General features: G+C 40.1%; 1 protein-coding gene and 1 long non-coding RNA gene across 12 annotated transcripts; both read right to left on the reverse strand.

Moving 5' to 3' along the window:
- Positions 1–10,685: 10,685 nt before the first annotated feature.
- LOC145789106 (F-box protein At5g07610-like) lies at positions 10,686–20,205 on the reverse strand. 11 transcript variants are annotated; one of them, XR_014338658.1, is made up of 4 exons: positions 20,028–20,197; positions 18,619–19,830; positions 18,095–18,320; positions 10,686–11,104 (listed from the first exon to the last, which is right to left on the reverse strand). XR_014338658.1 is itself a non-coding variant. In XM_082884060.1 (4 exons), the coding sequence occupies exons 2-4, from the start codon at positions 19,804–19,806 to the stop codon at positions 11,097–11,099; spliced, it is 1,389 nt and encodes a 462-aa protein (XP_082740186.1). In that variant the 5' UTR covers positions 19,807–19,830; positions 20,028–20,200; the 3' UTR covers positions 10,686–11,096. The 11 variants fall into 11 exon arrangements, 10 of the variants coding, with proteins under 10 accessions (XP_082740186.1, XP_082740188.1, XP_082740187.1 ...); XM_082884060.1 differs by having other exon boundaries at positions 18,095–18,287; positions 20,028–20,200; XM_082884062.1 differs by lacking the exon at positions 18,095–18,320 and having other exon boundaries at positions 18,619–19,824; positions 20,028–20,199.
- Positions 20,206–26,641: 6,436 nt separating this feature from the next.
- Positions 26,642–41,398, reverse strand: LOC145797298 (uncharacterized). Its single transcript, XR_014338659.1, has 3 exons — positions 40,988–41,398; positions 27,565–27,640; positions 26,642–27,140 (listed from the first exon to the last, which is right to left on the reverse strand). It is a non-coding gene; the product is annotated as an uncharacterized LOC145797298 (long non-coding RNA).
- Positions 41,399–72,089: the final 30,691 nt, after the last annotated feature.

Raw genomic sequence — 72,089 nt, forward strand, 5'->3', positions numbered from 1 at the left:
GTAGTGCAAATCCTCTTTACTAGCTTACATTGCATGCTATTTTGGCCTTTGATTCTAGTACTTTTTGGCCATGCCTTAAACTGATTTTGTGCATGTTTTCGACTGCCTTAGCTCTATTTTTGGGCCTCATGGTCGAATGATGTTTTCTATGCATGGTTGTAGTTCAATACCCTTGCCTAGCTTTGAGTTTTGAAGCCCATTGCATGCGTATTTTGAGGTGTTTCCATGTTTTGGCATCATTGTGAATCATATTTTAGAGCTTATATGTATGCCATATTCGCATGTTTTCCACTCTTTAAATGTGTTTGAGAGTTGTGCATGAATACCTCATTTTTGGACCATTGCATGAGCTTCATTTCTATGCTTTGCGAGCCATCATTTTAGTCCATATTTGCTACTGTCTTGGCCTGCATAGGGACTGTTTGGGGCTGGTTTAGCCATTTGAGTATTGCTTTCCATGCCTATAGTGTAATCCGTTTCACTAGTTTCGGTATTTGGGCCATCTAGCATGCATTGTGTAAGGTGTTTGCATGATTCGGGACCACCTTGCATGTCATTTCAGAGCTGGAAAATATGTGATTGTATGCCATATTTCATGCTTACCATGCTTTGGTAGAGTTGCACTTTGTGCCTTAGGTTTGGTCTCCTGCATTTGCGCATGTTTGCACGTGTGTTGTTATTTCATTTTCATCATGTATGGCCACTGATTTGAGTGTGGCTGAGGCCCATTCATGTTTGTTTAAGTCCATCTTGCATTATGTATGCCATATCCATGTTGTCGCATGCTTGATCGTTGCATTGTGTATGCCTTGTTCATGTTTTCGTGCATGTCCAGCTTCGTATGTGCATTGCGTATGCCATATAGTTCATGTGCATTGAGTATGCCCTTCTTAGTTCGTGGCATTGTGTATGCTAGTTGCATGTTTGCATATCATCCCTCGCATGCTAGCATGATTAGGTTGCATTGCGTTTAGGGTTGCATGCTAGTCGTATTATGTGTGCCATGTATATTGCATTGTGTTTGGAATAGGGTTTAGTCCAAACATGGGAAACGATGGACGTTTCATACTCCAAGTGACGAAACGTGCCTCGATTCTCAGTCACTGACACTCTTGACTAACACATGATGGAGCTTAGGCATTTATGTGTTTATATGTGCATTCATTTCACATTGAGTCGTGCAATCTAACTCCTCAGCCATCATGCGTCGAGATGTGTGATTGGTGGCCCGATGATCGAGGACTACACTCCCTGAAGCTTGTGCAATGATGGGGAGAGTGGTCACGCACACATATGTTGAAAATACTTTGACATGCCCCTTTCTCGCTCTCTGTTGCAGCAAATCGGAAACCAGCAGCAAAAACTGGTCAGCAGCTTTCTGGAGTTTTGTACAATGTTCTGGGACTAGTTGCCAACAGAGGCAAATTGGGGCATCGCGATGGATTTCCTGACAAGGCGACTTGAGCATGCATGCACCCCTATCATTCGGAACAGAGCTGAGGCAGTCCATTTTGTTTAATTTGCATGCTAGTTTCCTTGCCCACCTAGCTAGTTTGTTAATTAATTAGAGTTGTGTAATAATTAGCTGTAATTTATTATTCATTTTGGTTATGTGATAACTAGCTTAATTAGATTAGCTTAGATTAGCTAGTTGGTGTTGTATTATTTATTTGGACCCTCCGAGAGAGGGCAATGTTATAATAAGTGTGCGTGGGTGTGATGTATGTCTTCCAACCCCACGTTTTCTCCCTTTTATTTACCAGCTTATGATGGTTAGTTTAGGGCATGTTTAAATTAGCATCTTATGCTCACATGTTTGCATTCATTCATTTGTCTTGCATGCACCGGGCTCGGCTCATCATGCTAACTGCATTGTATTTCAATTCCAAGTTGAATACATGTATCGATTGTTGCATCTCATATGCCATCTTAGAATAGCCGAGCCTATCTTAGTTGCATTCTTGCATGTGTTGCATTAGGCATTTCAGCATAGTTAGGATTCATGCATGTTTTCTAATTAGCTTCTTTCTTTGGCTTGGAGTACTTGGTAAGTGTTTGTGCTTTAGCATCCTTGCATATGTGTGAGTGACTGCCATGATAGCATGCTTATCATGAGGCTATTTGCTTATGTGATATAACTGCTTGAATGCCTGTGGGTGAAGGTTGGATTATTTAAATTGGAACAATGCATCGATTGCGAGTTTTAAGCCCACTTGGGAGTGGCAAATCACCATGTTTTCTAAGCCCACTTGAGAGTGGCAAAATCTACATTTCAGCCTACTTGCGAGTAGCAAACCGCTTTAAAAAAAAATAAACATGAAATGTTTTGTTCCAATTTAGGCAATCTAGTCTATACTTGTATGTTGTGCGCATCACGTAGTAAATTCTAGGCTAATAACCGGAATAAGAGCATATAATGTTTTCAAAACTCGATATCATGGTTAGTAGATGCCGATCTTTGATCGGGCGAGCGGGGGTACTCACGAAGTGACCTTCCCCAATCGTACCCAAGTTCCCGAGCCGAGGTAACTTTGGTGATGACGGACATGTGGCCTTAGGCATGAGTCAAGGTTTCCTAAATTCCCCCAAAATAAAATATTTAGGTGGCGACTCTGTATCTGGCAAAGCAGTTCATGTTTGGCACTTCTTTCTAAAAAATCAGTTTTCCAAAACGATTTGCTAGCTTTTGACTCTTTGGTGATTTATCAGTCTTGCATTGCATTTTGCGAGATTATATTCAGAACCGTGACATTTTTTAGTCCGAGTTGTAGTAAGCCCAAGATGAAAAGAATAGGGGATTTCCCCCCGGGACATTCGGGACGTCTACAATAACTTTTTTGGCGACTTTGGGCAGTTTTCAAACGTTGTTGAATCAGTTTCACTTTCTCAATCATTTCTTGCACAAGTTTCGATCCCTACTTTGGCCCAACAAATTGTGGATCGACATTTTCTTTTGTACAAAGCTTTATAAGGAGCCATCCCGATACTCAAATGATAGCTGTTATTGTATACAAACTTGGCCAGTGGCAAGTAAGCTTCCTAATTTCCTTGGAAATCTAGTACACACATTCTCAGCATATCTTCCAAAGTCTGTATTGTTCTTTTTGATTGACCATCCGTCTGTGGGTGATAAGCACTACTTAATCTCAATTCAGTCCTCAGAGCTTGTTGCAAACTTTGCCAGAGTCTTGATGTGAATTTCGAATCTCTGTCAGACACAATAAATGCTAGCACTCCATGCAATCTCACAATCTCATTCACATATATATTAGAAAATTTTTCCGCATTATAAAAAGTTTTCACAAGCAGAAAATGAGCAGATTTAGTCAAGTGATCAACAATGACCCCAATAGAATCCATACCTTGAGAGGAACGAGGCAATCCAACAATGAAGTCCATCGTAATATGCTCTAATTTCCATTCTGATATTGGAAGCGACTGAAGCAGTCCAATGGGTCATTGATGTTCAGCTTTAACTTGTTGGCAATGTAGACATTTGGCTACAAAATCGGCAATACACTTCTTCATTCTAGGCCACCAGAAATTCTGTTTCAAATATTTATACATTTTTGTGTTCCCCAGATGCATAGCAAATTTAGAATTGTGGGCTTCGGTCATAATATGCTTCCTTAATTCTGAACAATCCGGTACACAAAGTCTTCCTTGAAATTTCAAGATATCGCCTTCCAATACAAATCCGGGCCTTGGTTTCAATTTAGTTTCATCAACAATCATTTTAAGGAATTCATCTTCTAGCTGTTTTTCTTTAAATTCCTCAATTATGGCTGGCTGGGCAAAAATAACAGCTAGAATTCCAACCTGTTCATGCAAAACAATCTCAATTTCATTTATTTTTAGCTCATACAATAATTTTTTCTGACCGGTAAGCAAACATGCCAAATTCCCAATGAATTTTCTGGTTAAAGCATCTGCAACTGTATTTGCCTTTCCTAGATGATACAGAATCTGTAAGTCATAATCTTTAATCAATTTGAGCCATCTTTTTTGTCTCATGTATCAGTTCTTTCTGAGTGAAGAAGTATTTTAGGCTTTTGTGGTCTGTGTATACCTCGCAAGTTATTCCATACAGATAATGGCGCCAGATTTTCAGAGCGAAGACCACGGCTGCAAGTTCAAGGTCATGAGTTGGATAATTCTTCTCCTGTGATCGGAGTTGTCGTGAAGCATATGCAATTACCTTACTATTTTGCATTAGTACACATCCTAAACCCTTGTACGTAGCATCACTGTAGATTTGGAACCCATTTGTACCATTAGGTAAAGTCAAAATTTGTGCAGTCACCAGTCTAGTCTTTAATTCTTGAAAAACGGATTCCCTTTTATCATTTCAATCATACGGTACATTTTTCTCTGTCAATGGCATGGCAAGTTTGGAGAAGTCTTTTACAAATTTTCTATAATAACCAGCAAGCCCCAGAAAACTTCTAACTTCTCTCATAGTGGTCGGTCTTTGCTAGCTCACAATAGCTTCAATTTTCTACGGGTCAACTGATATGTCATCCTTGTCGATCACATGCCTTAGAAATGCCACATTATCCAGCCAGAATTCACTTTTGGAGAGTTTTGTGTATAACTTCTTTTCTCTCAAAGTCTATAATGTAATTCTCAAATGATTTTCATGCTCTTCCCTACTTTTAGAGTAAATCAAAATGTCATCAATAAACACAATAACAAATTCATCAAAGAATTGTTTGAACACCCTACTCATTAGGTCCATGAATGTTGCAAGTGCATTAGTTACTCCAAAAGGCATTACCAAAAACTCATAGTGCCCCGTATCTAGTTCGAAAGACAGTTTTCTCTATGTCTACTGCTTTAACCTTCAATTGGTGATACCCAGATCTAAGGTCAATTTTTGAAAATAGTTGGGCTCCCTAAAGTTAATCAAACAAATCATCTTTTCGGGGCAATGGATATTTATTCTTGATGGTTACTTTGTTCAATTCCCAATAATCAATACATAACGTCAAAGACCCATCTTTCTTCTTAACAAATAACACTAGAGCACCCCAAGGCGAAGTGCTCAGTCGGATGAACCTTTTGTCTAACAGTTCTTGAAGTTAGACCGTCAATTCTTTCAGTTTAGAAGTTGACATTCTGTACGGGGTTTGAGAAATTGGTTGTATCCCAGGTACTACATCAATAGTAAACTCAATTTTTCTATCAATTAGATCCCCAAGCAGTTCATTTGGGAAGACATTAGGGAATTCACAAACTACAAGAATAGTTTCCACATTAGGGCTATCAAAAGTCACATTTAACACACAACACAAATAACCCCTACATCCCTTTTCTAAGCAATTTGACGGCTTTCATAGCAGAAATTAAATACAAGGAAGGAATTACACCATTCCCACCAAACACAAACTCAGGCAATCTAGGTGGCTGGAACACAACAGATTTATTCACACAATTTATAGTGGCATAATACTTGCTCAACCAATCCATTCCCAATATACAGTTACAATGATCAAAACTCAAAGACAGTATGTCGACATACAATATCACATCACTAATCACAATCTCACATGCTGGAAAAACATAAGCACATACCATAGAACCCCTAGATGGTGTAGAAACATATAATAAGCATCCAAGTCTGTAAACGAAGTTCTACAAACTGTTAAACCAAAACTAGTAGATCGAATGTAGCCATTATTCACCAATTTGTAGTCTGATGTTTCTTCAAATAAGTCATAAATACATAAGAACTTTTGATAATTAGCAATCTATTTTTACCTGCAAAAACAATAAATTCTAGGCACTTTCAAGTGTACTTCTCTCATTGCAGCATTGAAGATGCAATAGATAAATGCTAGAAGCATTTTATCATTTAAGATTATAAACTTCCATAACAATCGCCTATATGATATGCAATTTCAAGGGAATAGTTCTTGCCAAATAAGTCATGGCCTTCAGTTGCCAAGACAGGTAAACATTCAACAGTCAGATGGTCAAAAGGTTTATGAGGACTTGGACTTGGTGGAGTTCAAGTACCTCACAAGGAACTGCCCTTGTGAAAAAGAGTTGCCCTATGAAACTTAGGCACACCAAAGTCTCTGGTGCACTCAGTGTGACTCTAGGTCATGTAGCTTGGAGGCTAGAGATAGATTGGTCACCGCAAATATTAGACAATCGCACAACGTTAAGGTTTATTAACAATTGAGGAATTTGTATTGTTTTACAATATCCTGCTTGACAATTGCAAAGCACAACCACTGATATACACCGCAAGGTATTGGCTTTCTTACAAAGTTACTTTCTCACAAATGCTTTTCCTACAGTTCATAGTTTCAACGTATATCTTGGAAGTAAGGTGGTGTTTGTTTTGAGGGATTGAAGGGTGGGATTTTGGTTCAAAATTTTTGACTATTAGGCTTTGTTTGTCATAACCTAAAAAAGTCAAAAAGTCAAAAAGCCAAAAAGTCACTATCCTATTTTCACATCATCTTATTTAAGTCACATCACCTCTCTACCACATCACTTCAAACCTAACCCATACCCAACCCATATTTCATAAAAAGTCAAAAAGTAAACTTATTTAGATCATCCCAAACCACCCCTTAGTCCCTCCGGATTATTAGTCCCAAATCCATTGGACTATGTGTCTCATGGGGGGTGGGACACAAATGGAGGGATAAGGGAGATATGAGATTAGGTGGTGAAATGACCATTTTGACCCTCTACTATTTAATTTTGTATTATATTTAGTAAAAATTATGTTTAGTAAAATTCAATAAAATTTAAATGTCTCAATTTAAAAATAAAATTATTTTATTTAATTTTTATTGATGTTTTATTTATTTAATTTTTTTAAATAATTTTTTATAGATATTTTATTGATGTTTTATTTTAAAATTTTGTTTATATTATATATAATTTCATTATTTAATTATTATTATTATTTAAAATAAATTTATTTAAATTTTTAATTAAAAAAATAACATGTATTTTTATTGATATTTTATTTATTTAATTTTTAAAAAATAAATTTATCTGAGGAAAATTTGGCCATAAACCCCCCTTTACCTTCCTTTCATTGTTAAAAGGACAAATAAAAAAATTATACTTTCTAAACCCTCTCATAATTATAAAGTCTTGCATAAAGGACAAAATTTATTATTTAAATATTTTATCAGACTATTATACCCCCAACTAAATCTTCCCACCTTCTCCACCCACTTTCTCTCCACCTTCTCTATCTCTCTCTCTCTCTCTCCCCCCCCCTTCAAACACAGCTTCTCTTCATAGCCATGTCAGAGGCCACCTCAATCGTCGAAGCACCGTCCGCCGATGTATTCCGGCCACCAACCGCCATGATTCCTGGCGCCACCCCCTCCTCCGCATCCAATGTTAGTCAACCCTTCTATTTCTCTTCTGGAAACCCTAGAATTGAAGAAACCAGAGGCTTCATGCACCTCTACCGCAATGATTTTGCATCATCGTCTCCCGAACTTCCTGTAAATCTTAGTCTCTTCTTTGTTCTTCAAATTCTGAATCGTTCAAATTTCGTTCTTAATCCTCATTGAGTTGTTATGAAAAGTTTGATGTTGTATAGAAGCACTTGATTGGGGTTTTTAGTGTTAGAAATTGTTCTACTTTGGTTGAAATGCATTAATTTTGGAAAATAATTTGTTCATATTAACCATCTGTTTGGTTGCCACATAACCACCACACCAATCACCAATGGCACGGTAAACATCTTCCCCTCAAAGGTGGATGGGCACTCCCATCACCCGAATCCAAACACTCTTTGCCGTCAAGGTTGTAGCTTTCGACGTACAAAGAGCTAAAGGCGACCACCATTCCAACTAGAGATCCCTCCCATCATCAATCTACCGCCGTTGCAGCAACACCTCTGCCTCATGTCTGCTGGACAATACAAAGAGAAAGGCCTAGCTACCTAACGGACGCACCTCAACCTTTCCCGATGTCTTCCACCAACGTTATACCCAATCAGACATTGCAGCAAAGCTCATCCCCTTGCCATCCATCCCTCCCACTGTACCAACAAGCGACCTATCTAACATACGGAACCATTCCACCTCCGTTGCACTCCGTACTGACTTAACCGCGTCAGTCACTCCGTCCATGATGGATAGCGATGGACAAGGTCTGGCCCCTTTCGTACCCTGCACTGGACCACCAAAATGCAGCCCAAAACCTTCAAGAACCAAGGCCACTCCTTCCCACCCATCCCCATAATCGGACATGGGAATGAAGACTTGATCTATTTTCTTTCCTGCCGTCACCACTATTTGAAAGGACGAACCACCACTTCTTCGCTATGAACTCAAACAGCCACAGTCCTACTACCCCCAGTGTGTCGACCTAAAAATTGTAAGTTACCTGGGTCCTGCGATTCAACCCGCATTCGCGCCACCATCCAACGCACATCATGACCATACACCACCATAGCCCGACGAAGCCCCACACCCCTTTCCACAATCGACACACCGCAACATCCAGACGCTTCCACTGAAACCTCCTCAAACTCAAAAGATCGGTCACCAAGGAACAAAATCCGCCGGCATGGGCTGCACCCCTTTACTCTGTTATTATTCACTGAGCTTCCGCTCACTATTTATATTATGTATGTAGGTGAGGGCGTGTGACAAGGCCTAAGCTGCTGCCTGGGGAGTTTTGGGTCAGTCAGCCACTGTGCCTTCTGGGGAGGTTCCCGTTTAAAGAAAGTCAAGTTTTGTGAATCATGTTAAGAATGTTTATGTTTCATTTTGTTTTTGTTTTTGTTTATCCGTACACTGGACTAAGTTCCTTATGATAGTACTTGTACGGTATTGTGTAACTTATGTGGATATGACGCCATATATGTGTATATGATATATATAAAGTTCTATATTAACTGCCTCATGTATGTCTACATAGTTCAATGGACTATGTATATTCTATATTTGCTTCTGCTAGCCCCTTATATTTTGCTATTCAATTCAGAGGCTTTCGGTAATCCAAGGATTACTAGCCGGTTATGATGCTAAACCTGTAGGGGCGGGTTTGAGTCGTAACAATTTCCCACTTTTTGTCTTTTAGATTTTTAGTTTTGCTGAGGTTTTTTTTTTTTTTTTTCTTCTTCTTCGGAACTATGATGCTCTGCCATGTATCAGGTTGTTCATTAGGTTGTTTCCCAAACTTGAATTCCCATAGTTTTCCATAAAGGGAGTTTTCCAGTCATCGAGCTTTCGGCCACAGGAGGTGTGTTGGTGTTGTCTCGGAAATGAAGAGTGCAGCATTAGGTGAAGTTGTTTTGGGAGTGCAGCACTTGGGAATTTGTTTTGGTTAGTGTGGATTGTTTTGTTGGTTTTAATTATTTTATTTTTAGAGTAAAGTGCTGTAGCATTTGGTGGAAAAGAACAGTGTTTGTTCGTAGAAAAAAAAAAAAAAAAAAAAAAGTGATTTGGGTTCAATTATGTTTATGTTTTCATGAAATTATAATATTTTATATTTTCTTTTTGTTATTTAATTATATGAATCCGTTGTTCTAAACCGATTCAATCCGTGTTTAAACAGATTAGTTCAGATTGGTTCTACGATTTAAACGGATTGGACTAGTTTCAATTTTTCAAAAACTGTATATAACGGATTGGTACTGGTTTTACCTCAATCTGGACCAACCCGGACTATGCTCACCCCTATCAAAATATACAATCAAACAAACCAAAAAAATTTCAAACTCTTTCCCCAAATTTTTTTTTGAAAATTTATCTCACAAAACTAAACCAAACACACCCATTCTATTTTATTCATATTTTACTCATCTTTTTTCTTTTCTTTTTTAAATCACTACACAAATCTATAAACCAAGTATAACTTTCATTTGGGAAGCTGGTTAAAAGTTAGCTTTTGACTTTTAACCAATTTTGAGTCACATCACTCTCACATTTTTTACCCACTAAAAGACAAAAAAGTTAAAAAAAACCAACTTTTAACTAACTTTTCAAAACATATTTGTTTGAAGATCTTTCTCTAAATATATATTTATATATACTTTTTAATACATAAAAATAATTATGATTGAGATATATAAAAAAATATGTTAAGATTGTGGTGAAATTTTCTCAAACCTATTATTTGAACACATTTGCTACTCGTTGCCTTTTTAGAATTATCAACATTATCATTTTATCAATAATTTTCTTTTTTTCTTTATTCTTTTATTTATTTATTTATTGTTGTTCAAAAAACAAAAACAAACTTAACCATTTTAAAAAGTTTAAATATAATGTGCGTTTTGTTTAATTCTCCCTCGAGTTGAACATGCTCAAGTTGCAATTATATTTTTTGTGATGACAAAAACTATATTTTATGCATCTTTTTTTAATCCACATGGTAGCTTTTCTCATAATATAATTCTTCCTGTGATCAAGCCCAGCGAGAGTTGCTTCATAGATGAGAAAGTTACTTTCATAGATGAAATCATCCTTCTCAGCCTCTATTCTCCTTGCAAAAACAGCATTCAAAGCATGGCAATGAATTTTCAAAGTTAACAGATAAAGAAGAAGATTGGGAGGAGATTTCGCTGGATACAGGTTACACAGCAGTTTTCACAAAATTCATGAAAAAAAGTGTTAAACAAACTAATAAATCTTTAACCCACCACTTTAATACTATGACACGTGAAGCCAAAACAGTGGGAGAAAAAAAAAATGGTAATATGTCTTAATGTTTATAGCATTACTCTACGAAAAAAATAGAAATGAAAGTAGGAACTGAAGGAGTGAAATTCACTGGCCTAAGAGCTATCAAAGAAGAGGACTACTGAATCGCAGGGAAGGCAATTGAATGTTCTACACCTCTAATGAGAGATACGATAATATTCTCCTTAAAAGAAAAAAGCAGGAATTAAAATAAAGGTCACAATATATATTGTTAAATAACACTAAGGACAAAATCGTACATTTGAGCACGCATATAAATATTGGAGCCTGCCAGATAATTTATACAGTCATATCCAAGTAGCACCACCATTAAACTAGTTTTGGCAAATCCAGTATGAACGGGGATCTGATCTGGACCATCAGATGGTAACTCCAACCTCTAAACCCTTGTTCCTTGGCATATCATTCATCTGTAAATAAGAAGAACAATATTTATTATTAAAAAAATAAATAGATAAGAGAGAGAAGGCATTACAAAAAGCTAAACAAGTAGAGTGCAACAACCCATATTCATGTCTTGGTCATGTTCATGTGCATCTACATAACTTTGTCTTGTTAAGTTTGCATTCATGAATCTTGTCTTGTTTTGCCTAAGTGTTGCTTGCATGCTTTGTCCCTTCCCTGCTATGCCAAGCCTAGGTCATGCCAAGCCAAAGTCATGCCAAGCCTAGGTCATGTTAAGCCTAGGTCATGCCAAGCCTAGGTCATGCCAACACCTAGGACCATCTTAGAACCACTTTGGTGACCTCCACCATCACCTAGGCATATTGGCCGAGATGTCATAATCTAGGCCGAGGTGTGCATCACCTAGGCCGAGATGTGCATCATCTAGGCCGAGATGTTATCATCTAGGCGTCCTAGATCCTTGATCCTTACACCTAGTGATCTTGTTCCGGGACTGGAATGACCTAGACCGAGGTGTGGCACAGCTAGGTCAAGTGTTATCCCTCCTAGCCGAGGTCATTGGAACCTTACTTGCCGAAGCCTATGTCCTTAGCCGAGATCATTACTTGCCGGAGTGCCCTTGCCATCTAGCTTGTTGAGTACACTTTGTCATAGTCTTGTCTTTTCACTCAGCCACCTTTTTTAGAAGAACCAACCAACCGTTGCCACGTGTCCCAGCTGAGTGTTAAGTCAGCCGGCAGACCTAGAAATGTATCATTTGCTATATCCTTGTCTTAGAAGAGAGAGAAGCTCTAGGAAGAGGAAGAGGAATTCTAGAGAAAGGTAGATTTCCAAGCTTGATCCCTAGAGATCGAACCGTTAGATTCGTGTTTTAAGGTTAGATTCGTGATCTACTTTTCTTATTCTTTATGTTGATCTAATCGCATTGCATGATCTAGCATGTTTCATGAACCATGCATTGCTTTGAAGTTCGGTTTTAGAAAGAGAAAGTGATATTCATGCGTTCTTGAGGAAAAACCATGTTTTAATCCGAAAGTTTGTATCAATATGCATGTTTTCGTGTTTGTTTTCATATGATCTTCAAGTATGGGTACCAACGTCCATGTTTTCGAACTCATAGCATGAAATCCCAGATCTTGTAATAACAAGTTATGATTTTAGCATTCATGTTCTTCATGTTCTTCATGCTCATGTTCTTCATGTTCTTTAAGAAGGAAACCCAGATTTCCAGGCTTCATTTCCCTAGGTGTGATCACCGACACCACTCTTGCCTAGATCACACACCTTGGCCTACCTTGCATGATCACTTGCACGTTAGTTTATCTTGCATGCACACCTAAGCTAACCACTGCACTCCTAGGCTGACCATGGTACACCCTTGCCGGCACCTTGTAACACCTCGGCAGACAGCTGCACACCGAAGCCTAGGTAACCACACCTCGGCCAAGAGGTGTGGGACCTCGGCCAAGACCTCCTGAGTTCACCCAGCTAGGTCGTTTTAGCCTAGATCATCTCTGTGCATCCATTCCAGGACCTGGTTGGTACCCAGCATGTTTTCCCTAGATGTTTCTAGCATGTTTTCCCTAGATCATTTGCATTCATGTGAAGCTTGTTTTTAAGAGTGCATTCAATAGACTTTGCCATGTGTTTGTAGGACTTGGACCTTTGCCTTAATCCCGACGTCCCATGAACTATGTGAGTAGTATTTTTAATAAAGCTATGTTATCATGTTTTGATAAGCTTTGCTTTACTTTGTTTTGAAAAGTATTTGATCAAGCATGAATGATTATCCCTATTTTGTATATCAAGTATTACCTAGTTTTGATGACATTCTTGGAAAGTCCTCCTATGCTAGGGGACTCTAAGCCCATGTAGCATCATGTTTGAGAGATCTCTGTCATCGACGGTCTATGAACGGATGGCCCCACCGACGGTCTATGAACGGGTGGATTTGTCTAATCGATTCTGGGTCGATTATTCCCTTGTTTTGTCTTGTTTGGCCACTGACGGTCTATGAACGGGTGGGTTTGTTTTGTCAGGAATGTTATCACCCCATATATTATGTAGATGTTATTTAGCATCCCAAGCAAGATTTGAAAGACCAAGATTTGATTGATGAACTTGATTCATCCCATGTTTTGAACAAGCTATGATATATGTATTGTTTTGACAAGGACCTTGGAAATCATTCATTTAACCCCTTTATTACTTATACCATTCACTGAGTATCCAAGCTCACCCTCCCTATGTATATATGTAGGTGTTTAGCATGAAGGCGGTGATGCCGAGATGTGTGTTTTGCAAGATGTTTTGGATGCATGTTATGTCGGCAATATTTATGTCGGCAATCTTGAAGATTATGCCTCTCAACCTTGTATTTCATATATTTTGTTTATGTCGGCTTGAGCAGCCTTTCAATCAAGATGTAATATGTATTTTATTTTGCTTATATTCAAGTTATAAAACTATGTAAGGATGTATGCCATTTCATTTAAATTATGCACAGCTCATATGGACTAATTAGATTTATATATATTGCTTCCGCACATGTTAGCCCCATATGTAATACTCTGATTGTGTGTGAATTTTGAAAGTTGGCCTTTGATAATCTCGGATTACTGGCCATCACGGCACCATTCTACTAGGGGCGGAATGGAGTCGTGACAGAATGGTATCAGAGCACGCGTTCCTTATAGTACGTTATTCACACACTTTGAGTCCTAAAGAGCATAGGATGTCCCTTAGAATGATGTTAGGATTGCATCATGTTACTTGCTACTTGCCACTTGCCAAGGTGTGCATCATCTCGGAATGATCATTTATTACTTGCATGCATGTTTACTTGCTCATTTTGTTTAAGAGTCACATTTTGCATACCTCTAGCATCATGAGAAGAGGTAGACCTCCAGTCGGCCGAGATCATTCCGAGGACAGAATAGACAGATTAGAAAGATTGGTCGAAGGATTGGTTCGTGAGTTGAGACAACCTAGGCCATAAGACACTGGTACCACTTCCACTCAGGCCGAGCAGACAGATGGCCGACATGCAGTTCCACCTCCACCTCCACCTCCTCCAGTACCACAAGTGCAGCCGCAGCCAGCTTTGTATGGAGACGACACCTTGACCTTGATCAAAGAATTCAAGAAGATGAAACCGCCGAAGTTCCATGGAGGTATAGAGCCGATGAAAGCAGAAGCATGAGTTCTTGAGATGGAGAAGTTGTTTGAGGTTTTTCCCAGCACCGACACCCAGAAGGTGTCATTGGCAGCATTCACATTGGAAGACGACGCTCGTAGGTGGTGGATGATGATCCGAGAAGGTAATCCAGACTTGACTTGAGCCAAATTTTTGGAGTTGTTTTATGACAAACACTTTCCCCTCAGTGTCCGAGATCGCAAGACCACAGAATTCTAGATGTTGTCACAGGGTAGCAAAACAGTGGCTGAATATGATCATGCTTTCACCGAGTTGGCAAGGTATGCACCTCACATGGTCAACGATGAATATAGGAAGGCTAGAAAGTTTGAAAGTGGGCTTCGTGGATCAATTCAAGACCGGGTTAATTTGCTTAACATGTCGACGTATGCTGGAGTGTTAGATAAAGCCATCCTTGCAGAAGCCAACTTGAACAGAAGTCAGAGTTTGGGGGAGAATCAGAAAAAGAGGCAGACCTATGACAATCGCCAAGCCCAGCATGATGGCGAGAAGAAGACGAATGTGGACAATTCCAATAACACGAATCAGGAAGGTGGCGCCAGGCCGACATATACAAGTTGCGGGAGGCGACATTTTGGAGTTTGTCATCGGGCATCTGGAGCATGTTTTGAATACGGTGAGATGGGTCATCGTATTAAGGATTGTCCCAAGGTAAAGGCTAGAGATGATAAGAAGAGATGAGAACCCGACGCTCGGAATTGTTTTGAGGACATGGTAAGCTAAGTTTGGAGGACCAAACTTCTTTAAGGGGGGAAGGATGTAACAACCCATATTCATGTCTTGGTCATGTTCATGTGCATCTACATAACTTTGTCTTGTTAAGTTTGCATTCATGAATCTTGTCTTGTTTTGCCTAAGTGTTGCTTGCATGCTTTGTTCCTTCCCTGCTATGCCAAGCCTAGGTCATGCCAAGCCTAGGTCATGTCAAGCCTAAGTCATGCCAAGTCTAGGTCATGTTAAGCCTAGGTCATGCCAAGCCTAGGTCATGCCAACACCTAGGACCATCTTAGAACCACTTTAGTGACCTCCACCATCACCTAGGCATATTGGCCAAGATGTCATAATCTAGGCCGAGATGTGCATCATCTAGGCCGAGATGTTATCATCTAGGCGTCCTAGATCCTTGATCCTTGCACCTAGTGATCTTGTTCCGAGACTGGAATGACCTAGACCGAGGTGTGGCACATCTAGGCCGAGGTGTGGCACAGCTAGGTCAAGTGTTATCCCTCCTAGCCGAGGTCATTGGAACCTTACTTGCCGAAGCCTATGTCCTTAGCCGAGATCATTACTTGCCAGAGTGCCCTTGCCATCTAGCTGGTTGAGTACACTTTGTCATAGTCTTGTCTTTTCACTCAGCCACCTTTTTGAGAAGAACCAACCAACCGTTGCCACGTGTCCCAGCTGAGTGTTAAGTCAGCCGGCAAACCTAGAAATGTATCATTTGCTATATCCTTGTTTTAGAAGAGAGAGAAGCTCTAGGAAGAGGAAGAGGAATTCTAGAGAGAGGTAGATTTCCAAGCTTGATCCCTAGAGATCGAACCGTTAGATCCGTGTTTTAAGGTTAGATTCGTGATCTACTCTTCTTATTCTTTATGTTGATCTAATCGCATTGCATGATCTAGCATGTTTCATGAACCATGCATTGCTTTGAAGTTCGGTTTTAGAAAAAGAAAGTGATATTCATGTGTTCTTGAGGAAAAACCATGTTTTAATCCGAAAGTTTGTATCAATATGCATGTTTTCGTGTTTGTTTTCATATGATCTTCAAGTATGGGTACCAAGGTCCATGTTTTCGAACACATAGCATGAAATCCCAGATCTTGTAATAACAAGTTATGATTTTAGCATTCATGTTCTTCATGTTCTTCATGCTCATGTTCTTCAAGGAGGAAACCTAGAATTCCAGGCTTCATTTCCCTAGGTGTGATCACCGAGACCACTCTTGCCTAGATCACACACCTTGGCCTACCTTGTATGATCACTTGCACGTTAGTTTATCTTGCATGCACACCTAGGCTAACCACTGCACACCTAGGCTGACCATGGTACACCCTTGCCGGCACCTTGTAACACCTCGGCAGACAGCTGCACACCGAAGCCTAGGTAACCACACCTCAGCCAAGAGGTGTGAGACCTCGGCCAAGACCTCCTGAGTTTACCCAGCTAGGTCGTTTTAGCCTAGATCATCTCTGTGCATCCATTCCAGGACCTAGTTGATACCTAGCATGTTTTCCCTAGATGTTTCCAGCATGTTTTCCCTAGATGTTTTCCAGCATGTTTTCCCTAGATCATTTGCATTCATGTGAAGCTTGTTTTTAAGAGTGCATTCAATAGACTTTGCCATGTGTTTGTAGGACTTGGACCTTTGCCTTGATCCCGACGTCCCAAGAACTATGTGAGTGGTATTTTTAATAAAGCTATGTTATCATGTTTTGATAAGCTTTGCTTTGCTTTGTTTTGAAAAGTATTTGATCAAGCATGAATGATTATCCTTATTTTGTATATCAAGTATTACCTTGTTTTGATGACATTCTTGGAAAGTCCTCCCATGCTAGGGGACTCTAAGCCCATCTAGCATCATGTTTGAGAGATCTCTGCCATCGACGGCCTATGAACGGATGGCCCCACCGCCGGTCTATGAACGGGTGGATTTGTCTAATCGATTCTGGGTCGATTATTCCCTTGTTTTGTCTTGTTTGGCCACTGACGGTCTATGAACGGGTGGGTTTGTTTTGTCAGGAATGTCATCACCCCATGTATTATGTAGATGTTATTTAACATCCCAAGAAAGATTTGAAAGACCAAGATTTGATTGATGAACTTGATTCATCCCATGTTTTGAACAAGCTATGATATATGTATTGTTTTGACAAGGACCTTGGAAATCATTCATTTAACCCCTCTATTACTTATATCATTCACTGAGTATCCAAGCTCACCCTCCCTATGTATATATGTAAGTGTTTAGCATGAAAGCGGTGATGCCGAGATGTGTGTTTTGCAAGATGTTTTGGATGCATGTTATGTCGGCAATATTTATGTCGGCAATCTTGAAGATTATGTCTCTCGACCTTGTATTTCATGTATTTTGTTTATGTCGGCTTGAGCAGCCTTTCAATCAAGATGTAATATGTATTTTATTTTGCTTATATTCAAGTTATAAAGCTATATAAGGATGTATGCCATTTCATTTGACTTATGCACAACTCATATGGACTAATTAGATTTATATATATTGCTTCCGCACATGTTAGCCCCATATGTAATACTCTGATTGTGTGTGAATTTTGAAAGTTAGCCTTTGGTAATCTCGGATTACTGGCCATCACGGCACCATTCTACTAGGGACGGAATGGGGTCGTGACATAGAGACTTCCAGTGGTAGAAAACAAAAAGCATAATGCAAAATTCATACAAGTAGATAGCATTTGGAAAATTCAAAAATGTCTTTCCTCTCGCTCTTTGTTTTTGTTTTGTTTTTGGGATCATGAAGTAGGGCCAAATGTTAGATCTACACAATAAATAAAATCATCATCATTGAACAGAGAACAAGTAACCATTGAAATTCTATCTTTTATTTTTCAAATTTTGGGACACCATACCTGTGAGGGAAGTGACAGATAGAACTGAAATAAACATCCAAGTCTAGAAACAAAGTTCTACAAACAGTTAAATCAAACCTAGTAGATCGAAACTATTCACCAATTTGTAGTCCGATGTTTCTTCAAATAAGTCATAAATACACAATAACTTCTGATAATTAGCAATCTATTTTTACCTGCAAAAACAATAAATTCGTCTACTTCTCTCATTGCAGCATTGAAGATGCAACAGATAAATGCTAGAATCATTTTATCATTTGAGGTAGAACAGCGAAGATGAAAGAAATTGACAAGCAAAATCTTAAAGAAAGGCCCATAATGATACTGAAGTAGGTAAATAATCTCGCCCAAACCCCTTTTCTCTCCTCCCTGGCATTCAAAACCAGCTACACCACTTCAGGTCTACAAATACAAAAGAAAGAAGCATTCAAGAAAACTAACCTCCCAAATTCAAGTCATATCAGAACCTTCCAGCCTTTAAAAGTGTTATTAGAAAATACTAATATCCTAATGAATGCACGTTAAACAAAGGGGACATCAAAACAAGAAATACTAAAAAGGTCCTCACAGAGTAAGCAACTCAATGAATTATTAGCAAATATTAAAGATACGCATGGTTGAATATGTACACAAATGTATATATATATACATATATATGAAGTAAAACTGGTTACAAAATGGATAGGTCCAAAATTTTTACCTGCGTAAAATCATTCAAAACAACCAGGCAGCGTGAGTACGGAAAGAAGAAACATCCATCATCAATCAAATTCCTGTTTTCTTGCAGTATGTAAAATACATTGAACTGATTGGTTTTCAGATTATAGCTAAATATCAATCTGGGAATAGCAATGAAGATAACTTCTGTAGTTGGATGTAAAGCACAAGGCATGAGCAGCGGAGAAAGGCGATAGCGGTCTAAAATTCTGCCGTGATGAAACCGAACCAAGTCATCAATGCAGATGCTATGCTTCAAAATCCACTTATGGTCATGGTCAAGTGACCAAACAAGGACTGCATTTTCAACATGATTAGAGTAATAGAAGCAATCTTTGGACATCCCAATGAATCCAACACCAAGAGCCTTGCCCTTGTTCGGGAGCTTCACAGCTGGGGGATTCAAATTATCGGCATTGAGATCAAAACACAAGAGGTATCTACTGTAAGATAACATGTACAACACCCCATCCAAATAAACAGACTTACAAAGCCACTTGAAACCATAAAGCTCAGGTTCAGGCTGGAGTGGAACCGGATGGTTGACCCACTTGCCAGTAACGGAGGAGAAAACATCCAGCTCCGGCGGATGAGTTACAGAGGCAGTGCTGGCAGAGCTAGCTAACCGAACTATTTTATAATTATTATTATTAGTATTATTCGGTGGGGACTCAACAGGATTAAAAGCAAGTACAGCATATATGGGATCTAGATGATTAGGGTTCACGGGAATAGCCACACATTGTTTTGTGGCAGGGTTACACACATAATACTGTGAAGGAACAGAGGGAGGAACAGAGGTGCGGTGAAGAATTAAGAGCAAACCGTTGCAGCAGTCGAGAACGTCCCTGGCAGTAGGTTGAAAGGGTAATAGCTTCGAATACGACTCCACAAATCGTCCTCTGTCCAGCAGGGTTCTCGGACAATCTGATGGAACATATTCCATAAGGAAATCGGAGAATGGAAGAAGGGGAATCAACCTGAAGAGAAATCCGGAGAGAGGTGCGGATGAAGAGATTCTGGGAACGCAAACATCAGAAATCAATAAGTACCAAGCTTTCGACACGGACTTGAATTGAATAAGAGGCTTTTCTGGCAATCTACATAGTATCTCCACCGTCAACTCATCGGGTAACTTAGACGACCAATCACAGCAACAGTTGAACGCCATAGATTCAAACCCAACCACCTATTCCTTTGGGAAAGAAAATTGAAAATTGAAAATTGAAAGCCAGATCAGAGAACTAAAAACAATTCCACAAACTCTATAAACAAAGCGAAGAACAAACGTGATAAAGTTATTGTGTTGAAGAGAAACATGAAGTGAACACTGTGTTCTTCATAGATCTATAGACGGCAAGAGAGAGAGAGAGAGAGACATTGAAGACGAACCAGTGGCAGATTGCGTAACTCAGCAACAGTCTTGTTCGATTCGACTCTGTTCGCCTGAGAATCAAGGGTTGTAGAATCGATACAGATATTCAATTTTCTGGGTTTGATATTAGTCCTATATATGTATGCTCCAATAACTCGATTTACATCTCATTGATTTAATTGACCTTTGGTGGTGTTACTATATTAGCCCTAAATATCTATGCTCCAATAACTCTATTTAGATCTCATGGTTTCAGTTTTTTAAAAATTAAGTTTTTTATTTTTTATATTTTTTTATTTTTAATAAATATTTTTAAAATTTTAAGTAATTTTTTGTTTTTATTTTTTTAAATGCATCTTATTTAGATGTGTCTAAATAATAAAATCGTTGTGAAAAATATTTTAAAAAATTAATAAATATAAAAAAATATGAAAATTATATTTAATTCTCATTTTTGTATTTTTGGTATTTAATAAATTTTTTAAAGATTTCTTTCGCAAATATTATATTTTTTTAATGTATTTATGTTAGGTGTGTCTAAAAATTTTTTAAAAAATTTATAATATTAAAAAAATTATTGAAAATAAAAAAATATGAAAAATAAAAAAAAATAGAATTTTTTGAAAAGTGTTTTCTAAAAACTAAAACCAAACAAGTTGATTACAATGGGTGTGTTTGTTTCAGCTTTTCAGATCCAACTTATGGCTTTTAGTTTTGAAAAAGTTATTTTGGACTGTTTGATTAAACTTATTTCAAACAGTTTCTGATTCTAACAGTTTATTTTAACTCAAAAAAGCTGATTCTGAGAAGCTGCTCACCCCTTGTTTTTGATTATCAGCTTTTGCTGTGGACATGTTAATTTATAGTTATACTCTTAATTTTTTTTTTTTTTTTTTTTTTTTAAAGATAGAAAAAGACTCAAATGGACTATAGATTATTATTATTATTTTTTATGTGAAATGTAGACAAACAAAAAATAAAAATTAATTGAAAAAGCTATTTCACAGCTTATTTAACAAACACTACTCAGCAACTTAAATCTATAATCCAACAGCTACACCAAACAGATTAACAACTTCTAATTAAAGTCATAATCTATAATCTGTTAAGGTATAATCTATAAACTGTCTTAACAGCTACACCAAAAGGGGCCAATGAGAGTGCTTGGTGTAGATTATAGGGGGTGATATAGCTTATTTTAATTTGGGAATCTGTGGTAAACTGTTTGGTGCAGCTTCTGCTTTTAGACAGAAATAACTTAAATAAGTTGAGAAAAACTGATTATTTGAAAACTAGGAATGGGGTGCTTTTGATTTCTGCTTTTTGATTATCAGATTTTAACTTACAATAAGTTGCATTAAACAACACCAATACAACGCAGTTGTTACTGCGTACGGTGCAATGTGCTGGGCTGGGCTGGTTTGAGCATATTGTAGGGCTTGGGCCGAACGGGATAGAGTTCTATACCTAGAGGCCGTGTAAATTATAGGAATTTTTTATTTTATTTTTTTTGGAAGATTCATTCTTCTATTGCATTACATGTGGGTTTTTTTTTTTTTTTTTTTCTCTTTGGCCAAGTTTGATTCATGGAGTTAGGTAGGAATTTAGAACGAAAAAGAAAAAAAAAATGTTATATTTTATTCATATTTTACTCATCTTTTTTCTTTTCTTTTTTAAATCTCTACACAAATCTATAAATCAAGCATAACTTTTTATTTGTTTGAAGATCTTTCTCTAAGTATATATTTATAATTTTTTTTAATATATAAAAATAATTATGATTGAAATACATAGAAAAATATGTTAAGATTGTGGTGAAGTTTTCTCAAACCTATTATTTGAACACATTTGCCACTCGTTGCCTTTTTAGAATTATCAACATTATCATTTTATCAATAATTTTCTTTTTTTCTTTATTGTTTTATTTATTTATTTATTGTTGTTCAAAAAACAAAAACAAACTTAACAATTTTAAAAAGTTTGAATATACTGTGCATTTTGTTTAATTCTCTCTCGAGTTGATCATGCTCAAGTTGCATTTATATTTTTTGTGATGAAAAAAAACTATATTTTATGCATCTTTTTTTAATCCACATGGTAGTGTAGACGCGCCCGTGTGAGGGCCCTTGCTACAATTCGGACTCGATTTGTGTCACGGTTCTTAATCTGAACCAAAGAGTCTAAATCCGGAAAATCGTTTTGAGAAACAGATTTTTGAAAAGAAGTGCCAAATATGGACTGCTTTGCCAGATACAGAGTCGCCACCTAAATATTTTTTAAGGGGGAATTTAGGAAACCCTGACTCGGTGCCAAAGGCCACGCGTCCGTCATCACCAAAGTTGCCTCGGCTCGGGAGCTAGGGTACGATTGGGGAAGGTCAGCTATGAGCACCCCCTCTCGCCCGATCCGAAGATCGGCCTCTACTAACCATGATATCCGGTTTTGAAAACTTTATGTGTTCTTATTCCGGTTATTAGCCTAGAATTACTATGTTATGCGCACAGCAAACAAGTATAGACCAAATCACCTAAATTGGAACAAAACACAGCATGTTTGTTTTGAAAATGGTTCGCTACTCGCAAGTAGGCTAAAATGCAGGTTTTGCCACCCTCGAGAGGGCTTTTAGAAAAGATGGTTTTGCCACTATCTAGTGGGCTTAAAACTCACAGTTTTAATGCATTTTTCCAATTTAGGTAATTCAACCTTCATCCACAGGCATTCGAGCAGTTATATCACATAAGCAGCTAGCCTCATGGTAATCATGCTGTTATGGCAACACTCACACACATGCGGTATGCTAAAGCATAAATGCTTACCGAGTACTCCGAGCCAAAACAAAAACTAGTTAGTAATCATATGCATGATCCTAGTTCATGTTAAGATGGCTAATGCAACACATGCAAAATGCAACTAAGATAGGCTCGGCTAATCTACAATGACATGTGAAATGCTACAACTAACACGTATTCAATTTGGAATTGAAGTACAATGCAGTTAGTATGATGCGCCGAGCCCGATACATGCAAGACAAATGTATGGATGCACGCATGCATAGCATAAGGTATGCTAAATTAAATATGCCCTAATACTAACCATCGAAAGTAGGTAAGTAAAAGGGAGAAAGAAGTGGGGATTGGAAGACATGCACACACGCACCCACACTTATTACAAATTCGCCCTCGCTCGGAGGGACCAAAAGAATAATACAATTAATTAACTACGAGCTAACTAATTATTATAGTCCGTTAACTAGTTAAGCAAATTAACTAATCTAGGAAAACAGTAAACAGCCTTGGGAAGAGGGCCCTATGCAATGTATGCGCGGTTCCGCTCGGAAAGTCACTGCCATGCACAAGTTTGCCTCTGCTTTGACTGTTCTGCTTCTCTAAAAATTGCACAACTCCCAAGGTTGTTTCTCTGAGTGTTGTGGGACACCACCGGCTGAGTGAGATCATCACCGGCCATTTAGAATGGTCATCGGCTAAACATTATTCTCTCGGCCAAACCTGTTTTGCCGGTCGGCACCCAACACTACCAGCCGGCCAATTCTTCCTGCTGAAACCTGCGGCTGACAGCAGCAGAGGGCGAAACAAGGCATGGCAATGTATTTCAAGCAAGTGTGTGCACCAACACATCCTTTATCATGTTTGTGACTCAAAGGGATATGTTCCTTGATTCTCGGACCACCAATCGCGCATTTCAATGCGTGGTGGCCCAAAGAGTCAAAGTGTGCAATTTCAATATGGAATAAAATGCACAAAACAAACAATGGGCCCCAACCTCCATCATAATCAATTCAAGAGGCAAGAGATGCATGCTTAATGTTATGCAACCTAGGCATGGAGGCTAAGTATGCAACATGAACATGAGGACAAGTATGCAAGTTAGCAAACATGCAAAGTGTAATCTTAACCATGCACACATGCAAGGCATGTAACATGTTAGGAAACTTAGCAAGAAATGCATGCCAAATGCAACACCATTTAAACATGCAACAAAATGTCATGAGCCAAGTACCTAAGCATACAAACATGCATGCAAACATGGTTGAATACCTAAGCATATAGAAGCAACTTTCAAGCACACTTAAAAGGGGCAAACATTGGCACATAGCATACATGATAAGCTTTGAAAAACATGTAGAAGATGATGCCAAATCAACCTACCAATGCAAGCAAAGCATGCATCCAAGCCCAAGGACTTAAACTATGATCATATGACACATGAAGCAAATGATCAAAGTGAATCAAAGCAGTCCCAAATCATGCCAAATTAAGGTCAAAGACACACCTAGATGGCATCTAAATGGCCTATACATGGAAGCATACACAAAGGTCGAAACATGGGGCATGAAACACCAACCTTTTAAAGCATTAAAGAGGCATCAAATGCAAGCATACAAGCATAGAGAAAGGACTGAAATATCATAGTTAATGGTGCCAAACCACTAAAATGATGCAAATAGAGCATGGTAGAGGAGCCAACACTCAAAGCATACAAGCTAGATTGCATGGTAGCTATACAAAGCATGGAAAACACGAATCCAAAGACCCAAGACAGACCTTAAGCATGTTAAAACATGCCCAAAAACTTCACAAAGCTAAACCAAAATATGCAAGCATGGTGGTCCAAAGGCAAGATGCATTTCTAGGCAAAATAGAGGAATACAAAGCAAGTGTATGATGCATGCCAAGGGTCAACAAACCAACATGGGACAGGGGTAAAACATGTTAAATAAACACCAAATACCCACTGAAATAGAGCCAACACATGTTAGAATGAAGTGCTCCTTTGGAAGGCCATGCAAGGGGTTGTTATACACATGCAAGAGGGACACTCAATATGACCAAAAAAAATCTGGAAATGGCTTATGGGGGTCCTAAAACCCACTAAAAAATGCCTGAACCGAGCTCAAGAAGTGTGCAAATATAGGCCCCTTTGTAAGGCCAAAAAGGGCATCAAACAAGACAGCAAGGAGAGGGGATGACCCTCTCCTTCTTAGGACCTCAAACCACCATCCTCACCACTGAAATCCCTCAAGATTTCAGTGGTGAGGAGGCCCAAACAAAGTGGTCCCGAAACTCACCAAAATCACACAAAAATGGGGGCAAACAAGGCCTAAGGGGGGGGTAAACGACCCCAAACACAAAAGTGGTCTTAATGAAGTATCTTAAACACAAAAAACTAGAACTTTTTTATGTTATACACAAAGCCCAAATCCGAAAGCAAGACAGGCTAAAAGGGTGTGCAAAAACGGGGAATAAAGAGGGTAAAGTGTGCTCACCCTTGTAGCTCAGCAAAACAGCCCATTTTCTGGACCAAAACCAGCTCCTTTAGCCTCTAAAAATGGCCTCCAAGATCCTTAGAGTGGTGGTGGAGGTGTTAGGATAGGAGGTGGTGTGTAATGGAGCAAGAACAATGGAGTTTGGAGCTTGGAATGTAGAGATATGGAGGGAAGTGTATGGTTTTTGTCTTAGACAAATTCCTTCCACCTCTTGAATGGAAGGATAGGCTCTATATTTATAGAGCAAGACAAGGTGCCAAGCTTCTTAGAGAAGCTAACAAAAAAGGGGTTAAGGGGGTCAAGCTTCTCTTAGAAGCTTGGAGCAAAAGGGCCAAGAAGGCCAAGCTTCTTGGAGAAGCTAGACAAAAGGGCCAAGCTTCTTGGAGAAGCTAGAACAATGGTGCAAAAGGTTCAAGATTCTCTTGGAAACTTAGAAGGGTTCAAGCTTCTTGGAGAAGCTTGGAGCAAAGGGTTCAAGTTTCTTGGAGAAGCTAGAACCAAGGTTCAAAAGGTTCAAGCTTCCTCAAGAAGCTAAAACCAAGGGTTCAAAAGGGTCAAGCTTCCTCAAGAAGCTAAAAAAAGGGGCAAGCTTCTTGGAGAAGCTAAAAAGGGTCAAGCTTCTTGGAAAAGCTAAAAAAGAGTCAAAAGGTTCAAGTTTCTTGGAGAAGCTAAAAAAGGTCAAGCTTCTTGGAGAAGCTAAAAAAAGGTTCAAAAGGGTCAAGCTCTCTCAAGAAAAGGTCTCGGTCAGGACAAGTGGCCGATTGATCAAAAACAGTGGCCGGCCGACCAAACACAATGCCGACTTACCATCAATAGTGCCGACCGGCCATCACCAATGGCCGGTGGCAAGGAAACAAGGCCGGTGGCATCAAGCCATGGCCGGTGAGGTGTAAGGATGGCCTACAAGCTACTTCCCACCCTCAGAAGCAAAACAACAAGTGTTTGGTGCAAAACTAGACACAAAACAGTCGAGTCGAGAGATCCTGAGGCAGGGCGCGTAGCCGAGACCTCGGGGAACTCAAGACGAGCACGAACAAGGATGATCATCGAGTGTTCAAACGATGACATCCAAGTCTTGAGGACGGTCAAAAATGGGGTGTCTACAGGTAGCTTTTCTCATAATATAATTCTTCCTGTGATCAAGCCTAGCCAGAGTTGCTTCATAGATGAGAAAGTTACTTCATAGATGAATTCATCCTTCGCAGCCTCTATTCTCCTTGCAAAAACAAAGTTCAAAGCATGGCAATGAATTATCAAAGTTAACAAACAAAGAAGAAGATTGGGAGGAGATGTGACTGGATACAGGTTACACTGTAGTTTTCACAAAATTCATGAAAAAAAGTGCTATTCAAACCAATAAATCTTTAACCCACCACTTTAATAGTATGACACATGTGATGCCACAACAGTGAAAGAAAAAAATTGTAAGATGTCTTAATTTTTATAGCATTACTCTACGAAAAAAATAGAAATGAAAGTAGGAACTGCAGGAGTGAAATTCACTGGCCTAAGAGCTATCAAAGAAGAGGACTACTGAATCGCAGGGAAGGCAATTGAATATTCTACACCTCTAATGAGAGATATGACAATATTCTCCTTAAAAGAAAAAAAAAAGCCGGAATTAAAATAAAGGTCAAAATATATAATGTTAAATAACACCAAGGACAAAATCGTACATTTGAGTGTGCATATAAATATTGGAGCCTGCCAGATAATTTATGCGATTATATCCAAGTAGAACCACCATGAAACTAGTTTGGCAAATCCAGTATGAATGGGGATTTGATCTGGACCATCAGATGGTAACCCCAACCTCTAAACCCTTGTTTCTTGGGATATCATTCATCTGTAAATAAGAAGAAGAATAATTATTATAAAAAAAATAGATAGATAAGTGAGAGAAGGCATTATGAAAAGCTAAACAAGTAGAGATTTCCAGTGGTAGAAAACAAAAAAGCATAATGCAGAATCCATATAAGTAGATAGCATTTGGAAAATTCAAAAATGTCTTTCCTCTCGCTCTTTGGTTTTGTTTTGTTTTTGGGATAATGAAGTAGGATCAAATGTTAGATCTATACAATAAATAAAATCATCATAATTGAACAGAGAACAAGTAACCATTGAAATTCTATCTTTTATTTTTCAAATTTTGGGACACCATAACTGTGAGGGTAGTTACAGAGAGAACTAAAATAAACATGCAAGTCTAGAAACGAGGTTCTACAAATTGTTAAACCAAAACTAGTAGATCGAAAGTAGCCACTATTCACCAATTTGTAGTCCGATGTTTCTTCAAAGAAGTCATAAATACACAAGAACTTCTGATAATTAGCAATCTATTTTTACCTGCAAAAAAAATAAAAATAAAATTCAGGGCACTTTCAAGTGTACTTCTCTCATTGCAGCATTGAAGATGCAACAGATAAATACTAGAATCATTTTATCATTTAAGCCAAAAATAACAACAGTCAAAGCATGAATGAAGATTATAAACTTCCATAACAATCACCTATATGATATACAATTTCAAGGGAGTAGTTCTGGCCAAATAAGTCATGACCTACAGTTGCCAAGACAGGTGAACATTCAATAGTATGGTCGAAAGGTTTAGGTGGACTTGGATTTGGTGGAGTACAAGCACCTCACAGGGAACTTCCCTTGTGAAAAAGTGTTGCCCTGTGAAACTTTGGCACACCAAAGTCTCTGGCACACTCAGTGTGACTCTAGATCTTGTAGCTTGGAGGCTAGAGATAGATTGGTGACCGCAAATATCAGACAATCACAGAACGTCAAAGTTTATTAACAATTGAGGAATTCGTATTGTTTTACAATATCCCGCTTGACAACTGCAGAGCACAACCACTGATATACACCTCAACAAAGCTACTTTCTCACAAATGCTTTTCCTACAGTTCATAGTTTCAACATATATATTGGAAGTAACTAAATTCCTATGACATTATCACTTACCTCACTAAAATTCCTCACAAAACATTAGTTACTGCGTTTTCTTAATTCTTCACGGATGCAATTGTAATGTGCTACACAAGTAAATTAAATTTACACCTCACCTACAATAAATTCGGAAATCTTATAGCAGATGCATCAGCTCTCTCACACCGAACATGGTTCTAAGACCCACTTCTATTCCTTCTTTTATTCTTTTTAATAATAACGGTCTTTCTCCTCTTCACTTTTGACGGGAGGTATACCTCTTCTTGCAACATTCTAGATCACTCAGTGCAAATTACCACAACTATTCATTTATTATTTTTCCTCCATAATGATGATTCTTCTACTGCTCCTCTCCATCAAACAAAACATTCTCTATATTTATCAAATGAAGGAAATGTATATTTACACTTCAAGTAAACCATATATATCAGCAGCAATGAAGGATTGGTAAGGTAATTTACCAAAGTTGATGTTTTGTTGTATTTTATTCCTTAGGTCACCCTTTTCCAACAAGAATACACTCCACTTGGAAACAAAAATTAAAATGTGATGGCCAAGACATCATCCAAAACCAAGCAAGAACAGGGAAGATCAAAGAAATAGACAAGTAAAATCTTAAACAAAGGCCCACAATGATACTGAAATAGGTAAAAAATCTCCCCAAACCCCTTTTGTCTCCTCCCTGGCATTCAAAACCAGTTACACTACTTCAGGTCTACAAATACAAAAGAAAGAAGCATTCAAGAAAACTAACCTCCCAAATTCAAGTCATATCGAAACCTTCCGGCTTTTAAAAGTGATATTAGAAAATGCTAATATCCTAATGAATGCACGTTAAACAAAGGGGACATCAAAACAAGAAATACTAAAAAGGTCCTCAGCTGTACAGAGTGAGCAACTCAATGAATTATTGGCAAATATTAAAGATAAGCATGGTTGAATATGTACACTGATGATACAGTGGGTTTCAGATGGAACGGGTCGGGCTGATCCACGCTTCCCAAACCGGTGTCCAAGTGATCAAGCCCACTAGAAGACCTGCACACGAGTTCAACGGGGAACGGGGAGTCCCCCAGCGAACCCTCCGATGAGCAAGTTAGAGAGAGAAACGGAATGTAGAGATGAATTAGAGATAGAAAAGCTTAACCTTCTTTTTGTCTTTGACGTCTACTTATATCCTCCGGTAATCATTTCGTTATCCCTTCCGACCTGTCACCTTGGCCGAAAGTCTATGCTCTAGCTTACCTTGTTCATGGTGAAGGCGTTCTGTCTCGACAGAGAGGGATTATCGCAATAAATGCTGTAAGGGGCCTCATTAATGGCGATGTGCAGTGGCAATAACTTTGCAGATCTTTGTCTACTTATGTGGCTTACCCTTCTCTTGCCATGTGTCTTGCTGTCATTGGTTCTTATTCCTACGTGGGGCTTCAGCAATGCTGGGCTTTAGTATTTGAGTTATGTATTGGGCCCTAAATGGTGGACTATAATCTTTATGGGCTTATCCATGTCAGTAGTCCCTCATTCCCAAGTGTAGCTTTAGCCCAACGAAAGGAATAATGAAGAAAACGAGGATTGTGAGAGACTGGCAGGGTGAAGGCCGACCGAGAGGAGTGACTGACCATGAAGAGGGCCGACCGCGAAGGGTGGCCGAGCGGAGGGATCGACCATGAGGAGGGTCGATCGGGAAGGGTGGCCGGGCAGAGAGATCGACCATGAGGAGGGCCGACCGCGAAGGGCGGCCGAGCGGAGGGACCAACCATGAGGTGGGCCGACCGCGAAGGGTGGCCGGGCGGAGAGATTGACCATGAGGAGGGCTGACCGCGAAGGGTGGCCGAGCGGAGGGACCGACCATGAGGAGGGCCGACCGCGAAGGGTGGCCGAGGGGAGAGACCGACCATGAGGAGGACCGACCACGAGGGGTGGCCGAGCGGAGTGACCGACCATGAGGAGGGCCGACCGCGAAGAGTTGAGGGACCGACCATGAGGAGGGCCAACCACGAAAGGGGGGGTGGTGGTACGCAGGGCTCGAGGGACGATGGGGCACGTGGTGATTTGAAGTGGAAAAGATAGGGTAGGTGGGGGGGCAGTGAATCGTGGTCGTACACGTGGCAGGATCTTGTAGTGGGGAAGGTTAGGTGTTGGGCAAGAAGTGAAACAATAGGTCATTATAGGGTGTAGAAAAGACAGTTTTGGCGAATTTTTTGAAAATTTTCAAACTGGCAAAATTTAATTGTGACCCTTGGAATATAGGCAAACCTTGGGCTTTTGGTATTATCCGTTTCACATATCTTTTTGCAAACAACCAAAATATTCCAAGTGTAAACTCCTTCGTCACTAGTGATACACCCCTGCAACACTTCGTGAACTATCTTGCACCAGCATCTGAAGCTATTCGCAGACATACGAGAGAGATGGCCCAAGAGGAAGCAACAAACGCAAGGGTCGATCCATTGGGCGACGACGATGTGGTGGATTTGGCAGATCAATATCGGACGGAGAGGCGAGTGGGAAGCGATGGGGAGCCGGTGGGGCGACCTCGTTCGTCTACAATGATAGCGGCTACGCAGCCAATCAGCCAGGTTGAGCCAGATCACTGGCATATGAAGGCCGATAAGTCGACCATTACCGCGGAGGGGTTGGTGGGTATACACAAGAAATACCAGATTCCCGCCGAAATAGAGTTAAAGCTGTCGACAACGAAGGAGAGGCCATCTGACGCCCGACCAGGGGAGTTTACCCTCTACGAAGAGGTGTTGAAGGGAGGGTTGAGGTTGCTGCTTCCGCAGGTGGCAGTGGATGTCCTAAACCGGTTACAAGTGGTGCCCGGTCAACTAATGCCCAATGTGTGGAAGATTGTACTGTCATGGGCAAGCGCGTGGTCGAGGGAGAACAAAGGGACAACTATGACAGTGGATGATTTTTTTGCATACTACAAGGCCTCGGGATAGCAAGAAACTTGGGTCACTTTGCAGGCGGCGGCAGGGAGGGGCCTGGTGGCGGGTTTGCGGTCATCAATAAAGGGGTGGAGGCCACGGTGGTTCTACGTGTCCGCAAACAGAGGAGTTGGAGTGCGCCCGGTGTGGAGAGTGCCCAGCAAGTCTGTGGAGCCAAAGTTGGGGGCATCAGCTGAGGAGAGGGTGAAGAAGGTGAAGGGATAGAGTGAGAAGGAGGGCGTCAAATGGGATGAGCTCGTTCAGCCGTCAGCCTTGTTTGCCGCAAGGTTGGGCCCTCAGCCGACCGGTGGAGACCTGGAACAGATGGAATTAGAAGCGAGAAGGAAGGCGCAAGAGGCGGAGGATAGGACCATTCTCGCTAAGGCTAGTAAATTCAAAGAGTCACAGGCAGACCGGTCGCCGAAGCCGATCGCGATGGAGAGGATCCGACCGCACCCCAAACCGCTGGGGGAAAAGGACTTGGGTGAATTTGAGCCACGACCGCCCCCAATTGATCCTTTGAAGGAAAGGGCCAACAAGGAGGTGGAGGCTGTGGCGAAGAAGAAAAGAAGGGCAAGGGAGAGGGAGGAGGGGCCAGCCTTGAAGAGGAGAAAGAAGGCGACGGCGGAGAAGACCCCCGAAGTGGGGTTAGGGGAAGCAGCTAAGGGGGTGGAGAGTGGGGCGACTGGCCCTGAAGAACCAATGGAAAGTAGGGCGAGTGGCACTGGACAGAGGGCAGAGCCACAGCCTAGGGAGGGTCTTGCGCCCCAAGGAGAAGGAGAGAGGGCTGGGTTGAAGACCGCCTTCTACCACGTCCTAGCGGTGTCTGGGCGAGTGGAAGGAGAAGGGATAGAGGCCAGGATGGCTGCAGATCGCCTATTGGGGGTGGTCGAAGACGCAGCCGTGCACTCGGTGGCTGGTTTTACTAAGGCCGAGCTGCTGAAGGGCTTATGCTCTGCCCAGATGGAGGTGACTGCCTTAGCAGGAGCCCTGTTGAACAAGGCGAAAGCGGCGGCGGCGAAGGGTGAAGTGAGGAAGGAAAGGGAAAGGTTGGGGCAGGTGGAGGCCCAGCTTGAAAATTTCAAAAAGGAGAGTGCAGGCTGGAGGAAGGCTGAGTGGAGTGCGTGTGCCAGGGAGTTGGAGGAGGCTCAGAAGACAAAGAAGATGGGGGTGTTGGCGGTGGTGTAGAGCAATGTTTCCGATCGTGCCCATGCTGAGCTGCTCGCGGCCAAGTTGGAGCTAGAGGATGAACGCCGCAAGGTGGTGTCGCTCGAGTTCCAGCTGGCTGGCGAGCAGAAGAAACTGGAAGAGGCCCAGACAGCCTACACCGTCGCCAATGAACGGTGGGATGAGGCGATGACTTGTAACAAGGATCTGCGCGCCAGTTCGATCAAAGAAAATGAAGAAGCAGATCGGAAGATCGCGGGGTTGGAGAAGGATCTGGCAGACGAGCGTACCAGAGTAGCGGCAGAGAAGGAGGGGTTGGAGAAGGAGTTGGAGGAAGAAAGGACCAAGGCAACCTCTGAAAGGGCAGCATACCCCGACCTGTGCGTAGCAGCAGTAGAGCAGTTCAAGGGGTCTGCTGACTTTTAGATGGTTGTCGATGCCGTGATCACCAACAGCTTGGCGAGAGAGAGGTCTGGGGGGGTTGGCCCATCGAGGGCGACCATTGGGAGTAGGAGTGAAGAAGAAGTGATCCAAAGCTTCCAGCGGTCGGACTTCTATAAACACGAGATGGCTGAGTTTTGGGACAGCGGGTGGAAGATGTTTAAACGCAAAGCAGAAGAGCTGTTCCCAGACTTGGACTTTAGCATTGTGAAGATCGACGAAGACGACGTGGCCCAAACCCCCTTAGACGAGGGTGTTGAAGAAGAAGACCTCATCTCAAGCGAAGAGGAATGATTGGGGTGAACCAAATTTGTATTCAAAATGTTGGCTGTTTTGTGTTATTTTTATTTATTTATTTTTTGTGATAGACTTATGTATAAATTTGTGAATGAATAAAATTATGAAATAAACTTATGTAAAAGTTTGTGAATGAATAAAATTATGAGTTGTGTTTGTGTTTTTATGCTATTTTCTATATTGTTTGAGGATCTGCAAAGAATGAAAGTTTAAAATGTAGAGTGAAGTTTAAAATGTAAGAAAACCTTAATGCGAATCATGACCCAACAGGGAGCCAATCTGACTTAAAAAATGTTGAACTGCAAAGGTCCTAAAATGTGAAGTTTTAAATCATGTTGTAAGAGTGTTGAAGAGACGTAATAGTGGACCTGGAATCTGACTAAGTATGGCAACTATGCCGCAATCATGAAGTTGCAATGGTGGTCTTGGCCGAGCGCTTCATTCGTGCTTAGTTTGGGTTGAGCCATGATTAACGTGGTCTAGCTGAGTCTTCAGGTAACTCAGTCTAGCTGAGCTCTTTGTGCTCAGTCTGGCTGAGGCTATGAGTAACTCAGTCTGGCTGAGCTCTTGGTGCTCAGTCTGGCTGAGGCTTTGAGTAACTCAGTCTGGCTGAGCTCTTGGTGCTCAGTCTGGCTGAGGCTGTGAGTAACTCAGTCTGGCTGAGCTCTTCGTGCTCAGTCTGGCTGAGGCTTTAAGCAACTCAGTCTGGCTGAGCTCCTCGTGCTCAGTCTGACTGAGGCTATGAGTAACTCAGTTGGGCTGAGGCTTGTAGCTAAGTGCTGCAATCAGGACGTTATAAAGATACCACATAGATGATTGAGATATAAAATTGTTGTCATGTAAAGTGCAACCCATTTGATCAGAAATGTTCATCATGTGATAGAAGAACAAGAAAATTCAAGTGTGTAGATTGTCGAAAAGGAAAATACAATAATTGATCAATACAAAAATAAGAATTTATTAAAAATAACGCTTCAAGTGTCCGGCGTTCCACGGATGGGGGAGGTCTCGACCTTCCATGTCCTGCAGTCGGTAAGTGCCCGAATGAGGTCTGGCTTTAACAACGTAAGGTCCTTTCCACTTGGCTGCTAGTTTGCCCTCAGTCGAATTTTTGGTGGCAAGGGTTACTTCGCGCAAAACAAGGTCCCCTATGGTGAACTCCCTCGGTCGGACTTTGCGGTTGTAATGTGTTCTCATTTTCTGTTGGTATGAGGCCCGTCTGATAGTGGTGGTTTCTCAGAGTTCTTCAATTAGGTCTAGGTCTGCCCGACGCAGCTCCTCAGTTAGTCCTGGGTTCAGATGTAGAATTCTTGGGGTAGACAGACCGATTTCCACTAGGATGACCGCCTCGGCGCCGTATGTTAAGCGAAAGGGGGTCTCCCTAGTGGGGGTTCGAGCAGTAGTGCGGTAGGCCCAGAGTACATTCGGTCGTTCCTCAGCCAGAGTCCCTTAGCAACTTCCAGCTTAGTTTTGATGATCTTCAGAAGGGAACGGTTGGTAACCTCAACTTGGCCATTGGCTTAGGGATGACCTGGGGAAGAAAAGCATGGCTGGATTTGAAGTTCTGCACAGAATTTCTTGAACTTGGCATTGTCGAATTGTTTGCCGTTGTTGGAGACGATGGCTTGAGGGATGCCAAATCTGCATATGATCGACTGCCAGATAAATCTGGTTGTGTTTCGCTCGGTAATTGTGGCAAGGGGTTCTGCCTCCACCCATTTAGTGAAGTAATCAATGGCGACAATGACAAATTTGGTTTGGCCTCGGCTAGTGGGCAATGAGCCAACTAGGTCGATCCCCTATTTGGCAAACGGGTAAGGGCTGCAAAGGGTGATCAACTCTGTAGGAGGGGCATGAGGGATGTTGGCGAAGCATTGACACTTGTCACATTTAAGCACAAATTTAGCGGTATCTTGATTGAGAGTAGGCCAGAAGTAACTGGTGCGGAATATTTTATGGGCTAGTGACCTACCACCCGAATGATTGCCACATACGTCCTCATGTACTTCTCTCATTACGTAGGTCGCTTGATCAGGATTGAGGCATCTCAGGTATGGGCGTGAAAAACCTCGTTTGTACAAAAGGCCACTGATAAGGATGTAGTTGGACGATCGGGCTTTGACCTTGGTGGCCTGCTGTTTATCGTTTGGCAGTTCCCGCGTTGTCAGAAATAGAAAGATGTCGGCTGCCCAGGGAATAGGTTCATTTTGGAGGAAGTAGACTTGCTGCTGAGTTGGGGAAATAGCAGGGTGGGCCAGGTATTCGAGGCGGACACCGTGGCTGAGGTCTGACTGGTCTGTCGAAGCTTACTGAGCCATTTCATCCGCCTTGGAGTTTTCCGTCCGAGGGATGTGCTAGATGTGGAAATTATTGAAGAGGTGAGCGAGAGGGAGTGCAATATCCCTATAAGCCTGCATTGTGTCGTCCTTGGCATTGAATTCCCCCGTGATTTGGCTGACAATAAGCTGGGAATCGCTGAACACTTGGATGTGGCTGACACCAATGTCTCTGGCGAGGCGAAAGCCTGCGATCAATGCTTCATATTCAGCCTCATTATTGCTTGCGTCGAACAAGAAGCAGAGAACACATTTGAAATAACCACCCTTAAGGGCGGTGCGGATGAGACCAGCCCCACTGCCTTCTTTGCGAGATGATCCGTCGACATTGAGGGTCCAAGAGTGGGGGTCTTCTGGCTCGGTAGGGGGTGGGGGTGGCGGGGGTGGAAGAACTGTGGTCGGAGTGGATTTAGTGAATTCCAGGATGAAATCGACAATAGCCTGCCCTTTAATCACCATTTGAGGCCAGTAGGAGATGTCGAATTGGCTGAGCTCGACCGACCATTGCATAAGTCGGCCAGACAACTCTGGTTGTTGCATGATTTTCTTCAACGGTTGGTCGGTGAGAACGATAATGGAGTGGGCCTGGAAGTAAGGCCGGAGTCATCTTCAGGCTATGACCAAGGCTAAGGCCATTTTTTCAAGCAATGGGTAGTTCTGTTCTACTCCCCTGAGAGCCCCACTGATGTAGTAGACCAGTCGTTGGATAGAGTTATCTTCCCTGATGAGTGCTGCACCAACTGCAGTGTTTGACACGGCCAAATAGAGAAAGAGGGGTTCGCTCGTGATTGCCTGAGAAAGTAAGGGGGGGTTGGCCATGCACTGTTTCAACTGCTGAAAGGCCTCTTCGGATTTTGCCGTCCACTCAAAAGTTTGCCGAAGAACTTTGAAGAAGGGGAGGCATTTGTCCGTTGCACAGGACATGAAGCGGTTAAGGGCGAAAACTCGGCCAGTAAGCCGTTGAACCTCTTTAACCGTTCTGGGTGACTGCATTTCAATTAAGGCCTTGATCTTTTCGGGGTTAGCTTCGATGCCTCGCTGACTGACCATGAAACCCAAGAACTTCCCAGATCCTACGCCGAAGGGGCATTTCTCCGGATTGAGCTTCATTTGGTACTTCCGTAGGGTGCCGAAGGTCTCTCGCAGGTCGGCCAGATGATCGGTGGAGAGCTTGCTCTTGACTAGCATGTCGTCAACATATACCTCCATGTTCCGGCCTATTTGATGATGGAAGACGGCATTGACCAACCGTTGGTAAGTGGCTCCGGCATTTTTCAACCCAAACAGCATCACACAGTAATGGTAGGTGCCCCAGTCGGTGATGAAGGAGGTGTGTTCCTGGTCGGACGGGTGCATCAGAATTTGGTTGTACCCAGAGAAAGCATCCATGAAGCTGAGCATTTGATGGCCGTCCGTGGCGTCAACCAGCAGATCTATGCGAGGAAGAGGGTAGCTGTCTTTGGGGCAAGCTCGGTTGAGGTTGGAGTAGTCGACACAGAGTCGCCATTTACCACTGTTTTTACGAACCAGAACCACATTCGACAGCCACTTGGGGTAGTCCACATTTGTGATAAACTGTGCCTCAAAGAGCTTATCTACTTCCGAAGCAATAAGGTTATTGTGCTCCGGGTAGAAAATGCGCTGTTTCTGGCGGATGAGTCAAAAATGAGGCTCAATGCTGAGACGGTGGGTGATGAAGGAGGGGTCAATACCTGGCATGTCGGAGTGGGTCTAAGAAAATACGTTGTTGTGCTTAATCAGGAGGGCGGTGAGGTCGATCTTGGCCTGGGAGGATAGTTAGCTGCTGATCTTGGCAATTTTTGCCGGGTTGGTGGGATTGATGAGGACCTCGACAAGCTTTTCCACTGGTTCCTCTCTGACCAGCTCGTCCTCATCTCTGACGTCGAGTCCTTCAATGATCATAGCCTCCTTAAGCTTGACTTATTTAAGTGAGGCGACATAACACTCTTTGGCCACGGTCTGCTCTCCTCTCATTGTGCCGACTCCAAGATTGGTGGGGAACTTGATAGCAAGATGGAAAGTGGATGTGATAGCTTGGAAGGCATTTAGGGCGGTGCGGCCAAGGATGATATTGTAGGCAGAGGGGCAGTAGACAACAGGGAAGGTGAATAACTTTGTGGTCTGCCGCGGGTATTCGCTGATTGTGATGGGAAGATCGATGGAGCCGATGGAGGTCACCCGATCACCCGTAAAGCCGACCAATGGGGTTTGGAGAGGGGACAGACTTTCTTCCCCGATCTTGAGTTGGCGGAAGCAATTTAAGAAAATGATGTCGAAAGAACTGCCGTTGTCGACGAGAACCCGTCTGACCTTGTAATTGGAGAGGAGGGTGGAAATGACGAGAGGGTCGTCATGGGGGTAACGGATGCCTGTGCAGTCGATGTCCGTAAAGGTGATAGGCTCGGTCTACTGCTTGGGTTGTTTGGAGGGTCGGTCCAATGTGGCAACTTCTTTGTCTGAGCCCTGCCTTATTTTTCTGAGTTTTGCCCGCTGAGCCGAGCGGGATGGTCCTCCACAAGCAAGCCCGCCGGAAATAACTCTGATTTCTCCAACAGGTGGAGCGGGGTTACCTTGTGCCTGAGGTTGTTGTGGAGGGCGATCATGACCTTGGTTAGGTTGCGCTGGTTGTCGGGGAGGGGTGCGCTAGCGGTTGTTTCTGATGGGTTCAGTCCGTTGCCTCTGCTGAGGGCGAATATCTATGAATCGACTGAGACGTCCCTGACGAATCAAGCCCTTGACCTGATCTTTGAGGTTAACACACTCCTCGGTATTATGGCCGTGGTCCTCGTGAAAATGGTAATATTTGGACTGGTCACTCCGATTAGAAGGAGTCTGTAATGGGTGGGGCCATTTTAGGGGGTAGTCCCACTGGATCTGATTGAGGACTTGTTCCATGGGAGAATTGAGGGGTGTGTACCGCTCGAATCGGCCGGGCAGTCGGGCTGGTGCCGACCGGTCGGCTCAGGGTGGTCGGTCATTGTACTGAGGTGTTTGGTGAGTGTACTGGGTATTTCTAGTTTCTGAGTCCTTTCTCTTCTCTCTAGAAGTTGCGTTTTTGGCCATTGGGTCTTGTCGGGCGGTTAGGGAATCTTCGGCATTCATGTATTTTTGGGCTTTAAAGAGTAGGGTTGCCATGGAGGTCGGGGGGTTTTTTGAGAGGGAGAAAAGGAAATCAGATGACCGTAGACCGGCCATGAAAGCCATAAGGATGACCTTGTCATCGCTTTCCGCTACCTGCAAGGCTTCGGTGTTGAAGCGGGTAACGAAATTGGGCAGTGACTCCCCCTCGGTCTGATAGATATTGAGGAGTTGGGTTGCTGGACGTCGTTGGCACTGGGCTCCAATGAAATGGCTGAGGAAGGAGTCACTGAGGTGCTGGAAAGTGGAGACAGAATCTGCTGGTAGTTGACTAAACCAAAGTCGAGCCGACCCCTTGAGTGTTACGGGGAAAGCCCGACACATGATCTCGTCGGGGAATGCATGGAGGATCATGAGGGTTCTGTAGGTCTCCAAGTGATCGACTGAGTCCGTTGTTCCGTCGAAAGAGTCGATGATGGGCATTTTGAACTTGAGGGGTAGAGGTTTGTCCTGGATAGAGGCAACGAACGGTGAGTTGGCCGTGGTGGATGGTTTATGCTGTATGTTTTGCATGACTTCTTGGAGCTGGAGCTTCATGGCTCGGAGTTCTGCATCCCAGAGAAGAATGTTGTCACCACTAGAGGGGAGCGGGGGCTGGACGTTAGGTTACAGGATAGTATGGCTCGGGGCTCGTTCTTGGTTGGGTGGAATAGCTGGAGGTGGTGGAGGAGGCATAGGAAGGTTTCTTTGGAGTAGAGCATTAATTAGGGCTTAGCTTTGCTCGGCCAAGCGATTAATGCTGTTGGTGAGCTCGGTGAAATACGGTGGTGGGTTATTCGGATTGGGAGGGTCGGCTTGATGATCGGGAACATTGGGGTAAGAAGCCATGGATCTAGTTGTGACCATCCACCTTCATAGGTGGTAGGAGGGGGTTATTGGGAAAGGGTCTCCGGCGACAATGAGCGCGTGGAACAAAAACCTTTCCCATACACGGCGCCAACTGATGATACAGCGGGTTCCAGATGAAACGGGTCGGGCTGATCCACGCTTCCCAAATCGGTGTCCAAGTGATCAAGCCCACTAGAAGACCTGCACACGAGTTTAACGGGGAATGGGGAATCCCCCAGCGAACCCTCCGACGAGCAAGTTAGAGAGAGAAGCGGAATGTAGAGATGAATTAGAGATAGAAAAGCTTAACCTTCTTCTTGTCTTCGACGTCTGCTTATATCCTCCGGTAATCATTTCATTGTCCCTTCTGACCTGTCACCTTGGCCGAAAGTCTATGCTCTAGCTTACCTTGTTCATGGTGAAGGCGTTTTGTCTCGACAGAGAGGGGTTATCGTAATAAATCCTGTAAGGGGCCTCATTAATGGCGATATGCAGTGGCAATAACTTTGCAGATCTTTGTCTACTTATGTGGCTTGCCCTTCTCTTGCCATGTGTCTTGTTGTCATTGGTTCTTATTGCTACGTGGGGCTTCAGCAATGCTGGGGTTTAGTATTTGAGTTATGTATTGGGCCCTAAATGGTGGGCTATAATCTTTATGGGCTTACCCATGTCATACACAAATATATATATATATGAAGTAAACTGGTTACAAAACGGATAGGTCCGGAATTTTTACCTACGTAAAATCATTCAAAACAACTAGGCAACGTGAGTAAGGAAAGAAGAAACATCCATCATCAATCAAATTCCTGTATTCTTGCAGTATGTAAAATACATTGAACTGATTGGTTTTTAGATTATAGCTAAATATCATTCTGGGAATAGCAATGAAGATAACTTCTGAAGTTGGATGTAAAGCACAAGGCACGAGCAGTGGAGAAAGGCGATAACGGTCTAAAATTCTACCGTGATGAAACCGAACCAAGTCATCAATGCAGATGCTATGATTCAAAATCCACTTATGGTCATGGTCAAGTGACCAAACAAGGACCGCATTTTCAACATGATTAGAGTAATAGAAGCAATCTTTGGGCATCCCAATGAATCCAACACCAAGAGCCTTGCCCTTGTTCGAGAGCTTCATAGCTTGGGGATTCAAATTACCGGCATTGAGATCAAAACACAAGAGGTACATAGTGTAAGATAACATGAACAACACCCCATCCAAATAAACAGACTTGCAAAGCCACTTGAAACCATAAAGCTCAGGTTCAGACTGGAGTGGAACCGGATGGTTGACCCACTTGCCAGTAATGGAGGAGAAAACATCCAGCTCCGGCGGATGAGTTACAGAGGCAGTGCTGGCAGAGCTAGCTAACCGAACTATTTTATAATTATTATTATTAGTATTATTCGATGGGACTCAACAGGATTAAAAGCAAGTACGGTATATATGGGATCAAGATGATTAGGGTTCACGGGAATAGCCACACATTGTTTTGTGGCAGGGTTACACACATAATACTGTGAAGGAACAGAGGGAGGAACAGAGGTGCGGTGAAGAATTAAGAGCAAACCGTTGCAGCAGTCGAGAACGTCCCTGGCAGTAGGTTGAATGGGTAATAGCTTCGAATACGACTCCACAAATCGTCCTCTGTCCAGCAGGGTTCTCGGACAATCTGATGGAACATATTCCATAAAGAAATCGGAGAATGGAAGAAGGGGAATCAACCTGAAGAGAACTCCGGAGAGAGGTGCGGATGAAGAGATTCTGGGAACACAAACATCAGAAATCAATAAGTACCAAGCTTTCGACATGGACTTGAATTGAATCAGAGGCTTTTCTTGCAATCTACATAGTATCTCCACCGTCAACTCATTGGGCAATTTAGACGACCAATCACAGCAACAGTTGAATGCCATAGATTCAAACCCAACCACCTATTCCTTTGGCAACAGGGTCATGAATCTAAAAATTGGGAAAGAACTTGAAAGGCTTTTTTTTTTTCAACACTGATTGATAGCCGAAAAATCATGGCTCGAATGGCTTGAAACATTCAAAACGATATCGTTTTAGTTGTAAAATGACGTCGCTTTGACACATTCGAACCATTCGAGTCACAAAAATTCAGGCCACCAGACATTTTCCTTTTTTTTTTGTGGGAACTATGGCTTGAAAAGGTTTAGACCACGTTTTGTTTGGCTGATTTGTGTTTGGCCTCGCTTGGAATGAGGTTTGGAGTGAAATAATTATATAGTATAAAAATAAGTTATTTTAGTCAAATAATATAAAATATTATATTAAATTTATAATTTTTCTTTTTTTTCTTTCACAAAATTTAAAAAAATAAATAAAAATTTTATTCTAAACGATACATTTTAGCCCAATCTAAAATAGCAAAAAAATCAACTCATATCCCAAACGAACCCATTTGTTTGTGTAGTAGTGATGTTTGGTAAGTTTGGTTTGTTTTTTTTTTTTTGGCTAAAATTTAGAAAAAAATATAAAATATGTTAAAATAGTCAATAAGATAAAATGTCACATCAAATTTGTAATCATTTCACTTTTTCTCTCACAAATATCACATCTAATTACAAAAAAAATCCAATTCTCTTCTCAATATAACTATTTTAGCCTACTAAAATAATCAAAAACTAAAATAGCCAATTTTCCAAACGAGACTATAGTGTGGTGATATTAATTAATTGGGATTAAATATGTGAAATTACATAATTATCCTTTTTTTCACCATGAATCCCACCTCTTGCCCATCTTTATTAATCCACACCTGGTAGTGGACTACTACTCTCATTTGGAGTATTCATCCTCTTACAACTTTTCTAACTAAGGATTTGTTTGAGATGTGGATTGGTTTTTTCATTTTTTAACTTTTTGGCTATTTTAGCCTGAGGCTAAAAAGCCTCGTTTGGGATAGGCTTTTTGATTTTTTTTGATAAAAAAAAAATAAAATGATTATAATTTAAATGTGATATTTTGTCTTATTAGATTAAAAAGTTATTTTATTTTTTTGTGACTATTTTAACCAAAAAAGCCCCTAAACATATTATGAGTGAGCACACCTCACTAATAGTCCAATCGTGCTGCTCATAGAAGCAAACAAACATACCCTTACAATTGGGATTAATGAGCAAATCTAATTATTTTAGGAAATATATTATTAAAAAAAGGAATTTTTACGGGTCAGTCCTATTTTCAAGGGTTATTATCCAACAGGTCCTTAATAGAATTTTTTTTTACCTATAAGTCCTGAACATTTTTATTTATTCCATTTTTACCCTCATGTTGTTATACTCAGATTAGATCTAGAGATAAAAAAAAAAACTCTCTCCAGATTTACGAATCCAAATCCAGAAAGAGAGAGAGAGAGAGAGCATATCTACGCCATGGATGGTCGGCGGGGAAGAGAGAGAGAGAATCCGCCACCATCTTCTTGCCGTCGAGATCGATTGGGAAGAGCTTCATGATTCGATCAAAGACTTTCTTGGATGATGATGATGATGAAGAAGATAGTGAGGATGATGAAGCAGATGATTGGGTGATTATGGCTTTGGAGAAGAGAGAGAGTGAAGGGTTTCGATATAATTGGGATGTGAGTCTCTGTGAACTTGCCATCGCCATTGTTGAGACTTCGACGAGGGTTCGAGAAAAATAGTAAAAGTTACGAAGCTGTGGACAAGAATGTGATAAATTTAAACCAGTGATAAGTTACGAAGCTGTAGACAAGAATGTGATAAATTTAAACCAATGATAAATTTGTTTAAATTAGTGATAAATCAGCGATAAATTTGTTTAAACCAGTGATAAACTTTGTTTAAATCAGTGATAAAGTTGTTTAAACCAGTGATAAATTTGTTTAAATTAGTGATAAATTTGTTTAAACCAGTGATAAATTTGCAGTGTTGAGTCTAGGGGTAAAAATGAAAAATACTATTTGATTTTTTTGAGTAGGACCTGCTGGGTAATAAGACTGGTCCATAGGACCGGCCCATAACTCCCCTTTAAAAAAATCCATTCAAAAGCGATTTCATATTTTTTTAACATTTAGATAAGTTATACATATTTTTATTTGGATAAATTATATTATTCTTTTTTAAAATTTAAAAAACATTTCCATAATCCCTATTAATAAGGTTAAAATAAATAAAATTAATTTAGATGGTGTGCAAATACAAAAATAATCAACAGTTAATATATTTTGAGGGGCGAATACTATCGTACCATATATGAGTTATGCCATTTGTAAGTTTGACTATTGCAAATGACATAACTTAATATTATGGAAGTCATGACTAAAATAAATTGAGACCAAACAATTTTTGAATCATAAATTTTGTCAACTAGCATTATAATGTGTCATAATTAACAATAGAATAGGGTATAACTATTGACTCAAAAAGTTGTAACCAAACGTGTATTTAGTACACAGGCTGTCGGCCTAGAAGAGAGGTATACCATAGAATTTCCAATTTTAAGGGTATTTACTAGCAAGTTGACTAGATTCTCTGTAATAAATAAATAAATAAATAAGTAAAATTTAACCCCATAAATCATACTCAAGCCTTTTTTCATTTAAAAATAATAGAGGTGACAAATCTATAGGTTTTGACTAGTCAAAATGAGTTATGCATTTAAAATAACACAACCCAAATCTTCTCATTTAATAAATGAGTTTAAATGAGCAGAGTTGAATTATACTATGGAAGGTAGATTTCTTCACCGCAAGAAAATCGAGATGACGTACCCTTACTTTACTCTACAAAGAAAAACCAAATCGTCAGTTATCGTACCTAACCTTGGTTGTTGGGAGGACCCTCTGACAATCAAGTTAGAATGCTGTTTGGCCATAAGTGAAATGTATTTTTCTAAAAGAAGGCTTTCTAGCTTACCTGTCTCATTTGCTTTACCTACTTTGCCTTTTATAGATTTCCTGACTTAGGCTTCATTTGTTGGATCAATGTTCGATCTGAAGGTTTTGCCTTGCTTCTGAGTATGGTCAAGCAAGTGGCCATGTTACCTTTGCCTTTGATCGTTGGATTATCCTCTCTTGGACGGCTTAGATTGCATCAGTGCTAGTGCCAAATTGCCTAGTGTTATGTTTGTCCGATAAAGTTGATCAGACGGTCATGTCGTTTAGTAGGCTTGACCCATGTCCCTATATTTGCTGCTTGATGTCTCCACCGTTGAATGAAAATGAATCCAACGATCTCTGGGCATTCCGCTAATCTTCTTCTAGAATGAGATCTCACTTTTTCCTTGCTCCTTACTTGCCCAATCATGTGCCTTTATTTTGCCAGCTGTCTCTAATGGGCTCCTTAGAAATCTATCTCGGTCTTTCATTTCCTTTAGGTTACTCTGCCTAATTGCTTTTGGATTTGGGCCAACATTTTACCTCTCCACATATACAAACCAGACAATAAACTCAATGAACCCATGTATTTCATCAATTTCATTTTCTTTCAAATATGACGGCAATGGCGTGGAGGTGGTGATGGAGTAACGATGACGTGGAGGTGGTAGAGGTAGTAGAAGTGGTGGAGTGATGATATAGTGGATGGGGTGAAGGCGGTAGAGTGACACTACTAATGGTAATAGTGGAGAAGAAGATGGTGGTGTAGTGGCGATGGCGGCAGTGAAGGTAATAAAGTGATAGTAGTAGTAATAGTGGTGGTGGTGGTAGAGTGGTAACGATAGTGATAATAAGGTTGGAGTAGTAGTAGTGGTGGTAGTGACTATGATTATGAAAAAATAGAATAGATAATTTAATATGATTTACTTCATTTTGAAATAAAAGGGTTAATTAGTGATATATCCAATCTATGAAAGGTATAAGGCATTAAGTCCAAAGGATATTTTTTTGTTGATAAGAGGTCCACACTTTGTGTTTGGTGAGAAGTTTTGGAAAATATTTTGTTTTCAATTTTACCCTTTGACCTTTTTTTATCTATTCGACTTTTGTTGACTATCTGTTCAAATTTATATCTATCTGTTTAATTTTTTTTTCTATCTGTTCAAATTTTTTGTCCACCTGTTCAATTTTTTCCCTAAATTAAATCTATTTGTTTAATTTTTTCCTCTAAATTCTATTTATTTGTTTAATTTTTTTTTTCTATCTATTCAATTTTTTCCCTAAATTATATCTATCTATTCAAAATTTTTTTCCTAAATTCTATTTGTCTGTTCAAATTCTGTGGGTTTCTCTTTGTTCTTATCTGTTGAACATATGTCATATAACTTTTTTTTGTTTATTTGTTGCAATAATCATCAACAATAACAATAACAACAGATCTTTCTCACTCTATCCATATGAATAAAGAAAAAAAAAAGAGAAGAATGAGTGAACAACAGACCATCACCACAAACACCCCACAGATCTATCTGTTTCAAAACCAAAAAAAAAAAAAATGTCAGCAACAACAACCATATCATCATCCAAAAACAATATCATGTGCAATTTGATGGCAAATAAAACCTCAGATGATTCAACATTGACAAATACTCAGGGTTTCTAAATTTTAGGTTGGTTGTGTCTTTCGTTGCATTCTCAAAATAAAACCTTTGCAAGTTCGCAAATTTCGTAGCAATCAAGCTCAAGAACGTGTCATGCTTCTTCGCGTTGTTAATTACTCGTTTACGAGAAAAAAACATGTCCTTGAGCTTCTGAATTTTGAGTTGGTAATCGAAGGTATACTTCTACCTCTACCACTGGTGGTGGTGGTGGGACAACAATTAATGACAGATCTTTGTGTTTTCTTTCTAAAACCCTAGTTCTCCATCGCTCTCAATTGATGACTTGAAGAATCGTAATCAATCGCTCTCTTTCATCATTTTCGATATTAGTTGTAAGAAAGAAGAGAAGAGAGAAAGTGAAGGATAAGCGAGCGAGCGAGCGAGCGAGCGAGAGAGAGAGAGAGAGAGAGAGAGAGAGAGAGAGAGTGAGTGAACGAACCAGGGCTGCTATGGCGAACATTTGTTGTCGTCGTCGGAAGCTTCAATTTGAAAGAAGAATAAGCTCGGTGGTGTTGGCGGCGAATAAGATAGAGAGGACGAGAGACGGGGTGACAACTAAGGCACTTTCATTGTTGAGTCGATGGCAATGGCGACACGGAAATAGGCGGTGATAGTAGGTGTCATGACCCAAACTTGTCCCTATAGGTTTAGCATCGTAACCGGCCAGTAATCTTGGGATTATTGAAGGCCTCTAAACAGATTAAACAAAATTAAGGGGCTAACAGAAGTAAATATTATAATATAATGTCCAAAGAGCTGTGTAGACATACATGACACAAAAAATTTCAAACTTATATACATACATGCAACGTCATGTTTACATTAGTCATACGTTACTCATATATACAAAACATACAAAAACTTGTTCAGACTTAAACAAAAGAAAATAAAGGTTTTAAAAATAGTTCACAAAACTTGACCACGTCTCAAAACGAGAACCTTCTAAGAGGCATAATGGTTAGTTGACAGAACAGATCTCTAGGAAATCATTACTAAGCCTGGTCATGTGCCTGATCACCTACATACATAAATAATACAGTGAGTTGGAGCCCACTGAATGATAATAGAGTAAAGGTTTTAATGAATGATGTCCATAATAGATTCCAAAATCAAAGTTCAGATTTAGAAACAGATTCAAATTCTGAATTCTGAATTCACAGATAGTCATACGTGGTACATCTATTAGTGCCAACAGAACAGGTGACCCATTATTATATGGGATTGTAGACGTCCCCGAACATCCCGGGAGGGAATCCCGTTCTGTTCATTTGGGCTCACTACAGTTCAGGACTCAAATTGTCACAGTTCTTAATCTGATCTCACAATGTGCGATGTGAGATTGATAAATCACCAAAGAGTCCAAATCCAGCAAATCGTTTTGAAAAATAGATTTTTTTTTTTGAAAAAAGTGCCAAACATGGACTGCTTTGCCAGATACAGAGTCGCCACCTAAACGTTTTATTTTGGAGGAATTTAGGAAACCCTGACTCATTGCCTAAGGCCACGTGTCTGTCATCACCAAAATTGCCTCGCCTTGGGAACTTGGGTACAATTGGGGAAGGTCAGCTATGAGCACCCCCGCTTGCTCGATCCGAAGATCGGCCTATACTAACCATGATATCTAGTTTTGAAAACATTATGCGTTCTTATTCCGGTTATTAGCCTAGATTTATTATATGATGCGCACAACATACAAGTATAGACTGGATCTCCTGATTTGGAACAAAACATTTCATGTTTGTTTTGAAAACGGTTTGCTACTCGCAAGTAGGCTAAAATATGGATTTGCCACTCTCAAGTGGGCTTTAAAACTCACAGTCAATGCGTTATTTCAATTCTGATAATCCAACCTTCACCCACAGGCATTTAGGCAGTTATATCATATAAGTATATAGCCTCATGGTAAGCATGCTGTCATGGCAACACTCACACTCATGTAAGGATGCTAAAGCGTAAATGTTTACCGAGTACTCCAAGCCAAAGAAAGAAGCTAATTAGAGATCATGCATGAGCCCTAACTATGCTGAAATGCCTAATGCAACACATGCAAAAATGCAACTACTATGCTTGGCTATTCTAAACATGGCATATGGAATGCAACAGATAACATGTATTCAACTCGGAATTGAAATACAATGCAGTTAGTATGATGCGCCGAGCCCGGTGCATGCAGGACAGATGAATGGATGCAAACATGCGAGCATAAGTATGCTAATTGAAACATGCCCTAATCTAACCATCATAAGCTAGTAAATAAAAGGGAGAAAGACGTGGGGTTGGAAGACATACACAGACTCACGCACACTTATTACACAATTGCCCTCGCTCGGAGGGTCCGAAAGAATAATACAAATTTAATTAACTAACAAGCTAATTAAATATTACACAAGCACTTAACTGATTAACAAATTAACTAGTCAACTAAAGCAGTAAAGAGGCCGCCATAGCTCCGCCTCGGAATGCTTGGATGATGCATGCTTGATTCGCCTCGCTCGGAAACCCGTCGCCATGCCACTGTTGCCTCTGTTTACACTATTCTGCACCTCTGAGAACCATGAAAACATTTGTGATGCTTCTGAAACACTCCCTGCACACTTTGGGATGCGACCGGCCAAGAGAGAACATTACCGACCAAGGAAATGTGGCCATCGGCCAAAGATTGGATCACCGGCTTGACATTGATGGTCGGTCGGCAGTAAAAGTGGCCGGCCGGCCATTTCTTCCTGCAGAATGCTGGTTTTGCTGCAACAGAGAACAGACAGTGCATGGCATGGAATTTTTAGGACAGTGTGTGCATAGCCACACTCCCTATCATGCTATGATCTCAAGGAAGTATGGCCCTCGGTACTCGGGCCTCCAATCACGCATTTCGACGCATGATGGCCAAAGGTACCAAGTTTGCAAATCAATGTAAATGCATGCAACAAAACAAATGGATGCTTCACGCCCTATCATGTTGAGATCAAGGGCGTCGGGGACCGAGGAATGAGACATGTTTCATCACTTTAAGTACGAACACATCTCATTCCTCATGTTTGGTTTGACACCCCAAACCAAACAAAAATGTGATGCATGTATGGCAAATGCAATGCAAAAACATGTAATTGATGTAATGCAACATGAGCGATGCAACGTATGCAACTAATGTAATGAAACATGAGTATGCCAAATACCATTCAATGCAACCTATCATGCAAACAACATGGCAATATGATAAGTATACAACACTACAATGCAATCTAAATAAGCAACTATGCAAAGTGATAGGCATGCAACAATGCATTAACTACAAGGATGCAACAATCATACAATGTAATGAGCATGCAACAATATACAAATGCATGATCCATGGTCTTACACTATGGATGGACATACCTCAGCCTTGTCCATAACAGTGGCCAATAATGTTGTAACAAAAACACGAATGACACATACAAGCATACATGCACCAAGGCCCATCACCTAAGGCATAAAAGAGGCAATTCTAAGCATACTTAAAAGAGACAAACATGGGCATTTTACAAATATGCTGAGCTCTAAAATCATGATAGAATGAGTGCCAAATCCAAACACACAAGTGGAACATAGCATGCAAAGGGGCCCAAAGCTTGAGACCAACCAGAGGGTTCAAACCATAGCCACATCAAACGAACCCCAAAGGGCCAAGAGGACTTAGGACAGTCCTAGGGGAGGCCAAAATAGGGTTGGAACATGCATGGAACATGGCCAAAACATGCTAAGAAATAGGCACCAAAAGCAAAGGCATTCAAGACTACAAAGAGAGCACTCCATTACAACTATCACAACCAAGCAAGGCATGGACTAATCAATACAAAACAGAGTTACAACATGCCAAATAAGCCCCCAAAACCTACCTAAATAGCATCTAAATGGCCTAAGACTAAAGGCATACACAATGACCCAAACATGGAGTACAAAACAACAACCCTTCAAAGCATTGAGAGGATGGAAAATACAAGTATATAAGCATGAAACATGGACTGAAATGGCATGATAAGTGATTCCAAATCACCGAAATAACCCAAGTAATGCATACTAAAGACTCACACACCCGAAGCCAACAAGCTAGAATGCAAAGAGGCTATACAAAGCATGAAAAGCATGACCAAATCAACACCCAACAGAGCTTAAACGTGATGAAACATGACTAAAAGCTTCATGAAGTCAAGCTAAAACATGCAAGCATGGGGGGCTAAATGCATGGTGCATGTTGTGACAATAGAGGAGATTACAAAGCAAGTGTATGATGCATACAATGGACTATTAATCCGACCAAAAACAGAGGTATAATATGACCAAATAACACCAAAAACCCTTTGAAATGGAACCAAAATTGACTAAGCATGCATGCTACCCTTATGAGCCAAAAACACAAGCAAATGAGACACAAAGGGAGAGGGGTGTCCCTCCCCTATACAAGACCTCAAAACTCCTTCACCACCACTGAAAATCCTTTGGATTTCAGTGGTGAGAAGGCCAATACACGAAAGTTCTCAAAGCTCAAACAAAGAAGGCACAAAAAGGGCCAAACAAGGCCTAAAAGGGGGAGGACAACCCCAAACACTGAAATGACCTTAATGAAACATCTTAAACATAAAAAATCAAAACTTTTATTAGTTATACACTAAGCTTAAAACAACATGCAAGATAGGCTAAAAGCTAGTGCAAAAATGGGGAATATAAAGCAATAGTGCTCACCCTTGAAGAACACTTGAAGAACAGCAACTCCAGCCCCCTCCTTCTGATCAAAACCCACTCAAAACTCCAAGAACAAACTCTCAACACCTCCAAAACAGAAGTATGGTGTAACACTAGGTGTTTTAGTGCAAAACTAAGAACAAAACACCTTTTTGGACACTCTAACACACACAAATGAAGAGAGAGAGAGAGAGAGGGAGATATAGGGAGAGAGTGACATATATATCATATATATCTCTGATTTGTTGAACCCCCCTAATGGAAGGAGAGGCCTCCTTTTATAGAACAAAACAAGGACCAAAGCTTCTTAGAGAAGCTAAGGCAAAAGGGGTCAAGCTTCCTCAAGAAGCTAGACCAAAGGTCCAAGCTTATTGGGAAGCTAAGACAAAGGTGTTCAACCTTCTGGAGGAAGTTAAGACAAAGGGTCTAAGCTTCTTCAAGAAGCTTAGAGCAAAAGGGTGCAAAGGGTGCAAGTCCTCCATACACGTGTATGGAGGACAAGTCTGTGCACTCCAGCTGGCACAGCTGGCATGCACAATGCCTGAAAAAGGAAAAAAGGAGGCACCGGCCAGAAAAAGAGACAATCGGCCAAATAAATGACCGACCGACCAAATATCTGTGCCGACTGACCAAACAATTGGTCGGTAGACAGAAAGCAAGGCCGGTGGCTTCATGCCACGGCCGGTGGGTTTAAGGGATGGCTAACAAGCCACTTCCTACCCTCAGGTGCAAAAACCACAAGTCCTTGGTCCGCAACCAAGCACAAAATAGTCAAGTCGAGAGATCCTAAGGCAAGGCGAGTAGTCGAGTCCTTCAGGATCTCAAAATGAACACGAACATGGATGATCACCGAGTGTTCAAATGATGACGTCCAAGTCTTGAGGACGGTCAAAAATGGGGTGTCTACAGGGACGTACAGATGACCCATAATCATGTGTAACAATCCCGACCCATGATTAACGCTAATTCATGTTTAAGTATGCCAAATGAGTAATTAAGAAGAAATCCTCAATTAATTATATGTGCATTGCATCATTTTGTGTTTATTTCTATTTAACGTAAAAAGACATGTTCATGTCCTCGTTTCGGTTTGTAAATTGAAGGCCTTATCGGCAACCGATGTAGAAATTGACTTGATTTATATGTTAATTAGGATTTTTAGAGTTTTATGGTAGGTTTAATTGAAATTCGATTCGAAACGATTAAATTAGATTTATATAATGACTAATTGATTAACTCTAAGTTATAACCCCAAGTGAGCCTATGTAAACTCCCTACATACTCCACTTAACTCCTTTTTGGGTTGTCAATACATTTTTGGGTCTTCTCATACATACAAATGTGGGGGAGAGAGATAGAGGGAAGGAAAATTGAGATCAAAATTGGGCTAGGAGATTTGGTGAATTGCTCAAGATTTTGCTTAAGGGGAGCTCAATTGAGTAGCCTAGGTAAGGGCTCAACCTTACAACCTTGAAATTGAGTCTTTAGTACATGAATGTAAATGAAATAGGTGAATTCACATGGAGTTGAGCTAGAACCTAAGAAAGCAAAGTCAATCCAAACATGCATGCATAAATTCCCATGTTTTGAGTTTAATCTTAAAAAATTCCCTTATGCATGCTTTGAATTCACTTTAATTTTCAGAAAACATTGAGTTTTATGTTGTTTTGTAGCACTTGATCATGTTTTAAGAAGCCTGAGTTCAAAGAAATGCATGCATGTCATGTTCATGGATCATTCATGAATTTTGGGTTGAATTTTTGCACAATTGTCAAGCTTTTGAGCCATGAATCTTTGAAATCAACTTTCATTATTGTTGTTTTAAGAGTTTTCATGTATTTCCTCAAGTTTTGGCCCAGAAAAATCAACTTTGATGCTTTAAAGTTTGAGTTTTAAGCTTGAAGATCAATCTGGAAATTCCAGAATTTGCATCCACACTCGAGCGTAGGGGTTTTCGCTCGAGCGAGAACTCTGAGTGCGTGCACTTCCGCTCAAGCGACCCGAGGCCCACTCGAGTGTGAAATGCATGTATCCAGAAGTTCATATGTTTTGCAGCACACTCGAGGGACAAAAGTCACGCTCGAGCGACAAAAGTCACGCTCGAGCAAGGGTCTGAGTCTCACGCTTGAGTGGAGATCGAGCGTCCGTCGAGCGTGAAAAGCAAAAAGCCAGTACTTTTTCAAAGTTTACAGTCCGCTAGAGAGAAGGAAGTCACGCTCGAGCGAACCCTCACTTTTTGCATGTCCGTTCGAGCGAGGAAAGCCACGCTCGAGCGTGAACCCTGTTTTCAACAAAATTTGAAAAATGTTCTCAAGTGCATTCTAGCATCCTCATTTCATCTTAGGCACTCCTAGGCCATGTTGAAGACTCGATAATGAGATTACAGGCTAGAAACACACTAAGAATAAATGAAATAAGTTATGTACAATCCGAGCGTGTGCATTCAATATATGAATCTACCATGTTATGTAGGTCATGCGCCTCAGGATAGGTGAATTGCTTACCTTGCCGTCAAATTGGAGCTACCAATTATCTGTGAGTAATAACTTAGTAAGGCTATGTTCAAGTAAATTATTTTCTACTTACGGATTAAGAACTATTCTATGAAATGTCATGTTTTATGCTATGAATGATTGTCCAAGTCTAACAAGCACTTATGACATTATGCTATGATTCAAGTATATGCAAGTTCCCAATACCAGAGGTTCCTTATGGGACTGATAAGCTATCTATACTCGGCTGGAGGTTCCTAAGTGGAACTAAGAAGTTTACAAGTTCCCAGTCTTGAGGTTCCTTTATGGGACTAACAAGTTATTCTTACCCGGCCGGAGGTTCTTGTATAGAACTGACAAGTATGATTTAAGACATTCTGTGTGTGATCTGTCAGCGCTGATAGATGTACTATGTAAGACTAAGCATGAACTCTAAATTCTATATATGCTTAGAATAAGAATACAAATGTGAATTTCAGTTTAAGCCATAGTTATGGGACATCATTCATTTACCCCTTTACTTTGTTATTATTCACTGGGCCTTTGCTCACTAGTTATTTATTATGTATGTAGGTGAGCAGGCTCGTGATCGGGCTTAAGATGATGCCTGGGGTATTTTGTGTTGGTCAGCCACCCCTTTGTGTCTCACGAGGAGGTTCTAGATCAAGTCATGTATTGTGGCTGTGTCAATATGGATGTATAAGACTGTTTCTTTTGTTTTATGAACAAGTTCATTTTTTTTTATGTACTTGATAGTGATATGTAAGTACTGTACCTATGACGTCACTTGTATGCATATAAAATTTAAGATTTTCAGTTCCATGTATGTCTTCACAGCTCAATGGACTTCGTATGTTTTGTATATTTGCTTCCGCAGCCCCTAACTATGTGTTATTATGTCAAGAGGCCATTGGTAATCCAAGGATTACTAGCCGGTTACGACATTAAACCTATAGGGGCGGGTTTGGGTTGTAACACACATGGACGGTCAGATACAGAGCAGATAATGGTTATGCTTAACCAGTTCCATGATGGAACCTCTGGTACCAGGTTACAGATAATAGATATCACATAGTACTAAGAATGCCACGAATACATTTCAGAAAGTCGAGCAATTAGTCATTTAATCATAAAATAACATTTCAGAAAAATAGATCATATCATATCATTCAAAAAATACTTAAAGTTGAACATAGCTTTACGGAGTTATTACTCATAGATAGCTCCAGTAGAAGAACAGACAGAGCATACAGATTAGACAGTCTATGGCGTGTGACCTACATAAACGCATAGTGGATACACATTGAAACACACGTTCGAAAAACACTTAACTCATTTCTTTTTTTATCTTGGTGTGTTTCTAATCCTTATCCTTATTATTATGTCTTAATTACGTCTTAGGAATGCCTAGGATGCAATTAGGATGCTAAAATGTTACTTACACTTAGTCAAATTTTCACAAATAGGGTGGTTTGCCCGAGCGCAACTTTCTTCTCTCAAGCGCAAGTTCTGTCACTCGAGCGAAGGCTCATGTTTGCACGAGTACTGGGAGCTCTTATTTTATGCTCGAGCCAACCCCCAAACTTCTACAAAACTACTAAGAGCTTGCATTCTACACTTGAGCCCAACTTTTACCGCTCGAGTGAAGAGTGTGAATTCTAGAATTTCCAAATTGCTCTCTAAGCTACAAACCTAAATTCCAATGCATCAAAACTCATCATTTTGGGCCAAAACTTGAGAAAACACTTGTAAACTTATAAAACATCATGAATTAAAGATCATTTCGCAAAATCATGGTCCAAAAGCATGCTAATTGTTCAAAATCAAACTTGAAATGTACATATATATACCATTCATGTAATCTTTTGAATGTAAACCCTCCAAATCATGGTCAAATAAAGTAAAATGATGGAAAACATGATAAATTCCCAAAACTAAGTTCGAATTGTTACATGCATGAGAGAATTTCTTAGAAAACATGCTCAAAATGCAATAAAATGCACATGCATGTATGAATTAATTCTCAAGTCTACTCTTTAGCTTATTTCTTGTCTTTAATCTCTAATTTCCTTGAATTCATGCATTAAACAACTCTATTACACAATTAAAAGGGTGAATTCCTACCTTAAGCCTTGAATTCTCAAGTGTAGAAGCTTAATTCTTCTAAAATCTTTCTAATCTCACCATGTCTCCTTTAATTCTCTCTCTTTGATCTCTCTCTCTCTCTCTCTCTCTCTCTCTCTCTCTCTCTCTCACGTTTGTTGAGCTCAAGGAAGACGAGGGAGTGTATAATATAAATGAGTTCTAGAATCATGTAAGTCTTATATAGGCTTGGTTAAGCTAAATTAATTAACCATTGATTAAACTAACCAATTATAATTATCTTGCTCTAATTATCTGATTCCGAATCAAATTTCAATTACACCTACCATAATGTTCTAAAAATTCTAAATAACACATAAACCGAGTCAATTTCGTGATCGGGTGTTGATAAGGCCTTCAATTCGCATATCGAAATAGAAATACAAACAGATATTCCTACCATGGACAAATATAAACACAATTAATATATAGCACATACAATTAACTCAGAACGTCTTCTTAATTAATCATTAGGCATTCTTAAATAAGGATAATAAGCTAATCACAGGTCGAGGTTATTACAAATTTCCCTCCTTAAACAGTTTAGTCCTCCAAACTCAAATTACCTTCACTTTGGAAGAATATCGGATCCAGAGGGAACAAATCAAGGTATCTCTTCATCATGTCCTCTTCGGTCTCCCAAGTCGTATATGTTTCACCATGATTTTGCCAATCAACCTTCACTAACAGAATTTCTTTATTTCTCAATCTCTTGATTCAGCGGTTTACAATTTGGATTAGCCGTTTTTCATACGTACAATCATCTTTCAGTACTAGTACGTGTGTTGGTTCAATCACATGTAGCGGATCTCACAAATATTCTCGAAGCATCGAAACATGAAAAACATTATGCATGTTCTCTATAACAGGAGATAAAGCCACTTGGTATTTCACATGATTAATTTTCTCAATAATTTCATATAGTCCTATATATCACGGTGCCAATTCGCCTTTAACCCCAAATCGTATCTGGTCTTTCATAGTAGTTACTTTGATGAACACATGGTTGCTTACTTCATATTCTCTGTCTCTCCTCCGAACATCTGCATAACTCTTTTGGTGCCTTTGGACAGTTTTCAAACGTTGTTGAATCAGTTTCATTTCTCAGTCGTTTCTTGCATAAGTTCCGATCCCAAACACGATCTATCGCCTACTTCAGCCCAATACATCGGGGATCGACATTTTCTTTCGTACAAAGCTTTATAAGAAGCCATCCCGATACTTAAATGATAGCTGTTATTGTACACAAACTTGGCCAGTGGCAAATAAGCTTCCCAATTTCCTTGGAAATCTAGCACACACATTCTCAGCATATCTTCCAAAGTCTGTATCGTTCTTTTTGATTGACCATCCATCTATGGGTGATAAGCACTATTCAATCTTAATTCAGTCCCCAGAGCTTGTTGCAAACTTTGCCAAAATCTTGATGTGAATTTCGAATCTCTATCAGACACAATAGATACTGGCACTCTGTGCAATCTCATAATCTCATTCATATATATATACATATTAGCAAATTTGTTCGCATTATAAAAAGTTTTCACAGGCAGAAAATGAGCAAATTTAGTCAAGCGATCAACAATGAACCCGATAGAATCCATAACTTGAGAGAAGTGAGGCAATCCAACAATGAAGTCCATTATAATATGCTCCAATTTCCATTTCGATATTGGAAGCGACTGAAGTAGTCCAGCCGGTTGTTGATGTTCAACTTTAACTTGTTGGCAATGTAGACATTTGGCTACAAAATTAGCAATATACTTCTTCATTCTAGACCACCAGAAATTTTGTTTCAAATCTTTGTACATTTTTATATTCCCCAGATGCATAGCAAATTTAGAATTGTGAGCTTCGATCATAATACGCTTCCTCAACTCTAAACTATCCGGTACACAAAGTCTTCCTTGAAATTTCAGGACATCGCCTTCAAACACAAATCTGGGCCTCGGTTTCGATTCAATTTCATTAACAATCATTTTAAGAATTCATCTTCTAACTATTTTTCTTTAACTTCCTTAATTATGGCTGGTTGAGCAAAAATGGCAGCTAGAATTCCATCATTTTCACACAAAACAATCTCAATTTTATTTCTTTCCAGCTCATACAACAATTCTTTCTAATTGGTAAGAAAACATGCCAAATTCCCATTGAATTTTCTGCTTAAAGCATCTGTAACTGTATTTGCCTTTCTTGGATGATGCAGAATCTGTAAGTCATAATCTTTAATCAATTCGAGCCATCTTCTTTGGGTCATGTTCAGTTCTTTCTGAGTGAAGAGGTATTTTAGGCTTTTGTGGTATGTGTACACCTCACAAGTTGTTCCATACAGATAATGGTGCTAGATTTTTAGAGCAAAGACCACGACTGCAAGTTCAAGGTCATGAGTTGGATAATTCTTCTCATGTGATCGGAGTTGTTGTGAAGCATATGCAATTACCTTACCATTTTGCATTAGTACACATCTCAAGCCCTTGTACGAAGCATCACTGCAGATTTGGAACCCATTTATACCATTAAGTTAAGTCAGAATTGGTGCAGTCACCAGTCTAGTCTTCAATTCCTAAAAAGCGAATTCCCTCTGATCATTTCAATCAGTGTCAACTGTGTCAACGGCATGGAAAGTTTAGAGAAGTCTTTTACAAATTTTCTGTAATAACCAGCAAGTCCCAGAAAACTTCTAACTTCTATCATAGTGGTCGGTCTTGGCCAGCTTACAATAGTTTCAATTTTCCACAGGTCAACTGATATGTCATCCTTGTTGATCACATACCTCAGAAATGCCACACTATCAAACCAGAATTCACATTTGGAGAGTTTTGTGTATAACTTCTTTTCTCTCAGAGTTTGTAATGCAATTCTCAGATGATTTTCATACTCTTCCTTACTTTTAAAGTAAATCAAAATGTCATCAATAAACACAACAACAAATTCATCAAGGAATTGTTTGAATACCCTATTCATTAGGTCCATGAATGCTGCAGGTGTATTAGTTACTCCAAAAGGCATTACCAAAAACTCATAGTGCCCCGTATCTAGTTCGAAAGACAATTTTCTCCTTATCTACTGTAACCTTCAATTGGTGATACCCAGATCTAAGGTTAATTTTTGAAAATACTTGGGCTCCCTGAAGTTGATCAAACAAATTATCTATTCGGTGCAATGGATATTTATTCTTGATGGTTACTTTGTTCAATTCTCGATAATTAATACATAACCTCAAAGACCCATATTTCTTCTTAACAAACAATACTGGAGCACCCCAAGGCGAAGTGCTCGGTCGAATAAACCTTTTGTCTAATAGTTCTTGAAGTTGGACCTTCAATTCTTTCAGTTTAGAAGTTCACATTTTGTATGGGGTTTTAGAAATTGGTTGCGTTCCAGGTACTACATCAATAGTAAACTCAATTTCCCTAAAAATTAGATCCTCGGGCAGTTCATTTGAGAAGACATCAGGGAATTCACAGACTGCATGAGTAGTTTCCACATTAGGGCTATTAGAAGTCACATTTAACGTATAACACAAATAACCCCTTCATCCCTTTCTAAGGAATTTGACGGCTTTCATAGCAGAAATTAAATACGGGGGAAGAATTACACAATTTTTACAAAATACAAACTCATGCAACCCAAGTGGCTGGAACATAACAGATTTATTCACACAATTTATAGTGGCATAATACTTGGTTAACCAATCCATTCCCAATATATAATCAAAATAATCAAGACTCAAAGGCAGTAGGTTTATATGCAATATCATATCACCAATCACAATATCACATGCTGGACAAACATAAGCACTTACCATAGAACCCCCAGATGGTGTAGAAACATATAATAAATAATTCATAGATTCTAGTGGTCTAGTCAACTTCTGTGAGAAAGCATATGATACAAAGAAATGCGCAGAACCAGAATCTATCAACACATAGGCGTTTATTAGCACATCCCCACGCATAGTGCAAATACTTGACCCTGCCTTAAAGTTTCTCTCGCAGTATTGGTTATCACATTTGATCTTGGTGTAGAAATGGATCCGACTGAACTTGCCGTAGGACGGTTGACATTGTCGAACCCGAACGAACAATCTTTTGCTATGTGGCCAGTTTTGCCACACCGGAAACAAGCACCGGTTGCACGATAACAGATACCTTTATGTTTTCTTCCATATTCAGAACACACAGATGTAGACCCACTACTTTGACTTAAGCTGCTAGTAGACCCCGTGTTTTGCTTCTTGTTCATTGCAAATAAATGGCCCTTTCTGAAATTGTTCTAGATCTTTTGCTTCTCCATTCAGTTGTCAGAGCTTTAGATTGTTTCATAGTGGCCAAGTTAGCTTCTATAATTAAGGCTCGGTCAAGCACATCCACATAGTTAGGCAATTTTAGCATGCCGACTCGATCAAACATATCCAAATTAAGCCCTACTTTAAATTTTTCAGCTTTTTTGTAGTCTGTGTCAATCATGTGAGGTGTAAATTGGGCTAACTCAATGAATTTAGCCTCATACTGTGCCACTAACATACCCCATTGCTTTAGCTACTCAAATTTTGACACTTTCCGGTCTCGAAAGCATTGAGGGAAATATTTTTCATAAAAGATTTCTTTAAATCGGTTCCATGTCATAGCCCCATTATTATCTCTGATCAACATCTGCCAACACCCAGCTTCCTCCTTTAAAGTGTATAAACATAGGCAAAAAATCTTTTCATAATGTTCATAGCGTTCAGTTTTAGTCATTTCATGTTACATATGTTCCTATGTTTATTTCGTTCAGATATGTTCACATGATTGGTACACAAACTCACATATACTGATGCAATGTCCCTAATTCTTTCTAGGACATCCTATAGCTCATATGGACTCGTGTGTGCTATATAACATGTGCTTTGATATCACTCTGTCACGACCCCGAACCTGCCCCTATAGGTTTAGTATTGTAACCGGTCAGTAATTTTGGGATTACTGAAGGCCTTTGAACAGATTAAACAAAATGAAGGGGCTAGTGGAAGCAAATAGCAGAATATAATGTCCATAGAGTTATGTTGACATACATAGAATAGAAAATTTCAAACTTATATACATACATGTGACATCATGTTTGCATTAATCATACGTTACCCATATATACAGAACATACAAAAACTTGTTTAGAGTTAAGCAAAAGAAAATAAAGGTCATAAACATAGTTCACAAAACTTGACCACATCTCAAAACAGGAACCTCCTTGGGAGGCAAAGTGGTTAGCTGACAAAACAAATCTCCAAACAATCATCACTGAGCTTGGTCACATGCCTAATCACCTACATACATAAATAATACAGTGAGTTGGAATCCAGTGAATGATAACAGAGTAAAGGTTTTAATGAATGATGTCCATAATAGATTCAGAAATCAGAGTTCAGATTCAGAAACAGATTCATATTTAGAATTCAGAATTCACAGATAGTCATACGTGGTACATCTATTAGCGCTAACAGAACAGATGACCCATTATCACATGGACGGTCAGAGACAGAGCAGATAATGGTTATGCTTAACCAGTTTTATGATGGAACCTTTGGTACCAGGTAACAAATAACAGATATCACATAGTACTAAGGATGCCACGAATACATTTTAGAAAGTCGAACAATTAGTCATTTAATCATAAAATAGCATTTCAGAAAATAGATCATATCATATCATTCAAAAAATACTTAAAGTTGAACATAGCTTTATGGAGTTATTACTCACAGATAGCTCCAGTAGCAGAACAAACAGAGCAGATAGATTAGACAAGCTATGGCGTGTGACCTACACAAACACAAAGCGGATATGCAAAGCGGATACACATTGAAACACACGTTCGGAAAACACTTAAGTTATTTCTTTTCTATCTTGGTGTGTTTCTAATCCTTATCCTCATTATTATGTCTTAATCAAGGCTTAGGAATGCCTAAGATGCAATGAAGATGCCAAAATGTAACTTAAAACACTTTAGTTAAAATTTCAAAAATATGGCGGTTCGCTCGAGCGGACCCCTTGGTCTATAAAATTTTTGGGAACTCTCATTTTACGCTCGAGTGCAACTTTTTTTCGCTCGAGCCAAGGTTAAAAAATGAGAGTGGTCACTCGAGCTTAAGTTCTGTCACTTGAGTGAAGGCTCATGTCTGCAAAAGTACTAAGTGCTCTTATTTTACGCTCGAGCGCAACTTTTTTCGCTTAGGCCAACCCCCAAAACTTCTACAAAACTATTGAGAGCTTGCATTCTTCGCTAGGGCGCAACTTTCACCACTCAAGTGAAGAGTGTGAATTCTGAAATTTTCAGATTGCTCTCTAAGCTACAAAGCTAAATTCCAATGCATCAAAACTCATCTTTTTGGGCCAAAACTTGAGAAAATACTTGTAAACTTATAAAACATCATGAATGAACGATCATTTTGCAAAATCATGGTTCAAAAGCATGCCAATTGTTCAAAATCAAACTTGAAATGTACATATATATACCATGCATGTAATCCTTTGAATGTAAACCCTCCAAACCATGGTCAAATAAAGTAAAATGATGGAAAATATGATGAATTCCCAAAACTAAGTTTGAATTGTTACATGCATGAGAGAATTTCTTAGAAAACATGCTCAAAATGCAATGAAATGCACATGCATGTATGAATTAATTTTCAAGTACACTCTTTAGCTTATTTCTTGTCTTTAATCTCTAATTTCCTTGAATTTATGCATTAAATTACTCTATTACACAATTAAAAGGGTGAATTCCTACCTTAAGCCTTGAATTCTCAAGTGTAGAAGCTTAATTCTTCCAAAATCTTTCTAATCTCACCAAGTCTCCTTCAATTCTCACTCTTTGATCTCACTCTCTCTCTCTCTCTCTCCCTCTCTCTCACGTTTGTTGAGCTCAAGGAAGATGAGGGAGTGTATAATATAAATGAGTTCTAGAATCATGTAAGTCTTATATAGACTTGGTTAAGCTAAATTAATTATCCCTTGACTAATCTAACCAATTACAATTATTTTTTTCTAATTATTTGATTTCGAATCAGATTTTAATTAAATCTACCATAATGTTCTAAAAATTCTAAATAACACATAAACCGAGTCAATTTCGTGATCGGGTGCTGATAAGGCCTTCAATTCGCATACCGAAACAGAAATACAAACAAATATTCCTACCATGGACAGATATAAACACAATTAACACATAGCACATGTAATTAACTCAGAATTTCATCTTAATTACTCATTAGGCATTCTTAATTAAGGATAATAAGCTAATCACAAGTCAGGGTTGTTACAGTAGGGGTGCTGGTGTTGGAGATGAGGCAGTGACGGCGGAGGCGGAGACGGAGGGGATGTGTTAACGGCGGAAGCAGAGGTGGAGGCGGAAATGGCGCACCTAGGGTTTAGATCGGGAAGAGAGAGAGAGAGAGAGAGAGAGAGAGAGAGAGATGGTTTCATTTGAGAGAGAAAGGGTTTGATTGGTATATATATATGAATATTTTGGCCATTTTATTTTAACTTGTCCTTATAAACAAACTATGCTTGTGCCTGAACTTTTGGCCTAAAAAAAATATAATTTTCAACTTTTGGCCTAAGCGCCCCTAATAAAATGATTGAATATTCTTCCCGTATAATCCTGTTGATCAAGTCTGTGCTCCTCCATACGTCGTCGCTTTACTCCCTGAAAACACAAACGTGAGCTAGCCGGCGGGTGTGTGTCGGATACCTCTCCGATGCCTAAGTCAGCAAAATAGACAAATAGACAAAAAGCTCTGTGTGTTCGGAAATCAAAGTTGTGTTACCTCTCCATAGGTGATGTTATGAGCTTTTATAGGTTCCGTGTGACACAATCCAAATAGGACTCTTACTCCTCCATATAGAGTCCTCCTAGAAATCACATTCCTGAAAGATAATGCTTATCCTTTAACACCCCCTCACTGCTTAAACCAAGTGAGATGGTTTTACCACTGTTGGATGTCAATACGACTGAGCTAACATGACCATGCTAAAGCCGCAGACTAGACCGAGCTCCAGCTAGCTTGGTTCTTCCTTTCACTGCGTGTACCTCGGTTTGACATATTCCAACTATGGTGTTTACTTACTACCGTGCTAACCATAGTAAACCCCCGACCAAGCTAACGATAGCTAGGTCCACCGCAAGAAGCTCAAATACCTTGGTTCTGAATACCATGACCGAGATAACTACCTTTACTCCGTCTGGTGACTTTAATCACACTTGGACCGTGGTAACACTTGCCAATCCCTTTTCATACTTGGACCGAACTAACTATGGCGCGCTAAGACTGCGCTAACCAAAGCGAGGTCCACCATGAGAAGCCATCATACCTTGGCTCCAAATACTACGACCAAGCTAACTATGGTGCGCTACGACTGCGGTGACCATCATTACACTTGGACCGAGCTAACTATCTCCACTCTGACCGTGGTGACCGTCATTACACTTGGACCGAGCTAACACTTGCGATCCACTTGCTAAGCTCTTTTTACCGTGGCTGACACCTTTACCTCGGCTGATACCTCTACCTCGGCTGATATCTTTACCTCGGCTAACATTGCGGCCAATCAAGTTACTTCGGCTCTTCTCTCCGTTTGACTACCTTGCTTGGTAGCTCGGCCATAGCGTTGACCGCCACTAGGAAGTAGCTAAGTCCCGTAGCTAGGTCCCGTGGCTAGGTCTCATAGCTAGGCCGCGTAGCTAGGTCTTGTAGCTTGGTCTCGTAGCTAGGTCCTGTAGCTAGGTCCAACAGCTTGGTTATGTAGCTAGGTCCTATAGCTAAATCTCGTAGTTAGGTCTCGTAGATAGGTCCTATAAACATCTTTGATCGCCATTGCAACGTAGCTTGGCCCAATTTGGCTACACAAATTACCCTCTCAGTTTTATTATTTTTTCCCCCCCTCAAAATTGTATTAATAATCGTTCAGGTTGAATGATTCTTTACTTGTGCCCCTAAATTCTACAAACAAGTTTCGAATACTGTACTATCTGCACTACCAAACATACATCCACTTTAATGTGGTATTTATTTATTTTTCCTTGTGTACTTAAAATTTTAAAGTATCATAGTTTTTGTTATACATATTTATTTTTAACATATATTTAAAATATATGTGACGAGGTTTATTAAATAAGATTAATGCTAAAAAATAAAATTATATAAAAAAAAATTTCAAGCTAAAAAATTTTCATAAAAATTGAATAGAATTGAAAAAATTTCAGCTCTATGAATTTCTCAAGTTTTTATTTTTTTATTTTTTAATTTCAAGACTTATAAATTTTGTAGTTTTGAACAATAACGTTCAATGCAATTGTTTTACTATCTTTTTAATTTTTATATAATTTTATATTCAATATTAATCTTGTTTAAGATCTAGATGAATAAATTTTATTAAAATCAAATGTATGAAATAAAAGTTATGACATTCGAAAATTTATAAAATAAAAAATAAATTTTTACACATTTTGTATTTGATATTACGAAATTTTGTAATAAAATTATACAAATTTATGATAGGGTGCATATGATACACACCCTTAGAGGGGTGTGTACCATAGAATTTCCCTCATATGTGACAATCATCATGCTCACATCACTTGCATTTTGTATGAAAAGTTATTTGGTGATCTTAGGAGATGACACTTGTCAACTGTTTTCTTAAAAATCAACCAAGTTTTCGCTGTTTCAACCAATTAAAATCACGTTAGGACACTAGTTTTATTAGCTTCAAGACCACCAAATAATTTTTCATTTTGTATCCATTCACACTTTCATGCAAGCTCTAAACTTATACAAATTTGATATCTACAAATAGTACTTTTAAGTTGTTAATTTTATATTTTAATATAAAAAAGAGGATATTATTACCGTTTCATTCACATAAGTAGTTAATGACGGATAGAAAGAGAGTCGTATATTATATGAATTAAAATATTAAAGAAATATAATGTAATTATATCAAATTCATAAAACATTGTGCATTTTTTCAAATCTCAAACCACAGGGACAGTAAGTGTACAATTATTTTTATGAGTTACTTCTTATTTTCCTATCATAATAAAAAGAAAGAACATTCTTACAATAGTGTTTGTTTTCATTGTGATTTTACTCTGATAATTATTATTATTTTTTTTACATTGATATATACAAATTTTTAGATTGTGAATTTATGAACGTTTATAAACAAGTGGAATATGTTACAACCAGTCTAAAAAAAATTACTCCTGAACTCCCAAACAAATAAAGGTAAAAAACAAAAACTTTTATGGCCCAATTCAACTTTTTATGGTTAACTTGAGATAAGATGGAGGATGCGGACTGTGATGAGGGGCAGTTGTGATGGTGATTGGGGAGGAGGTCGTGGCGGCGGCGTCGTGAGCAAGTGGAGCTAGGGAGTGGTTAGGAAGTGGAGCTAGGGAGTGATGGGGGAAGCTAGTGGTGATAGTGAGTGGTGGGGGTGTGCATAGACAAATAGGTTCTAAAATTTTCTCTAAATAAATAATTTATTTAACGGACAAAAATATAAGTAAATTTTTTAAAAAAATGGTGTGTATTGAAATAATTTTGGGAGAATTATGTACAGGTTGGAGAAAAAGGAAAAAAATTAACTGAATACATGAGAGTGCAAATGTGTTTATGGTGGGGTGCAAAAATGAAAGATTGTAAGGGTGCAAGGGTCATGTCACGACCCCAAACCGCCCCTAGTAGTTTGGTGCCGTGATGGCCAATAACCCGAGATTTACCGAAGGCCAACTTTCAAAGGTTTAACACAATCAAAGTATAGTATGCGGGGCTCACAAATACGGAAGCAATAAATCAAAACACAAGTGGTCCAAAAGAGCAGTGCATAAGTTTAGTGAAATGGCATACATCTTTACAACTCGAATACAACAAAGCAAAAATACGTATTACATCTTGATCAAAAGGCTTCTTGAGCCGACATATACAAAATACAGTGAATACAAGCCAAGAAGCATGATTTTCAAGATTCGCCGACATAAAAGAAATGACATCGTCGACGTGAATACAAAACAAGCCGACAAAATCATGGATCCAAAACAAGCTTTCAAAACACATTCTAGGCGTCGCCGACGTCCTACTCATCACCTACATATATATAGAGAGGGTAAGCTTGGATACTCAGTGAATGGTACTAGTAATAAAGGTTTTGCATGAATATAGCCGAAGTCTTTCAAAATGAAACATGCCAAAAACCATACGAATATTAGCCGAGATTCTTTCAGAGCAAAACACATCAAACTTTATCAAAACAAGGGATGAACCGTATTCATCTATCAAAGTCTTACAAGTCTCAAGGGATGCTTACTAACATCGGCAAAACACAAATCAAGCTTTCCGAACAAACAAATCCACGCGGTAAACCGTCAGTGGCAAAACAAAGACTGCACGATCCGTAATCGATTAGTCAAAGGTACTGCGAAAGTTTATAGTCCTCCAGCACGAGGGACTTGTGTTACTTAGGCCCGTAGCCCACTTTAACATGATGGGACTTGTGTTACTTAGGCCCGTAGCCCGCTTTAACACAGTAGTCTTTCCAAGAGAGGACCGTATCCTTTTTATACTTAGTGCTGCGAAAGTTTAGAGTCCTCCAGCACGAGGGACTTTTGTACTTGGTACTGCGAAAGTTTAGAGTCCTCCAGTACAAGGGACTTTTCAAGAATGACATCAAAACAAGGCTTATACTTGATACATCAAAACAGAGCTATTCATTCATGCTTAACAAATACTTTCGTCGAAACAAAGCAAGGCAAGATTTATCAAAACAGTATAACATAGCTTTATTAGAAATACCACTCACATAGATCTCCTCAGGTGTAGGCTCAAAGCAAAGATCAAGGACCTACAATCACATGACAATCACATTCTCAAAACAAGCTTTATCTGTATGCAAATGATCCCGGCATTCTCACCAGATCCAAGTTAATAACAAAGCAAAACATGCTGGAAGTTTAAACACTGCTCCCGTCTCATGAAAACACACTGGGTACCAACCAGGTCTTTGCCGAGGTCCCACACCTCCTTGCCGAGGTGTGGTCCCGATGGCCTCATTCAAAAGCAGAGTCGGGAAAACCTGGGTTTCCCTTTGAAGAACATGATGAACATGATCATGAGGAAGATGAATGCAAAGGTCATAACTTGTTACAAGAATTTGAGATTTCATGCCATGAGTTCAAAACATGGACCTGGGTACCCATACAAGAAGATCATGCAAGAACAAACACAAAACATGGTTCTTGTTCCAAACTTTCGGATCAAAACGAGACTTTTCTTCAAGAACACATGAATACTATCTTTTTCTTTCGAAACCAATTTCAAATCGATGCATGACATGCAAAACAGATCCGATCATGCAATGCAGCTAGATGATTAATAGGAAGAACAAGAGTAGGTTAAGATTCTAACCTCAAAACTCGAATCTAACAGCTCAAACCTCGAAGATCAAGCTTGGAAGATCTATTCTCACTCATGGACTTCTCCTCCTTTCTCTAGAGCTTCTCTCTCTAAAGGCAAAGATTTGAGACAAAATGATTTGTTTCTAGGTCTGCCGGTTGTCTTAACAATCAGCTTGGACACGTGGCGCTATCAGGTTGGTTCAACTCAAAAGGTGATTGATTGATAAGACAAGTCTATGACAAAGCGTATGCAGCAAGCCAGGGCAAAACACATCGGCAGTAATGACATCGGCTAAAGTCAAAGCTTCGGCAACAGGGTAACAAAGACATCGGCTAGGGAGGACGATGCTGGACTAAGCTGTGCCACACCTTGGCCGGGGTGTGCCACACCTCGGTCTAGGCCATACCTGCCCAAGGACAAAGATCACTAAGTGCAAATCATCTCGGCAAACATGCCCGGGGTGAAGATGAGGGTCGGACAAGTGGTTCCAAGGCAGCTCTAGGTACAAAGGTTCAAAGGTGAACTAAGCTCAAGATGACCTCGGCCACACACACACCAAGCAAAGAACAAAATCATGCAAGCAACACTTAAACAAAACAAGGCAAGGCAAAACTTTGCAAACAACATAACAAGACAGGATCATGCATGAACGTATGCAAGCATGACAAGAGTAAGGTGAGGGTTGCTACAGTCTACCCCCCTTAAAGAAGTTTGGTCCCCAAACTTAAATTACCTTGCTCTATAAACAACTCCGGATAACGGATTCTCACATCCTCTTCCTTTTCCCACGTGGCTTCTGTGCCATAATGCTCCTTCCATTCGACCTTTACCAATGGTATCGATCTGTTTCTCAACTGCCTCACTTGCCTGTCAATAATCCTCATTGGTTTCTCCTCGTAGTCCAAATCCTCATTAACCGTAATCCTAGAATGATCAATTATATGTAGTGGATCTCGGATGTACTTCCTCAACATCGAAACATGAAACACATTGTGGACTTGGCTTAAATCTGGCGGCAAAGCAAGTCGGTAGGCAACGGGGTTAATTCTATCAAGAATTACAAACGGTTCAATATACTGGGGTGCTAATTTACCTTTCTTTCCGAATCTTGAAACTCCTTTCATCGGTGAAACTTTCAAGAACACATGATCCCCAACTTCGAATTCTAACTCATTCCTTCTCTGGTTGGCGTAGCTCTTTTGTCGGCTTTGGGCAGTTTTAATCCTCTGTTGGATAAGTTTAATCTTCTCTGTTGTTACCTGAATCAATTCGGGACCAGGCAGAGCTCTGTCTCCAATTTCGGTCCAACATATCGGCGACCTACACTTTCTTTCGTAGAAGGCTTCATACGGTGCCCTGCCAATGCTAGCTTGATAACTGTTGTTGTAAGCGAATTCCACTAAGGGCAAATGCGTTCCCCAACTTCCTAGGAAGTCCAATACACAAAGTCTAAGCATATCTTCAAGTGTCTGAATTGTCCTTTCTGTCTGCCTATCCGTCTGGGGATGAAAAGCTGTACTAAATCTCAGCTCGGCTCCGAAAGCCCTCTGTAGACTCTGCCAAAATCTAGAAACAAATTTAGGATCTCGGTCTGACACAATAGACATCGGCACTCCATGAAGTCTAACAATCTCGTTTACATATAACAAGGCAAGTTGATCGGCGTTGAAGGTAGTCTTAACAGGTAGAAAGTGTGCTGCCTTAGTTAATCTATCAATAACAACCCAAATCGAATCCATACCTTTCGGTGTCTTCGGCAAACCAATCACAAAATCCATGGAGATGTGTACCCATTTCCACTCAGGAATCGGCAAAGGTTGAAGAAGTCCTGCCGGTCTTTGATGTTCTGCTTTCACTTGTTGACAATGCAAACACTGGGATACGAATTCGGCTATTTCTCTTTTCATATTCGGCCACCAAAACATCTGTTTCACATCCTGATACATCTTGGTGTTCCCTGGATGAACAGCAAACTTGGAACCGTGAGCTTCCTGTAAAATTCTCCTTTTCAACTCTGGGATGTCGGCCATGCATAACCTTCCTTCAAACTTAAGCACTTGATTTTCGATAGTGTATCCTGATCTCGGCTTTGTGACAATCTCCTTGGCTACTTTCTTGAAGAATTTATCCTCCATCTGTCTTGTCTTTACCTCATCAACAATAGTCGGCTCTACTGCTGTCACGGTCAAACACGCCAAATTTCCATCTGACTTTCTGCTCAAAGCGTCGGCTACACTGTTAGCTTTACATGGGTGATATTGAATTTGCATATCATAGTCTTTCAACAACTCAAGCCACCTTCTCTGTCTCAAATTCAATTCCTTCTGAGTGAACAGGTACTTTAAACTCTTATGATCTGTAAAAACCTGACAAGAAGCTCCATACAAATAGTGACGCCAAATCTTTAAAGCAAATACGACGGCTGCTAGCTCCAAGTCATGGGTGGGATAGTTCCTTTCATGTGGCTTTAATTGACGAGATGCATATGCTATGACTTTACCCTCTTGCATCAATACACAACCCAAACCCTTATGCGATGCATCACTATAGATATGAAACTCTTCATTACCTGATGGAAGTACGAGTACTGGTGCTGTAACTAACCTCGTCTTCAGTTCCTGGAAAGCTGACTCCTGATCTTTAGTCCATTCATACAGTGTTCCCTTCTTAGTCAATTGCGTCAATGGAATTGCAATCCTTGAGAAATCCTTCACAAACTTCCTGTAATAACCTGCAAAACCCAGAAAACTACGAATCTCGGATACATTAGTCAGCCTCGGCCAATTTACTACGGCTTCAATTTTGCTAGGATCAACTGAGATACCCTCTTCATTAATCACATGACCCAAGAATGAGATAGTAGGAAGCCAAAACTCGCACTTGTTAAACTTAGCATACAATTTTCGGTCTCTCAAAATCTGTAAGGCAAGTCTCAAATGATTTTCATGTTCAGCTTTACTCTTGGAATAGATCAATATATCATCAATGAAGACAACTACAAACTCATCTAAATATGGCTTGAAGACTCTGTTCATTAAATCCATAAATGCAGCAGGGGCATTGGTCACTCCAAAAGGCATTACTAAAAACTCGTAGTGACCATATCTTGTTCGAAAAGCAGTCTTTTCAACATCCTCGGCTTTAACCTTGAGCTGGTGGTAACCCGACCTAAGGTCAATCTTAGAGAAGACTCGTGCTCCTTGTAATTGGTCAAGCAAATCATCAATCCTAGGTAATGGGTACTTGTTCTTAATGGTGACCTTATTAAGTTCTCTGTAATCAATACAAAGGCGGAGTGTGCCATCCTTTTTCTTAACAAATAAAACAGGTGCTCCCCATGGTGAAGCGCTCGGCCTAATAAATCCCTTATCCAACAATTCTTGTAGTTGCAGTTTCAATTCCCTAAGCTCAGCTGGGGCCATCCTATAGGGTGTTTTGGAGATCGGCTGTGTTCCCGACATGATGTCAACTGTAAACCCTATCTCTCTATCGGTTAAGTGGCCAAACAATTCGTTTGGGAAGACGTCGGGGAATTCATTAACAACTAGGATGTCGGCTAAAGTAACATTTCCATTCTGATCATCCAGTATACTACACAAGTAGCCTCGACACCCTTTCTAAATTAACTTATAGGCTTTAATGGACGAAATCAAGTAAGGTGGGGGCACTATCCCTTTACCCTGGAAAATAACTTCGGCTAGGTTTGGGGGTCTCAGTGTGACACTTTTCGAAACACAATGGATAGATGCATGATTCGCGACTAACCAATCCATTCCCAGTATAACGTCAAAATGAGTTATGTCCAGAGGCATTAAATCTACTAACAATTCGACATTCTCAATCGCAACAATACATGCTCTATAGATGGATGCAACAATCATAGATCTCCCAGATGGAGTAGACACAGATAATACATAATCAAGGGGCTCTAGTTCTCTATCAATTTTCTCGGCAAACTTAGCAGATATAAACGAATGCGTAGAACCCGAATCAATCAACACATAAGCATCTTGGGAGCAAATTAGGAGTATACCTGACACCACTGTCTCAGCATTCTGAGTGTCCCCTGGTACTAGCGCAAATACTCTGCCTTGTCTCATCTGTCCTTTTCCAACATTACCCTTCTGGACGGAACCCGAGGTATTCTCACCTTTCTTGTTGTTATCAGCCTTTGTCTTAGGGCAATCTTTCACATAATGACCTATTTCGCCACATTCATAACAAGCTCCAGACGTCCGGTGACAAACCCCGAAATGTTGCTTCCCACAATCCGAACACGTCGGTTTAGCATTACCTTCCTGCCTCAGGTTACCAGCACTGCCCATGTTCGTCTTCTTCTTGGTGCCCAGCTGTGCTCGGCGATTGTC

This window comes from Camellia sinensis, chromosome 8 (genome assembly GCF_055761805.1).
Source record: "Camellia sinensis isolate YWXY chromosome 8, ASM5576180v1, whole genome shotgun sequence".
Classification (NCBI taxonomy): domain Eukaryota; kingdom Viridiplantae; phylum Streptophyta; class Magnoliopsida; order Ericales; family Theaceae; genus Camellia; species Camellia sinensis.

Excerpts from the sequence above, each read along its gene's own strand:
- LOC145789106 (XM_082884058.1), bottom strand. The coding sequence starts at position 19,806 with ATGGCGTTCAACTGTTGCTGTGATTGGTCGTCTAAGTTACCCGATGAG. Across the intron at positions 18,288-18,618 it reads TTTTGAATGATTTTACGCAG|GGAGGAGAGAAAAGGGGTTT; the intron begins GTAAAAATTTTG and ends TTTGAATGCCAG.